Genomic DNA, 72089 nt, shown 5'->3' with positions numbered 1-72089 from the left:
TTATTCCACACTCTTTCCTGTGGCATGGTCCACTTGAGTTTTGGATTTACTTCAATTTTGGGATCAACGCCTGAAATTATCCGGAAAAATGGATGGACGGTGTGGTAAACCACATACATTCACAGTGGTCCCAACTGAGTTTACTCAGTACGATAAAAGCGTTACTCAGTACGCAATCCGATTTCGTATGTAGCTTCTTAAATAAGTTTTACACCAAATATGTAGCTTCTTGAAGAAGCTTTACAGGTCTTTAGCTAGCACCACAACTAACCTATATAGTTGCCTTAGCACGTGTCGTGCGAGACAACACTGATGCTCCTTGATCTTCGAGCTGTGAGAACGGTTCAACGGAGATCAAAGTTACATCTTACATGGCCCCACAGTAATGTATTGATTATATCTACACCGTTCATCTAATTTTAGAGATCATTTTAGAGCATTATGCAAAAAAACAAAAAATCATATCCAAAGATCATCTGGACCACACCATAAATAGCAGTAGAAATAATGATTTTCACCATTAAAAAAATTGTAGAACCTACTATACCGTTTATTTTACATCCAATCTATTTATAAGGTCACAAGTAACTGTATGAATAGGAAAAATAAATTTCAAGAGGAAAAACAAATTTCATATTGATCCAAAACTTCTATGACCCTAAAAAGGGTTTCAATGGTAGACGTTCAATCTCCCACTAGTTTTTGAAGTGTGGTTCAGTTGATGGTTAGATCTGTCTTATTTTTTGTTTCAAGCCTTAAAATGAGCTTGCCAAATGGATGGACGGTTTGGATATAACACTTACCTCGTGATCAGACCCGTTACACCAGCCGACCCGCTTCGTACACCGGCAATTTGCTTCCTTCAACTTGACAACAGCCTGTAAACAGCTGTACGCCCACTATTCTTCAGCCGTGACTCTCTCTCTTTCCCTCTCTCTTTCGTACACACCTATACCTCATTTCTCAGATTTATTTCTCTCCAACAGACATATCCAAAGTGATCGTGTCCTCATGACTTCGTTCATTTCGAGGCCGTGAACAAGTGATCAAAAGCATCTCCAGAGTGATCGGAGCTGTTGGACAGATGACCGCAGTCCATTAATGATGGTCACTCGTAAATATTCCAGCATTTGTGGCATCCATATGGATCGTTGCTGTATTCTGGACTCACCATGGTTGTAGACTACGTATCAAAAGGGTTACAATAATCTTTTATTTGGAGAAATTTTTTGGAGCATTCCCTATCCGCGAGGGTTACCATCGGATCAACGATCGGATCATCTAAGTCCATACAAATGTCGCTGATGGATACATCACAGTACATCTAGCTAGCCTTCTTCTTCAACAGAAATAGAGAGACATATAGAGAGGGAGATAGAAGATATAATAGAGAGATAGAGAGAAATAGAGATATAGAGTTGGGCGGGATTTTTTGGTGCCGAATGAAAAGCCTAGGCGGCGAATGAGCAAAACTTGTAGTTAGAAATATATTTACATCCTAGGTCGGGTCGGGTCGGGTCGGTTCGGACCATTTCGGTTCGAGTTTTCGGATCGGTTCTGTCCGGATACACCTTTGCCCGAACCTGATCCGAAAAATGATCGGACCTGTAAGGACAGACTCGATCAGGCCTGATCTAGGCCGTCGCTTCTGTTCGGAACGGGTCATATCGGGTCGAAACGGGTCAGATTCGCCTGATCAGGTCAGATCTGCCCACCTCTACTTGCAAGCAAATCCACTCGAATCACCGTGAGGGACCAACTCGGCATGGTTGTGCAAAATAAATCTCCACCTAGCTTGTGTAAACGATCTGTTGCACTAAACTAGGGTGCTCACCTAAAAGACATTGAACAATGAAGTCCAAGAGATACCAATTTGTGTTTAAGGTCTTTCAACCTAATGGTAGAGAGCCCCACTTATTTACACCTTTTTGGAATTTCAACCCATGGGTGACGTCTTATCACCCAACTATTTTCACTTGTATTCTCAATACACAACTGCATGGCTTTTACTTAAAATCATATATAAAATTCACATAAATCCTTTCAAAGCATTTCATCAACATCTCGACATTGTTAAGATATCCAATATCTAATAACTGTTCCATGAATCATATATTTTCCCCAATATACAATGTATTTATCAAACTCAGTATAGTTTCCAAAATCATCATCATCATCATCATCATCATCATCATCATCATCACCATATATATATATATATATATTTCAGATGAGAAATTTGAATATCAAATGCAATAATTGTAAGACCCGTATCCTAGCCCGTACTGTTCCGTAGGCTTCCACGGTCATCCCGGTCGAATTCCGGCGACCCTTGATCGGTTATAGGTGTTTGTGCGCGACCCTAAGATGTGTCCTGTATATCTGAGTTGGCTCGACCCGAGACTTGTACCAATGCGACTGCACCGTCGCCACGGTTCCGATGTCGCGTCTTGCACACTAATGTGATACCCTGGCTAGGAGATGTGGACTCGCGTTTAGTTCGAGGAAAACACAGGCGTTGCAATTTTCAAGAGAATCTCTACCCTAAACGTCACATCAATCCATCAATCAAAGTCAAAGTACACAACCTTACCTAGCCATCCCTTTTTTACCAACAAGGCATGACACCCATTCCTTTTTCACCCAAAAGTCAACAAGCGCCATGCTCCCTCATCCCATCACCCCATCCATCACCACTCCTCTCTCTCTCATTTTTTTCACTCCATCTCAAGCAACTCCCATGGGAGTAGACGTCTAAGCTCTCCATGAGAGAGAAGCTAGGTGTGGCCCACCTTCTTACCACCCAATCCCACCCTCAAAAATCAATCTTAACCGTTAAAATGCATTCTTTGGAGTTATAGAACGTGTTGATGGAAGGAGTCTAAGAAGATCAAAGTTGGGTGCTTCTCTCTCTTTCTCTCTCTCTCTCACATTTTTGTGTGATATGCGGCCCACTCGGATGGACCCCACCTTGATGTATGTTTTATCCAACCGTCCAAGTCATGTGAACCCTACCTCATGGTGGTGGAAAACACACATATCAGGTTGATCCAAATGTGTGCCTCTTCTCCTTGCTAACCCGGACCCGTCGAAATCTTGCTTTTTCAAAGTCCAGCTTGAGAATCGTAATTCAGTGAGAAGATAGTGTGCAAGGCGTGGGCCACGTTCATGTGGGACCCACCTTGATTAAAGTGTTCACGCCATCGGTCCAGCGTCCCTGGATGCTGGACATGGCTACACAGGGGAGTGTGAACGGACAGTGGGGTGCACTGACACTAATAGAGAAAAAAAAATAAAATTGTTAGCTTGGTTTAAGCTTTTGGGGTGGGTTGATTATGCAGGCCCCACCTTGATGTATGAATTAAATCCACACCATCCATCCCATTCTCCTACTCATTTTAGGCGTTGAATCGAAACATGAGGCCAATCAGATTATCTGGCGGGCCATAGCATAGAAAATACTAGTTTTTATCGTTAAAATCACTCTGATGTTTTTGTACACCAAAAAAATATCGGATATGGGACTTGTTTAGTCGGTCTTGAGCCATGAGATGCAATAGTTGGGTCAGATTCTTCGGATGTGGGCCCCACCTAGTAAAATCCATAGAAAAATAAAAGAAATAACAAAAAAACTAACACGTGAGGCAGCATCACCTGCTGCTGCAGCTGACCAGAGACGCAGCAACGTCTGCGTGGACGCTGGGTGGGCAGAGACCCACGGCCGTAGCTGTGGGCCCCACCATGATGTTTTTTGAACATCAACACCGCCCATTTGATGGGCCCCCTTTTTTTTTATTGGGACACGCCAAAAATCAGCTGTTCACGGCACTCAGGTGGTCCACACCACTAAACAGCAGAGATTGAACTTCTACCATTGAAACCTTTTCTGGGTACCAGAAGTTTTGGATAAATATGAAATTTGTTTTCCTCTTTATTTAGGTTCGTGTGACCTTATTAACGGATTGGATGGCATATATACAACAGGTGGGCCGTGTACGTGGGACCCACCTGATGAGCGGATTGGATGGCGTGCTTCACACAGCTAAGGCTGCTGTAAAGTTGACGTCAACAATTTCCATGGACCCCCTAAATGTATGGTTTCATCCACGCTAACCATCCATCAGTGGGTTCTACCATGAGATATGTGTTTTATCAGCCGTCCATTTGCCTTAATGATGGGCCAGCTGCAGCCGCAGCAACCTGCTGCACGTGAAAGTCCCCTCCCAGCCGTCCGTCTATCTGGTGTAACCCACCATAGTGTATGTGTTTCATCCGCCATGTTCAACGCCCTACCATGATGGAAGTGTTCCATCCAAACCGTCCATCCATCTAACGAATTCGTGGCCCCACTTTATGTATGTGTAATATCCCAACCATCCATATAGCTGGACGGTAGACTGTTTCAAATAATAATAATAGTAGCAGTAGTAATAATAAAATAATAATAGAATATTTAAAATATAATAAATAGTATAATATAAAATAATATATTTATATTAAGAGAGAGGGAAGTGCCGTGGCCCACCTGTGCAGGATACGGATCCACCGCTGACGCATGTGTTGTATCCACACCGTCCACTTCTGGACGGTGCTGGATGGCCCACATGGGATGTGTGTGTTGTAAATTTGCACCGTCCAACGTTTCTGGACGGTGGGACCTGCTTTGATGGATGTATTCTCCACGCCGTCCATCTGCTTCCCTGTGTGGGGCCCTTTGTTATATGTGTAACGTCCAAACCATCCATCTACCAGCTGGATAGTTGCTGGATTGATGGCAGCAAGTCCTGTGGGCCCCGCTGAGGTATGTGTTATATCTAACCATCCATCCTTTTGACAACTCGCTTTAAGGCTTGAGACAAAAAAAAATGAGGCAGACCTTGGTATCAGGTGGACCACACTGCAGTCCGTGGGGATTAAAAGTCTACCATTGAAACTCCTTTTGAGTTACAGAAGTTTTGAACCAATATGAGATTTGTTTCTCCTTACTGTTCAGGTCATTGTGACCTTATGAACAGTCTGGATGCGAAATAAATTCCATGGTGGGCCCTCTAAATTTTAATAGTGTCAATCATAGTCACCACCGCCATTTGTGGTATGGTCCAGTTGATCCTTTGGATATGATTCATATATATTTTTTTCATATAAGTTCTTTAATGATTTCTAACAATGGATGAATGATTTTGAATCGGCCCATTTGATGTATTTGGGGCCCACTTGATGAGGCCCGATTCGATGAATTTGAGTCGGCCCATTGACTCGGCTCATTTATATCGACCCAATTGACTTGGCCCATTTGTAAGCCCCGTGTCCTAGACCGTACCGTTCCATAGACTTCCGCGGTCTTCCCGGTTGAATTTCGGCAACCTTCGACCCTCAACCGGTATTTGCGCGCGACCCTGATTCACTCACTGTCAACCCGAGTCAACTCGACCTAAGACTTGTACCCCTGCGACCGCGCCGTCGTCGCGGTTCCGACGCAGCATCTCACGCGCCGAGACTATACCCGAGCCAGGAGATGTGGGCCCATGTTTATTTCGAGAGAAACGCCGCGCGTTGTAATCCCAAGAGAATGTCCCATCAATCGCATCAAGTGTCAAGTACTCTATCCCATCATGCCAAGTACAAACACCCATCCCTAAGCAACCTCTAAAGTCAACACACACTCTCTCTCCACCCATCAAGTACACATATCCATCACTCACATCTCTCACCTATCACCTCTCTCTCTCTTCCTCATGTCTCTCTCATTTCTCCCAAGCTCCATGAGAGCCACTCACGTCCAAGCTTTCCTCCATTTTCCACCCACCATGAAGCTTCATACCCCATCATCCAACCTCTAAAATCCAATCTCAACCATTGATTCTTTCTCCTTGGAGCTAGATTGCCCGAGTGCGGAAGAAGGAGTAGTAGTTTTGAAGGTGGGTGCTCTCTCTCTCTCTCTCTCTCTCTTTGTGTGATGTGTGGCCCACTTGGATGGACCCCACTTAGATGTATGCCTTATCCAAACCGTCCAAATCATATGGACCATACCCCTTTTGTGATAGGAAAACACAAATATTAAATTAATTCAAGTCAAGTGGGCTACGTTTACGTGGGACCCACCAGCCGTGGTCCCCACACATGGGACCCATTTGACAAAATGTATCGTCCAGACGCTGGACGTGGCCTGAAGCTTGAACAGGTACTGGATTCTACTCACCGCAACCAAGAGAAAACAATCATTCCTTTAGCCTTTTTGGGTAGGCCACTTATGCAAGCCCCACCTTGGTATATAAGTTTAATCAACGCCGTCCAATCCATTCCCGAATTATTTTAGGCGTTGAGACGAAAAATGAGGCCAATCCGATAATCAAGCGGGCCATACCAGAGGAAACAGCAGTGTTTACCGTTGGAAAGCACCTAGATCTTTTTATTCACCAGAAACAGGCCGCATATTGGACTCTGTTTGACTGTATCGAGCCGGGGAATGCAATGGACGGGGTAGATTTCCTCGATGTGGGCCCCACCTGTGAAAAACAACAGAAATTCAGTTTTTTTTTTTTAAAAATAAAATAGGTGCAACAGCAGCAGCGCTGCTGTCAGAAGAGCTGCGTGCGGGCGGACGGACGGTTGGGTTGGGGCTCACGGCCCCAACTGTGGGCCCCATCTTGATGCGTTTCGACCATCAACACCGTGCATTTGATGGGTCCCATTTTTACATAGAATGCCTCCAAAAATCATCCGTAAACGGAACTCAGGTGGGCCATACCATCTAAAATCATGTGAAGACATGCCTAAAACATATAAAATCTCTTGGTGGGGCCTACTTGAAATTTGGATGCAGCTGAAACTTGGTCTGAACGGTCATCTAGGTGGGACACATATAATGGGTGGGCTGGATTTGTGGACCACATCACGGTGGGCCCTAGATTCGGGTGGCCTCGTCAACATTTTGAATGGCAAATACACAATACCGTGGGCCCTGGTCCACGTGGCTCCCACGTGACCTCATCAACAGGTTGGGTGGAAAATAGACATTACGGTGGGGCCGGCCTATGTGTTCTATCAGCACCGTCCACCTCTGGACAGTGGGACCCACCCCTGTGCATGTGTTTCACTCACACCGTCCCTGTTTGGACGCGATCACACGCTAGCACTCCCTCCCACACACATCGTGTGTGTGTGTGTATATATATATATTATATTTGATATATATTATTATATAATATAATATTTCATATTAAAATAATATATGTGCTATGATGGGCCACTCCCACGTGGGACCTACCTTTAGCGCCTGCAAGAGATGCCTGCACCATCCAAATCCATCTGGACGACGCCATGAAGGACTGATAGATGTACATGGACGGTGGGCCACTGTAGTGTTGGTATTAAATCCACACCGTCGAGTGAGATACCACCAGCCATACATCTGGGACCCACGGCTGATGTGCGTGACTCATCCAAACCGTTCATCTTTTTGGCGAGCTCGTTTTAAAGTATGAGCTAAAGAATGGAGTTGATCTACATTCTAGGGGGGCCACATTCTTAGAATCGGTGTACAGTACAGAAATGTCCACCGTTAGACCTTTCCCATTACCTCATTTATATTGATGGTCATGTACTCTCCATACTGTAGCAACCACAGGAAGAAATGAGGGCTGCCATGGGTTGTTGAGCGTCACCATGATGCATGGCTTTCATCCTTGTTGTTCATATGAGGATCCCGTTTGGGACCACCATGACCTATAGGCTTTCACCAATACCGTCTGTCTATTTCTCAAAATCTGGTGGGCCACAATTTGAGTTCGGCTGCATTAAGGAAATGAGGTAGATCTAAATTTCAATTGGATTCTACCACAGGGGATAGCATTGATGATTGAACGGCCATTGATGGAAAGTCCTCCAAACGCACTGTAATTGTGTTATTTGACCACGTCGTGGTGCCCATTGTAGGCCCTGTCTTGAGGTATAAGTAGTATATACACTTAGTTCGTACGTGGGCCCTACTGAGACGCATGTGCCACACTGGGATTCATGTGCTTGAACCATGTTGCCTGTCCATCTTTAAGTCCCAACGATCTAAAATCTTATAATATTCAAGGGTCCATCGGCCCTGGACACATTCAGACCTGCTGGGCCTTAGGGACATGATACCATCTGAGAGGCTCACCTTTATGTATTCTGTGGCTCATCCGTCGGGCCCACTTTGATATACTTGTGGCCCACCGCGTGGACACCACCATGATGTATTTATTTCATCCACACCATCCAGATTATGCTGGACGGTGCTGGACAATGTTTGGACAGTGTTGTCCAATGTGTGGATTGCACTGACTTACATAGACAATCTTTAAATGGTGTCGTGGCCTCCACCGTGATGTATTTGTTATCCACGCTGTCCATCATATGCAATGCGGCCCGGCTTGATATATGTATTCTATGTTTACATCGTCCATTGTTGAACGGGGCCATGTGGGGCCTACCATTGATGCATGTATTATATCTCCGTTGTCCGCCCCTTGGACGTGTGGCCTACCTTGAGGTACGCGTTGTATCCAAACCATCTAGCTATCTGGGTCACCCAGACCGTCCATATCATGGGGCCTACCTTGATGTGTATGTGGCCCATTCGATGACGCCCGACAAAAATGTAATTAGGGCCCAGGTATGAGGCCCATTGAGATGTATTTGCAGCCCACATGTGAGGCCAATGTGATGTACGTATGGCCCATTGGTGTGGCCCATTAATGCGGCCCGCTCGTTGTATATGAAACCCATTGGTGTGGCCCATTGATGCAGCCCGCTCGTTGTATATGAAACCCATTGGTGTGGCCCATTGATGCAGCCCGCTCGTTGTATATGAAACCCATTGGTGTGGACCATTGATGCGACCCACTTAATGCATATGAGGCCCATTGGTGCAACCCATTGTGATGCGCTTTAGGCATATTGTGATGTATTCGAGGCCCATGATTGAGGCCCAATGCGATGTATGTATGGCCGTTACGTTGTGTATGAGTCCCTTGTATGGGCCACTCCTTGGGAGCAAAGTTGGTTAAATGTCCACATTGATGGCCAATGATGGTTGAAAATCCTCATTGTGACTTCCCTTAGGCCTTTGGTTAGGCTGATTACCGATTAGCGATCGAGGCCAATTATCATGACCGATTGCCGATTCCGATTATCGTAGTCGAGGCCGATTATCGATCGAGGCCGATTATTGATCGAGGCTGATTATCATGGCCAATTGTCGATTTTGATTGTCGTGTCTGATTCCTGATTCCGATTATTGAGGCCGAATATCGAGGCCGATTGTTGAGGCCCAATGTGATGTATATGCGGCCTGTATTTGAGGATCGTTGTGATGTGTGTTCAGGCCGTGTTTAACCTAATATGATGTATATGAGGCCTATGCGATGAGGCCCATTGGGATGCATTTGAGGACCCAACTATGAAGCCCGTTATGATGTATGTTAGGCCCTGTGAGAAAGGCCCATTGTGATGTATTCATGGCCCATGATGCATGGCCCATTCGATGTATTTGAGACCCATATGTAGGGTCCACATGTCATGTATTTGAGGCCCATGAGCAGGGCCCACCTGTTGTGTATATGTGGCCTTAAGTAAGGCCCACTGTGTTGTATATTAGGCCTTTGTGTGAGGCTGTGGGCCCATTATATGTTTGGCTCAATGTGGGCCATTCCTTGGGGGCAATGTTGGTTAAATGTCCACATTATCGAGGTCGATTGTCGATGCCGGTTGTTGATACTGATTTTGAGTATGTGACAGCATAACATCATGATACATGCCCATACGCATCATCTGCATGTTTGTTATGAGATGTGGTGGATCATTGCATATGTCATTGAGCATGTTGTTATGAGACTCCCTGATAGGTGGAGGTTATCTCACATGAGCACGCAGTATGCGCAGGATTGATGCATGACTGGATTGTATGACTCATACATTTTGCATTGTGTATTGTGAATACTGTACGCCCTAGCGACATCAAGGTCGTAGCCTCCACAGGTATTTCGTGGATGGCCAGATGGGACACCGAAAATCTGTTCTACATGGGGTGCTATAGATATCCCTGGGTGAAAGTCCCTAAACCCTCTTGGTTCCAGAGGTTGCTCCAACGTCTAGACCGAGTGGATGCATGAGCGCATGAGGGCCGTATACCGTTAGGCCGCGTCTCCCACTGTGTCGAGGTCTGTTGGAAGGGGGTACGGCCTTACCTGCCCGAGAGGAGGGGGCAATACTAGGCTGAGTCTAACCAGCTCGAGGAATGGGTCCGCTATCGACGAGCCGAGCCCGATATTGGCAGGCGGATAGTGAGGTCTCTTCCACTCACCCTGTTGCGCGCGATGGGGCGGCAATCTGGTTTGGAGTGTAATAGACCCCGGTGATTCCCCAGAGAGTAACCGTACTGATATGTGGACTTATTGAGCAGGAATTGCACATTCATTCATTCATTCCTTCACTATCCACTCAGCTGGTGGTGCGTAACTATTTGTTACATGTACCTTTGCATGACCAAGATTTCGGTTGGGCGCGCGACTAACCTGAGATTAGGAGTTTACCACATTGAGTCTGACTATCCAAATTTAGGTATGGGACTGGTTTGGATAGAAGTCCTTTGTGGTGGACCCCGTAGTCTGCGATACTACGTACTATCATCCCGACTTCACACTCCAGCATGGTCATTACATTCGCACCGCATATTACATTGCATCCGCAGTACTTAGCATTTTAGGTTACTATGTTTCTGCATTTAATGGCCTGGACGGACTTAGCAGGATTTACATCTTGCATTGTACCCTCGGTAGCTGATATTTGACTCTCTTTGACTCCTCATTTATATGACTCATGGGCATACCAGTATAATTTTTCTTACTCTGATATCGTATCTTGTCAGTATTTCTATTTATTCCATTGTCTTATTCATGGCATTGTATTGTATACTTGGCACTTACCTTGTGCACACACTTTCACCACCCTCTAAGCTTTCTATAAGCTTATGCATGATAGATGCATGCAGGTGTTATTAGGTTGCAGCAGCGTTGAGCTTGGAGCGTGCAGTTGTATTCTGGAGCTTTGATTTCGATATATGTATTTTCCCTTTTAGCATTGTATTCAAATGATTATATTAGTGGATATGTGATGATGATGTTGCCTTTGTGAATTGGGTAATCTTGTGGTTATGCTTATTATGAGTTAAATGTAAAAATTAAAAAAAAATCCTCCTTGTAAGATCCCAGGATCGGAATCTGGCGTATGGACGCTAGGAGCCGAGAATGGGGTACTACGGAGGCTGTCGACACCGGATTTGGTGATTGGGATTCCTACGAATCCGATTTCCGGGTTTGGGGCATGACACCATTTGAGTCGGCCCATTGATTCGGCTCATTTGTATCGACCCAATTAACGTGGCCCATTTGAGTTGGCCCATGTGATCGGCCCATGATTTGGCCCCTTTGTACCAGCCCATTTGATTTGGTCCATTTGATTCGACCCATTGATACGACTCGATGTTATGTACATTGGCCCATGGGCGTGGCCCAATGTAATGCATATGTGGCCCATGGCGATGTATGTTAGGCCCTTGTGTGGGGCCATGGGCCCACTAAACGTATGGCTCTATGTGGAACACTTCTTGGGAGCAACGTTGGTTGAATGTCCATGTTGATGGGCAATGATGGTTAAATGTCCACATTGTGACCGTTCCTTAGGCCTTGCTCGGCCGATTATAGTGACCGATTGCCGATTCCGATTGATGTAGCCAATTTGGTGATTCTGATTATCGATCGATTTTGATTGTCGTGTCCAATTGCCGATTAGCGATCGAGCCCGATTATCGTGACCAAATACCGATTATGATTTGTCGTGGCCGATTGCCGATTATCGATCGAGGTCGATTATCGATTCTGATTTGTCGTGGTCGTTTGCCAATTATCGATCGAGGCCGATTACCGATTATGATTTTTCGTGGCTGATTGCCGATTATCGATCGAGGTCGATTATCGATTCTGATTTGTCGTGGTCGTTTGCCGATTATCGATCGAGGTCGATTATCGATTCTAATTTGTCGTGGCTGATTGCTGATTATCGATCAAGGTCGATTACCGATTCTGATTTGTCGTGGCCAATTGCCGATTATTGATCGAGGCTAATTACCGATTATAATTTGTTGTGGCCGATTGTCAATTATCGATCGAGGTCGATTACCGATTCTGATTTGTCATGACTGATTGCCGATTATCGATCGAGGCCGATTACCAATTCTGATTTGTCGTAACCGATTGTCGATTCCGATTGTTGGGGCCAACTGTGATGTATATGCGGCCTGTATTTGAGGCTCGACGTGATGTATATTTAGCCCGTGTCTAAGGCCCAATGTGATGTATATGAGGTCTATGTGATGAGCCCATTGCGATGCATTTGAGGGTCAAGCAATGGAGTCCATTGTGATGTATATGAGGCCCATCGTGATGTGTATTAAGCTCTAGAGTGAGGCTCATAGTGTGAATATTAGGTCCTTATGTGAAGCCATGGGTCCACCATATGTAGGGCTCTATGTGGGCCATTCTTTGGGGGCAATGTTGGTTAAATGTCCACATTGTCGATGCCGATTGTCAAGGTCAGTTATTGATACCGATTATGAGTACATGATAGCATAACATCATGATACATGCCCATACGCATCATCTGCATGTTTGTTATGAGATATGGTTGATCATAGCATATGTCATTGAGCATGTTGTTATGAGACTCCCTCATAGGCGGAGGTTATCTTACATGAGCACACGGTATGCGCAAGATTAATGCATGACTGGATTGTATGACTCATGCATCTTGCATTATGATTACTATACGCTCTAGCGACATCGGGGCCGTAGCCTCCACAGGCATATCGTGGATGGCCAGATGGGATACCGAAAATCTGTTACTAGTATCGGGCTACCATAGATGGCCTTGGGTGAAAATCTCTAAACCCTCTTGGTACCAGAGGACGCTCCAACGTCGAGATCGAGTGGAAACATGAGCGCCAGAGTGCCAAATACCAGGAGGCCGCGTCTTCACTGTTTCGTAGTTGGTTGGGAGGGGGTGTGGCCTTACCTACCCGAGAGCAGGGGGCATTACTAGGCTGAGTTTGACTAGCTCGTGAATGGGTCAGCTATCGACGTACCGAATAGGTATTGATAGACTATTGGCCAGGCGGATAGTGAGGTTTCTTACGCTCACTTGGACTGTGCGGCTGGGAGAGCGGTAGTGCCATTTAGAGTGTACCAAACCTCGGTAATGATCCCAGAGATGAACTGTACTGATACGTGAACTTATTGAGTGGGAGTTGCATACTCATTCATTCATTCATTCACTATCCACTCGGGCTGGTGGTGCGCGACTATTTGTTACGTGTATATTCGCGATGGCCAGGATTTCGGTTGGAGCGCGCGACTAACCTGAGATCAGGAGTTTACCACATTGAGACTGACTATCCAAATTAGGTATGGGACTAGTTTGGATAGAAGTCCCTTATGATGGGCCCCATAGCCTGCGATATTACGTACTATCATCCCGACTTCACACTCTAGCATGGTCACTTCATTCGCACTGCATATTGCATTATATCTGCGGCATATGGCAATTTGGGTTATTGTGTTTCTGCATTTATATGGTCTAGGTACGGCTGACACTATTTGTGTTACTCATCAGGAATATATATTGCATTGCATCCTCTGCATCTGATATTTGGCGCTCTATGACTCCTCATTTGCATAGTTGATTCGTATTGCGTATTCTAATATTGTATGACTTATGGATTTATCAATATTTCCGCTTACTCTGTTATCTTATGATTTGTGATCTTGTCAGTATTTCTGTTTACTCTGATAATTCTTGATCTTGTTAGTATTTCTGCTTACTCTGATAATTCCTGATCTTGTCAGTATTTCTGCTTACTCTGATAATTCATGATCTTGTCAGTATTGTACGATTTATGGATTACCAGTATTTTCGGTATTGTATGACTATGACATTGTATTGAATACTTGGCACTTACCTTGTGCACACACTTACACCACCCTCTAAGCTTTCTATAAGCTTATGCACGATAGATGCGTGCATGTGATGTTAGGTTGCAGCAGTGTTGAGCTTGGAGCGTACAGTGGTCTTCTGGAGCTTTGATTTTAACATATGTATTTCCCTTTCAACATTGTATTTAAATATTTATATGAGTTGGTATGTGATGATGATGTTGCCTTTATGATTTGGATATACTTGTGGTTATGCTTATTATGAGTTAAATGTACAAAAAAAAAATCCTCCTTGTAGGATCCCAGAATCGGAATCTAGCATATGGACGCTAAGAATGGAGAATGGGATACTATGGAGGCTGTCGACACCGGATTCGGCGATCGAGATTCCTGTGAATCCGATTTCCGAGTTTGGGGCGTGACAATAATCTTGAATATTCAAGAATAAGTCATTGTTTTGACAAGAAACGAATGTATTTGATTTGGAAAAATTATCTTATTTAATTAATAACAAAGAGAAAAGAAGAGAACAATCATCCTAATATATTTTATTGATTCTGAATTCATTTACATCCTCTTTTGTCTCTTGATCCAAGATAAAGCATATACAAGAATTAAATAAATTTAAATATCAATTTCAGCAGCATTTCGGATCGCCATGTAATCTTCTGATCGTAAAAGTTGTTACGCAGATATAATATCATCTCGATTGATCTTGTAGACTTGAAGTACTTTACTCATGTGGTAAGTCTTTTATGGTATTCTAAAATGAATATTTCATCATCTGAAATTTACTATTCGCACAATGGACCTGTTGCTTGGATAGTTCATTGATCTTGATTGTTTGTTGCGCGGGCACCCTGTTACCGCCGCGCAACAGGCACATTGGGTACCTGGGTCTTCTAAAATAGCTAAAATTCTCTCTCCTGCTCCTGAAATCTTTGAATGATGCAAATGAAGAGGGTGAAAGGGTATTTATAGGGTCTCACAACACATCTCTGCTGCGCGAGGTGGATGCCATTGTGCGGGGCACAATGGATCACTTTAAGCTCTTGTTGCACGATAGCCATCTGAGGGCACAATGGATCACTTTAAGCTCTTGTTGCGCGATAGCCATCTGAGCACTACGCGTCGCGTAATGACATCTTATCCTATACTCATTACGTATCGCGCAATCAAAAGATATTGATTTTCACCTTATTAATTTTATGCTCCAACAAATGCCCCCTTGATCCTTCATTTTGATCCTTTTTCGAGATAAATGGAGGATCGACTTATACTCTGAAAAAGTCACTCCACACGGCTTTGCGCGCAACAGGCATGTCCATTGTGCTATCGAGACTGCATAATGGACCCAAACTTGGAATACTATATAAGTAGGGTCCGGCTTCTATTCAATCATTCGAAATTCTTGGCACCAACACTTTGCGCCCAATTCACTCTCCATGCAATAGAACCCAACGCAATAGGCTCCTCCGCACAACAACACCCTGCGCGCAACGACCCTGCCTTCTTGCGGAATTTTCTAAGTACCTAGATTCTGTCATATTTTCTCCGATCCTCAATGGCTCGATCTAAAAGACCACGTTCTTCTTCAAGTGAACAAGCTGCTGAATCTTTAAATCATCCGCCTCCTGCAAAAGATAATTCCCAAAAGAAAGCTTGGACAAATGATGAGAGATCTTCTCTATTCAAAGAGCCGAACCTTCCAGCCATCAACTTCTTTGATCAAATCTCACTTCTTGCCAGTTCGATTTGTAATGCAGTATTGATGGGCAAAATCAAGAAACCACCAAGAGAGTGCTACGAGTCTGACTAGGAAACTTGGCTGAAATCTACAGCTAACTTTTGTACTGATAGTTCTCGTCCAGTAGTTGTTGAATCTTCCCCACCTCCATCTTTTTCAAAGAATAAGAAGTAGAAGAGTAAGGCTGAAGTTCTTCAAGAGAAGATAAGAGAACATAGCAAGAAACACTACCAGAATGTTTGGGATAACGTAAAATTTCAGGAGTATGTGATTAAGTTCAAAAATCCTCATAAGGATGAGATTGTTATCATCCCGATGAACCTTCATCACCACCTCTCCATGATTCAAAGTGAACCCTCTGACCATATGATGCAGAACTGGCTGCTTTTTGTTGCGAATTTGGTTATAAAAGAGCCGAAGATTCTAGAAGGCTTCATTATAAAAAGAGGACTTGAGCAGAAAACAGGACAAATATCGTATATGAGGTTCCTCATCCCATGCTACAACCTTCACTCTCTATATCCCACTAATTATTTTGAAATTGTCTAGCAACATTTCCGCGAGTAAGACTTCTTGTGGGGAAGTGATGAATTTAGGATGTGCGGGTTTCTTTCCCATCAGCTGTACTATAGTTCATGGGTAAAAGTGATTCTTCACAAATAAAAGCGCACCCTTACCAAGCTCAATCTTTTTACTGCTATAGAAGCCACTTTGGATTTCTTTCACAAGGATACCATGATATACAAACGATTCCTGAAGTATTGGTCTTCCACAACAAATTCTTTCCATCTGCCAATTGGTGAAGTGAGCATCACCCTCTAGGACCTTCATCGCATGGCATGCCTGCCTGTCATAGGAACCTTCCTCGATGAATTTGTTCCTACAAATGCGGATTTCACTTATTTCGATCATGAAAGAAATCCCTCAATCTTCGTCTCCACTATCAAACTCTTCCGGGAAATGTCCTGATTTCCTGACATCCATAAAGTTTCTTCGTTTCAGTGGCTTGCACACTTTACGAGATACTTGCGTTATATTTTTTTATTCCTCTTTTCTTCTTTTTTACGTATGTATTTATCTTTGCACCTTTATATCTTCTTACATATTCTCTTTTCTTTCAGATTCTCTAGCAGTCATTCTCTAGACTTATAGTCTACTCGCCAGAAGATAAGGGATCCGGCCAATTACAACCCTGAGACTGAACTAGTTGCATTCCTTGCTTACTGGGTCAACTTGGTGGTGCTGCCAAGTTTAAAATGAGCGGATACCATTCGTCCTACTTTGTTTGTTACTGCTGGTGCAATGGCCGAAGGCAAGAGATATTCATTGGCTCCCCCCATTCTCTGCTCTCTTTATAGAGTATTTGGAGATGTCGCTACATACTGCACAAGTCCGACAGTAGGGGCTTCCTCTTCTTACACTCCGTGGCATTACTTCTCAGGCTGGTTAGGCATATATTTTTCATGGACGTATGGCGATCCTGAAAAGGCTTACGTCAACTCGGAACGTCCTCCTTTGTGCCACTATCAGAAACGCAAGATGACGAAGAAAACATATGATTGGATCGACCTATGTGGATTCCTCCTCCCAGATTGAGGAACTACAGACCAAAACAAGGGATCAGTTACTTTATGGAGAGAGATCATGCAGCAAATCCTGGCCAAGTTTGCCAAAAAAATTCTCCAAAGGAACCCATCTGTGAAATAAAGCCGGTTAACACATTGGAAGGATGGATAGCCTTTGGATCTCCTTTAGATCTCATGAAGCGATCAGGCATAGCAAGTTTCTCCCCCTAAAGGCAAGCAAGTGGCTTCCAAAGATAGTTCATCCGATTACTCTACATAAACTGAAACTAGTGAAACATCTTCCACTGAAAGTCTAACTCTCCTTCTCCAGCGGAAGTTACTGACGTAGTTGAGCAAGGTCCTGCAATACTTCCTGTTATTGTAGAGTTATCTGCATCGAGAGAAGCTGAAATCTCCATGCCGGAAGCACAAGTAGTGGCAGAAGCATTATTTTTTCCTCATAGTGTGGAAGTGGATCAAAATACTTCGCATATTTAACCAGCTACTGATATGGTCGCTGATACTCTGGTTCGTATTGAGAGATCTACTGTTATGTGCTCTACTCTATCCAACCAGTTGCTCGGAGTCTTAAATTTCCTTCTAACCTAGTTGATATAGCAACTCTGACAACTTTGGATTCAAGCACTGGAGCCAGAGAGCTTTCTTTCAATATTGCAACTACTGCTACAGATATTCTTGTGTCTTCAGGGATAGAAGCGTCTTCATCACCAACTATTCCCCAACCTGCCCCCAGAGATGGTTTATATCTCTTTCCGCTTTTCATGCCACTCACTTCTTGTTCTCAATATTATTACCTGCTGATATATCATTTTCTTTTCCTCTTTTAGCTGCGATCATTCCTTCTTCAAGCGGGTCAGTAGGCTCTAATTTAGTGGCCACAATATTAGAAAGAATTTCTTTGGACAAAGTATCCTCGATCATGCTTCTACTTTTTAAGAACATTATTTCCGCTACTATAAGCGCCTTCAAAGATCCTGAACAATGTCCCTATCTAGATAGCGCATTAGTTATTCTTGATCACTCGGCGAGGATGGCTCATGTCAACATTCTTCCTCTACATAATTCTTTGTCGCAATTCAATGATTCAGTGAATAGTCTGGAGTCAGCATGAAGCGTAGTTATTACCCCAGGAATTTTCAAACACTTGAGAGAATTGGCATATTTTAAAGCGAAAGTCTCTCGGAGTGCTGCTGTAATATCAGGCTATAACACCGAATACCAATCTCTTCAAGATAGACTAAAACCTTTTGATTAGAATAGGATAATTATCAACAATCAAATTGCCTTCTTGAAGAAAGAAATTGCTCTGCTTGAAGTCTAGGAACAGGAAAAAGAGCTGAATATAAGCAAGAATATAAGCAAGAAATTGCTCTGCTTGAAGTCAACGTTTGCATTTCTAATCTTAAAAAGTCCGGGATGATGAAAGATGAAGAAGTTGTTAGTTCTTTGGAGAAAGAATTCGCTGACGCCCCTGATCAAGCCAAGATTATCCTTGAAGCTGAATTGATGAGTGCCACAACACAAGTTGAATTGAAAGAAGATTTGCAGAGATATGTAGCAGCATTGGGCATGTTAGAAGATCTATGAAGTTTTATCGATATGTAATCGCATATTTCATTGTAAAATTTGACATGCTATGAGTGGACTTTGGTATTTCAATGCATTTTGATATTTCAATGAATTTTGATATTTCGATGAATTTTGATATTTATCATAACATGATGAGCATACTTCATAAATTTTATGAGCATGGGAAATGACTAGATGCATGCTCGTATAATTTTTGCTTTATCGGTACTTATAGTCATACTTTGATAAAGCATTCAATTTCATCATACGATAAGATAACAACATATTTCATTGTTAGTAGTGTTACCTATGTGATATTCATTCCAATGGGCGGAGCTAATTTTCAATTTCAGTTAGCTCTAAGGATGCCACACATAGTTTAAGCTCTTAAATAGTTGGAGCACACAGTTTTTGAGACTCTTTAAGTAGTTGGAGTTGGGGTTCTTACACGAATGGCCTCTGTCACTCTTATGAGTTCACTGAACCACCGTAGCCGGGGAGTTCACAAACCGTGATCCATCAAAGGGGCCCAATGAAGCTACTGGGGCAATGAACTCGGTAGGTTTTGCACATAGGGTTGGCTACAATAAGTCTTTAGAGTTCACAGGGCTTACAAGGCTACCTTAAGGGGTACCAAATCCAAGGTCGTCAATCCATTTTTGAGGCGGTAGCTCGTTTAGAGGACCCATCCCCATGAGTTTCTACTGATATCAAGCCAAGAATCTGAGGGATCTTAAGTATGGTTGGCCAATCCATGGACAAGCCAAAGAGCACAAAATACAGCCCGCTTTTTCTTTGCTTGCAAGGTCTAACCCATTCATGAGAGATCATTTTCTCTTACCATCTCCCATGGTGCAGTCAAAAGCTATACAGAAGATAGTCTACTCAGTTGATCAAACTCCAAAAATTTAAGGTTCAATCTCCATCTTATCATCATACTCAAAGCATTCTTAATTCCACAAATTATCATTTTCCAAACATGTTTTTCACTTGAAAATTTTCACAATTTTTGCTCAAAACTAAGAAAACATTGATTAGTTTACCTAATCCACACTCCCTAACCTAAAACCTACATTGTCTTCAATGTGAAAGATATGAGCATGCAATGCACATGAGACAACGAAAAGAAATGAGAAGTGATTGGAAGATAATACTTAAAGAAGGAGAATTGAAGCTTTTTCAAAGTTCTTAACATGTAAATGGGTTAGCAGGAAGACTAAACAAACTAAAATCAAACTATCTTAATCCTAAATCCTATGAAAGCAATAAACTTAACTACACCTCCATCAGACTAGGAGTTTAATGTACTTAGGATCAATCAGAGGCATGGACATGTCCTCTGAATAAAACTTCTCAACAAATTAATAACTTGAGATGATGTCCATTCACTTTGAAAACATTGCCATTTGTCAGATTCCTTATTTCAACGGCCCCATGAGGATAGACATTAGTAACAGTGAAAGGGCCGGTCCAACGAGATCCAAGTTTTTTTGAAAAAAGATGTAACCGAGAATTGTACAGAAGGATTTTTTGACCGGTTATGAATGATTATCAAAGGATGTTCCTGTCAAGGAATACCTTCATCCTGTCCTTGTAAATTCTCGAGTTCTCATAAGCGTCGTACCAGATTTCCTCAAGTTCATTTAGTTGGAGCTTGCGCAGCGAGCTAGCATTGTCCAAGTTAAAGTTCAGATTTTTGATAGCCCAGTAGGCTCTATGCTCTAGCTTCACAGGTAAGTGGCAGGCTTTCCCATAGAGGAGTCTAAAGAGAGACATTCTAATGGGGGTTTTAAAAGCTGTACGATAAGCCCATAAAGCATCGGTCAAATAGATTGACCAATCCTTATGGTCAGGGTTAACCGTTTTTTGCAGAATTTGTTCAATTTCCCTGTTGGAAATCTTGGCTTGCCCTCATGTCTACAGGTGGTATAGAGTGCTCACTTTATGAGAGATGTCATATTTCTTCATTAAGTTCTCAAATGGTCTATTACAAAAATGTGAACCTCCATCACTAATGATGGCTTGAGGCATTCTAAATCGGAAAATGATATTTTCTTTTAAGAATCGAATGACCGTTTTATGATCATTATTCCGGCATGGGATCGCTTCGACCCACTTAGTGACATAGCACTACCAAAAAAATGATCAAAGGCTACTGACTATTCTAGCTTTTGGCTACGGCTATAAACCATAGCTCATTTGCTACGGCTTAAAACCGTAGCTAAAACTGTCTAAACCGTAGTTAAAAGCTAACTTTGCTAGACGTACATATAACCTTGGATACCTCATAAGGGACTCTACGAGGCCCATTAAAATGTGTGTACTCCATCTAATACGTTTATCCATTTTTTAAGAGTATTTTAGGGCAGGAACCCAAGAAAGGAAGTAGATCGAAAGCTCAAGTGGACCACACGGTAGGAAAGAGTGGAGATTAATCCATTGATCGATGGTGTGGTTCAATTGGACCTTCGATTTGCCTAGATGTTGGGGTCATCCCTTATAAAAAAAATTACAAAATTAATGGATGGAGTGGATATATCGATTACATCAAGAAGGGCCCCACAAAGCCCTTGACAAGGCCGTCCGTCCAAATCCCGTCAAAATTGAACCGTGGAGGGCCCGTTACGGATTGGGTAATGGCTACGGTCATATTAGATTTTAGCTATGGTTAAAAACCGTAGCAGGACCGTAGCAGGCAAAAATGTAAAAAACCGCGCTGCCTTTTTCTTTTCCCCCTCTCACGAAACATCCATTTCCCTCCACTCAACCCTATTCCCTCTCACGTCCGACCCTTTCTCTCTCTCTCAATCTCCCACCCCTCTTCTCTCTCTCAATCTCAATCTCAATCTCACGCTTCCCTTCTCTCTCTCTCTCTCTCTCTCTCTCTCTCTCTCTCTCTTCCTCTCTCTCTCTCTCTCCAACGTCTCTCGATCTCCATTTTCCACTCCGGCCTCTCTTGATCTGACTTCCATTTCCGTTGGTGGTTGAAGACGTTGATCTCTCGGCCGTTGCCGTCCTTCTCGTCGGAACACCCCAGAGTCTGAGAAGGCCCAGAAGAGGAAGTGCGCTGATCCCTCGGCTGTGCCCTCCTCATCATAACACGCCCCTCTCTCTCTAGATCGCCCTCATCTTCCTAATTCTTTCTCTACTCATCATCATTTTCAAAAGTTATGTTCACCAAAATCTCTATTTATATTGTTCATTTCTCATTACTTTGCTTACTAAGCTGACACTATCAATGTGATTCGAAGGCAGATCCTATCCGGAAGCAGCCAAAGGCAAAAGATGATATTAAGCTTCCTGAAAAGTGAGCCTTTCTTCTATCCTAAAACAGATTTTTTTGGGGGTTTCTCCAATTTTAACAACTTCATTGGCTGAGAAGATATATATGATTTGGGTTCTTTGCATGATTTGGGCATCCTTTAATTCAGTGGAAATTGTAGATTTTTTCTTGATTGGATGATTCATACTATTCTTAGAATGGAATCCGTACAGGTATGGTCCATGGTTCGGTTATCCATGCCGTTGATCTAGTTGGTTCCACCATAGATTGTAGATGTCTCAAAAATCTTCGCTAGAGGGAAAGTCTTAACACTTCCCCCATCTATTCATATTGAATGGGAAATGGACATGGGATTGGATGGCCTGGATCTTCCCATTTGGCAGGTCGTTGGGCTCATCTCTCTGTAGCAGTCAGGGCATACTAGATAAATGGTCTGGATCAATGGATTGATTGCATAAATCGTATAAGTGTCATCTCTTGAATTTTTCTTCTTGTTTTGATGGTATGATTTTCATTTGCCCATGTCAGTTAGTTCTCAAGTGATCATGGATATGTTCATTTAGCTAACGTTTTGTACATGATGTTTGAAACACTCTTGATTTGTGCATTGTCTTTAACTTACCTGCCTGATCTTTACTCCTACATTGGCTCTGATTTTGCAGCATTGATTCTGATTGGAAGTTTGTTACTGGATTTTGCATTTTTTCTTGGTATTGTCTATTTTATGGTAAAACAAGAAGCAAAAATATCTTGCTTTACCATACAGATTGTCTGGCACTTCATAGGGTGCTTTGGTATTTCGTGTCATTCTTGCTATGCCTATTCTGTTATTTTGTGATTACAAAAGTGCCATGTAGATAGCTAAAAATCCGAAGTCCAATGAGTGTCCCAAACATAATTGGACAGCCATGGATGATTATAATATTTCACAAATGATACTCTGCTATATGAATGTAGACTCTGCTACATGAAAAGGAAAACACCTCTAGCCATTTGCATTATGAATATATTGCTCAGTGTCTGACATGAAACATACTACTGAAATGCTTGCCAAAATACATGCCTATAAGAGAGTTGACTCATCATACGGAACTACACATTACAATGTAAAAAAAAAAAAAAAAAATCCTAGCCCACTCGACAAAACTGTAACCTTCATGATGAATACGGGATAACATCCTGGTCCCACAAAATGAGGAATACAATTATACAAATGAAACTGAAATAGAAATAGGAATTAGAAATTTCCCAGTGCTCGACATTACTAGGGAAGTCAATTGCACTCAATGGAAATTTTGGTTTACTTTATGGTAATCATCCATTTTTATTTTCTGAAAATTCCTCCAATGGAATGGTTAGGATTGCCAACTCTGTGATTTTTGGCATATGGTTCTTCCAAAGTATAGTGTACATGATTATTGTTTTGAAGCTCGTACACGTTTGCCATATGTACTAAGAGCCGGTCACTGATATATCAAGTGAAAGGAAGTGACAAGAACCATAGTCTATGCAGATCTGTTTTTGTCTCTTATGCATTCATGCAAATTTGATTAATTTACAGTTTATAGCTAATCCAACAGTTCCTTCCATGTTAACTGAAAGGAAGTGACAAACCATTGTCTATGCAAATTTTCTTTTCTTCACTTGTGTATTCGTCTGAATTTGGTTTGACTTCTAAAGTTTATAGCTAATCTGCACCATTGGACGTTGAGTGCTTTATGCTAGTTCCCTATGAGTTATGCTCAATCGTTGTTATTAGGTTTCTTGATTAAAATCAAGGAGTTTTATTTCCCTATCAATCTATAATCTTGGGCCTTGGATTAAATGTTGTGTTTTGTCTTTTGAATTCATTTGATTTGACAGAGTATTTGGAATAGCATCCAGAAGCATCTAACTGGGAGATTGGGATCTCTAGTTTTAGAAAAAATGCCTTGTTTCAAGATTACCATGGACTCAAAACTTTCAGACAAGTTTTTTATAATATGTTCCACACTTTGAATTTATTTCTATAAAAGCACCCATCTCTGATGTCCATTTTTTCTTTTGATGTTCATTCTTTTTAAATAAGCCATAGTTGTTTGTACAATTCAGGAGCTGACTCTCATATGAATAGCTCAGTGCATTCCCAACCAACATCAAGGAGCTCAATGCTCATAAGCAATCCCACGGGGTATGTATTTTCGTGTTGCATCTAGCAATAGCTTAAGAAGCTCTTGCCTTTGGTGTTGGTTGTTGTTGGTGGGATAGCAACCCTTCCAGGGAGATATTCCCAATAATATTCCAAGAAACATTAAAATCTGAAAATCTCCTAAGAAATTTCTGAGAATGAGATTTGTCACTATAGAAATAAGAGGATACTGGTTCCTAGGCCATAGCTATTCAGTCGTACTTGGTTCATAATACCAGATTCTTAGTTGTCCATGCAATGGCTATTATATAATTGGACTGCTTCTATTCGGTTTGGATGAGTACAATATATGAGTGAACCTTCTCATTGTATGTACATTTTATTACCTTTTCCAGTGCTTCAAAGGCATGAGAGTTCAGACTTCTCCTTTACCCTTCGCAGAGTCGCTTCACTTTGTTTGCTCTGATTTTCTGCCTTTTCATAGACCTTTATTCTTTATTGGCCTTTTACTGGACCTATTAATTTCTTCTTCTTCGTGAAGAAATATTTAAGAAATCTCAAAATTCTACAATCCTCATCGATTTTAAGTTGTTTGTCTGTTCCCATGGAATCTCTATTGCAAACCTTATCACATGCTTCTGCATTATCTTTCTTCCCTTCAATTTTCCTACATTTAGTTTGTTTTTCAGGATAACTGTCCTTTGCCGGTGTTATAATGTGAACTGATCAGAGCTCATTATCCTCTGAAAGCCAAATTTCTTTCCTGTTGGTTTCTCATATTTCCATCGAATTCCACCTGTAATATTTTGTTTTTGTCTGTTATTCTATCATATTTCTGTTTAAGTCAACAATGGGCCGGTCATGATTATCTATTTTTATGTCAGTTATCTTCTGCTACACAACTTTTTTTTATTTTTTTTTACGTCAATGTTCCTTGGCTTGATTCCTGCCTGCTCATGTCTCCCATAACGGTTTCTGTTATTTTCTCTTGTCCTTGTCACTACCGCTGCTTGTTCTATGCATATATGGCTAGTTATATACCATAACCTTTCATCAAATTCAAATAATGCTGAAGACCCTAAACGATTGAATGCAGGCAAGAAGCTGGCTGGGAGCATCATCAAGGAAAAACTAGCAGCATGTGTCAACCGAGTGCTAGGTATGTCCCTAAAAGATGTCCTTAGATGCCTTTAAATTACCTTCAGCTTTATATATTCATGGGTCTAAATTACTACAAGAAATGCTAGAATTACCGGCATTTTTTAAAGTCTCAAAATGACCCGTGGTTACAAATTGATTGTAAAAGTCCCTGTATCCCGAGTCAATCCACATCTCTCTCATCTCCTCCCTAAAAAAACCCACCGTCTGAACCTTACTCCCTTAAAAAAAAAAAAACCCAATCTCTCGTCTTCTCCCTAAAATACCCCCATCTCTCCCCTGTCTTCTCCCTAAAATACCCCCATCTCTCCCTCGTCTTCTCCTCAATCGACCGTCCCTCTCTTGCTCTCAATCTCTCTCCCTCTCTCGCCCTCAATTTTCCTCTCTTGCTCTCGATCTCTCTCCCCCTCTCGCTCTTGATCTCTTTCGTTGAAGATGGTCAGTTTTGCATCCACTCCAACGTTGACGCTTATAGAGGCGACTTTGGGGATGATTAGATCTCTAAGTTGAAGGAGGCATTTGGCATGTTTGACAAGAACGAAGCCAGTCAGATCCCTTCGATCTTCACTTTCCCCCCCTTTTCTGCTGGAAATCTGTTGATTTTATGATTTTTTATAGCATTTTCATGGTTGAGGATTTTTTTTCCTTTTTTAATTCGATTTGATGTTGATTTCATCAGATCTGATGGTTTAGTTATGAAATTCTTTGTTCTTATTTATGAAGAAGGCAAGGTAGTAACTCCCAACTATGTTCTTATTTATGAAGACAATGAAGGAGATCGAATGCTTGTCAGCAATGTGCCATGGGAGTATGTCTATTACATTTGATTTTGCATTTTTGTTATGACGCCGTGTGTTTTTCTCTACATCTCGATCATATTTAAAATAAAAATGCAACTCATTCATACATGTGTGACAGTGTGAGTCAGGATGATCATCAAATGACTGAAATTCTAACTCTCCATTCCTGTAGGATGTTTGTCAACATCGTGAAAAGGTTGTATATCATCAGTGGCTCTAGGGCACCACTTCCTGATTTCCCTTTTATTAAAGCTTGCTGCAAGTGAAGTTAAATTAACAAATCTTGAGAAAATTATATTTTAGTTGTCTGTTTGTTTTTAGTTGGAAATCTATGTGTGGACTGATCAGATTTTAAGCTTAAAAAAAGAATATAATCTGCCCATTTTAAAGGTTGGAAAAATCTATTAAGATCCTGCAATGCTTTGGACTGAATATTGATTCTGGATCAAGCTCCTAGATTTAATCTCCATTACTTGTGTATGCATGTAAATGTAAAAGGACACTTCTCCTATTTGTTAATAAAAATTCTGAGCATGTCATAGTGAGACATTTCTATGCATCATAAAAGCTGAAACCTGAATTTGGGGACTGCCAAATGGACTCCATTTTTGCTTGCTTTGTTGTCTCAATAAATCTTTGTGGTGGGCTGAGTTTCATGGGTGCACTCCTGCTGAATTTTGGGGCAACTTGTATGGAATGGCAGTCCTAATAAAAAACATGACTAATCTAGAACACTTGGTGTATATTCCATGTCACTTATTATCCAAAAAAAGTGTTATTTCTGATCCCGTGAAATTCCCGCCTGAATTCATCTTTTGTTGCAAACTTCTTTAGAAAGTAGAAATCAACTATTGTTTCTAGCTTTCGATGCATTGATTATCTTAAAAAATCTGTTCTTTATTATTATTATTATTATTTTTATATGGGATATGATTGTAGGATGTGCATTTCCAATATATTAACTGTAGAAAGTAGATGATTTAAATTTAAAGGTGCCAAACAAAACTTGACATAATGAAATTCTCAAGAATCCAATTACTATAGATGTAGATTCTTCAAATTTCAAGTGTCCAAACCACCTATAAATTCCTTTGAAGACTTTTCTAACCTAACTTCCATCTTTTTCTACCTTTTTTCCACCTTTTTAGGCTTGCTTCTTAAAGGTGCTGCAGAAGAGGAAGAAGAAGAAGAAGAAGAAGAAGCAGAAGCGGGTGGAACCGGTATGGGATTACAGAGACCTTTCCATAGTACACATGACAGGAGTGACATGCCAATTAAGTATTTTCATTTAATTGCCCTTGTTGATGATGAAACAGGATTAAAAATATATAAATTGGATGGTCCTGGCCATCTGGTTGGCAGATTCCAAACTAACAGTCCCCCCCCCACCAAAAAAAAAAAAAAAATGGTCAATGGCCCACATTTGGTTAGAGGAGGAGAATAAATTTAGGCTATGATTACCTAACAAAATAAAAAATTAGAGTGAACATGATTTAAGATGGGTCCTACTGGATGGACGGTCTCAATTGACACATGACCATAACCCATATATGTACAGTAAAGGGATGGCACTACCATGTTCCAGTTCTAATGGCTCTACCTCATCAACTTTCTTGTTTTGTTACCATTTCCTTTTGTAGTGGTATACTCACAAGGACCTCCCTTGTTACAGATGATCAATCCATCTGATTCTTCTAAGCATACATGATTTAGAAAAGTATAGCAATGGCTCACATGCTCTACTTGTCGGCGGTTTCTTCTAGTTAATCACTATCTTTGGAGTGTTCAAATTTGAGAAACGATCTATTTAGCTAAGTGTATAGAACATTTGGCATCCAAAGTCCCCCTATCTAGCTAATTAGTATTTGCTTCACTTTTGAGTTTCATCCAACTATTTTCTTTGTGAAGGACCATCAAAATGGGAGATTACTGTGGCATGCCTGTAAGTGTTTTAAAATTTCATTTGCTTGTTGACTATATCCTTTCCGATTGCATTAGGCACATCAGATTGTTTTTTCATTGGCATTTGGTCCATGCAGGAGTCCTTTGACTCATCAAAGCCAGTCACATCTACAGATGTGCAACAGATTTTTGAAAACCTTGCCAAGAAGCGCCAATGGACAGAGTAAGTATTTCCAGGATCTTTTCTTATGAGTCCTGTAAATACCTTAAATGTATTTGTTGTTACTGTTTCTTAGATCATATGGGGCTTGAAGACAATTAGAATATATGTGTAACAGTAGACTTAAGCCTAACTAGGATTTGACTTAGTAGATTCACTATTTTGAGTTATGTTATTTCATCTAATGATGTTACTATGCAAAATCTATAAAACGTGCGTGCCTTTTTATAGGCTTGACATAGTCCAATGTTTTGATAGGCTTGACAGTTGACAGCAAGCCAAACCAAACCTACCTTTTTTTTTTTTCAAAGTCTAATCTATACTTCAATCAAAATCTACAAAAGATGTGAATAGATAAAGGTGACCAACATTTCAGCAATAAAATTCCTGTTTTTTTTTTTTTTTTCAAAACAGCAGCATGATTTTTTATTTTTTATTTTTGCGAGGAAAACAGGCTCATTAGTTTATAGTAGAAAAATCGGGGTCACAAAAATGCTTGATGACTGGTTTGGAATCTATCTATAAGAAGTAAGATTTATGCTTGGAAACCAATGTATTAAAATTGAGGCTAAAGCCTTTAGCCATGGGGGTTTCAACCTCGGGTTGGACAACTGAGGCAAAACCGAGGCTAAAGGCTTTAACCTCAGTTTATAACCTTTTTAGCCACATTTTTGAACTAAGGCTAAAGCCCCCTTTTCTTGTAGTGTTAGTGCAACGTCCAAGTGCAATGTCCAAGCCATTCATCAGGTGGTTTTGACCATGTCATGAAAGTAAATCTAGTCCATTCAGCAGGTGGGATATAATCTTAGAAGCAGTTGGATGGGTAAAGACACTTCAACCGAGTTTTTTCAGCCATATATTTGTTTCATAAACTGTGGCCCACCTGATGAGTGGACCAACCTGATTCTTGGGGAATAACATCTAGGTAGAGGCTCCACTCTAATGAATAAATTGGATCTCATAGAAAATTTGCCACGCTGGCAGATGTCTGGCATGTACATGAGTTGCCTTGTACATGCCTGTGCTGACCAAAACCTATAGTACCGAAAGGCAAGAAAGAAAAAAGATAAGGATCTTTAGCTTGCTCATGTGGCCAAATTTGGACATTCTACTACTCATGTGGCCAAATCATGTGAATTTTAAAGTATTTAGAGCACGATTTTACACCATTCCCTATGTTGCAGCCCATGTAAATCTTAGGAGCAGATCCATCACTAAATCCCATCTACATCATCCCAAGTCCAACCACATATCATAATCCAACTTGGTAGTAGACCTTCCGCTTATTCATATAGATCAGCTAAGATTAGGATGAAGAATCTGATTCATATAGATCTCCCTTTGAATCATCATTTACCACGAAAATTCTAGTTGAGTGCAGAAAACATAGCTAGCTATTCAAATAAATGTGTCTCTTGATTTTCACTTAAACTGCAAATCATTTTTTTCAAGTGCCTGGGATCATGATCACCTATCAATGCAATATAAGCATATATGTGTATGCATGCAGATGTGCAGGGACTAAACAACAAAATAAGTTAGATCGAGATTTAGGCAAAAAAAATAAAATAAAAAATACAAACACATATGAATTTGCATTTGGCCCCTTTTTTTTTTTTTTTTTTCCTTTTATACTAAACCTCCTAATAGAGTAGTAAACCACACTGTGTGACTGTGTGATTCTAATCCTTATGAATATTATTTGGTAGTGATAGTTGCCAACTTCTGTTAGGCGTTTCTAACTTTTCCCATTTCCACTTGTTATGAAGGACACTGATTATGTGGAGGAACTAAAGGAGGCTTTCAAGGTCTTTGACAAGGATCAAAATGGTTACATTTCTACTATAGAGGTAAGTTGTTTTCTTCCTCCTATGTAATATGACTAGATGTTAATGTGTAGTAGTTATGTTTATCAGACAACTATCTAATGAATGGGATGCTACCAGAATTGAGGCCTTGCATTGGATTACGACACTTTTGGCAAGACATCAGGCTAAGGCAATCATTGATGATTTCTTGTTCATTTTTGACATCAGTTCATGCATATGTACTTACTGTACATTGATCACTCGTATAGGTTTCCTGAAGTAATATCAAATGCTGTGTTCACTGCCTCTGTTGTTGTGAGTAAATATCATTTACTGGATTTTAAATATTTTAAAACATAATAATGTTTTTATGGTTTTTCTTTTTCTTTTTATTTTTCTGCTGGTGACAATTGTAAAAATTTTGGTGACCAAGGAAAATATTGCTGCTGATGGCTTGCTATAAGAGGCATGTGCATGTTAGCTTTCCTTTTCAGGTGGCTTTCTTTTCCGAGGTGGAGTGTGTTTGTTTTATTTTTTGAGGTGATGAATTTCTTTTTCACTTATAGGAAACTGTTGCATCTCATTTGGATAACATTGATTAGAGAAGAATGGTAGCAGATTTTTGAAGTGTGTGGAATAGTTGTTGGGGTATGAAGGGTTTAGTTGAATAGTTGTTGTTGTATAGAACAGTTGGTGAAGGGTTTTGCAGATTTTCAGAGAGAGATTTGAATTCAGCTTTGTTCTTTTGCTCTTTTTTCTTGAATTTGAGGTTGGGAGTTTGGAATTTCAGGTCCTCGGGGAGAGCAATGGATTTCGATGTGATCTTTAGTCTTTCTTCATGAACTGGAAGTGAGTATTTGGAATTATAGTTTTCTTTCTTCCAACAGAGATTTGAATTTTAGATGTGTTGCTCTTTCCATGTGAATTTGAAAATGGGTGTTTAGGATTACGTGCTTTTATGGAAACAGAGTTCAGTTTCAATATGTTCTTTTACTCTTTTTGCACGAAAACAAAGATGGAAGCTTGGAATTACAGGTTCTTCTAGAGGGGGATTTAAATTTCGATCTCTTCTTTTGCTCTTTCTTCACGAATTTGGACATAGGTGTCTGGAATTACATGTTTTTGTGGAGAGTGATTTGAGTTGCCATGCATTCTTTCACTCTCTTCCCATGTATTTTAAAATGGGTGTTTGGAATTACAGGATTTTATGAGCAGTCAATGCAAGTATGCAGCAGAGAAGAAGATACTGCTGCAGAAAAGGCAGAAAGCAATGTGGAAATAGAAGGCCGAAAGCCAAAGGAGAATCCATCTCGGTTTCATCGAAGATGATGAGGCAAATTCTGAATATAGTTTGGTATAAGCTTGTCAAGAACTCGAATTCATATGCAAGCTTGTTGGGTTTGAGCTGGGCTCTTGTATCTTGCAGCTGATTTTCACAGGTCTTGAATTTCAAATTTCTTTCAATCTCTATCTCTTGAATCTGATTTTCTTCTAACATCTTTCTTACTGTAGATGGGGTGTTAAGAAGCCTCAAATCATGGAAAATTCTGTCACGATCTTGTCGAATGCAGGTCTTGGGATGGCCATGTTCAGTCTCGGTAAGATCATTGATACGCTCATCATGATTCTTAGTCCTTGTTTTTCAAGTGTTTTGAATTGACTTGAACTAACTGCCTTTGAATTTTTCAAATTTTCAGGACTGTTCATGGCCTTGTAGCCAAGAATCATAGCCTGTGGGACTAAACTCGCTGCATATGGATTGGTTGCGAGGTTCCTCACTGGCCCAACTGTCATGGCGATCGCATCTGTTGGGGTTGGCCTCAGAGGCACAATCCTCAGAGTGTTCATTGTTCAAGTGGGTTCATTGCATTTTCAGCTCAATCTTTAAAACACACAAACACATTTTCAGCCTCTTACGTATAATGTCATAACATGCAATTTCTTCCATTTTGTATGATGAAATTGATTTTCAGCCATGTGCAGTAAGCTTTCGGATCAAAGCGAAGCTAAGAATAGGGTGTTAGTTGATGGCAAATTGATAACCAATAGAGGCACATCCATGGAGTTTTCACTTGGGATTGTTGAGAAGCTATTTGGCTGCGAGAAGGCATTGGATCTTGCTGTTAATGAGTACTTTAAATAGACATAACTATTATGTTGACATTGTACTTTTGTGAATGGTAAATGATTGTATATGATTGAATGAATGAATGATTGAGTTTGATTGAAGAATGAATGATTTAGCCATGAAGTATTTATCTATATTAGCTTATATGAGTTATTAGGGTGTACTGCCATTATTATTTAAATTTTTTTATTTACAAATAGGCATTAGCTACAGCTATTAACCGTAGCCATTTATCTGAAAACCGTAACTCTTGCTAATTTCAGCCTATTGTTACGGTTCTTATTCTACTTTTAGCTACAGATATAATCTGTAGCTGCATATAATCTAGAGCTACAGAAAATATTGCTACGAATTTAATTCGTACCTATTGCTTCAATTACTACGGCTATTAACCATAGCTCTTTATATGAAAACTGTAGTTGTTGCTGATTTTAGCCTATTGCTACGGTTCTCACTCTACTTTTAGCTACAGATATAATTCGTAGCTGTAAATACCTTAGCGCTACGGAAGCTACGGCTACTGATTTAATCCGTACCCATTGTTTATAGCATTTAGACCTATGGCTATGGCACTAATGGCTACAGTCGTGCTACGGACTTTAACCGTAGCCATAGGCCTTTAGCTACGGTTTTTATCCATAGCCTTTGCTAGATTTTTCTGGTAGTGTAGTCTATTACTAACAAAATATAAATATTCCCAAAGGATTAGGGAAATGGTCCCATGAAATTGATGCCTCAACAATCAAATGCTTCAATGATAAGAATGGGGTTTAGAGGCATCATATTTCGACAGGGCAACCCTCCTAATTTCTGACAATGCTCACAAGCTTTGCAAAACTCATAAATATCTCTGAACATTGTGGGCCAGTAAAAGCCGTACTGCAGAATTTTCGTCGTGATCTTTTTAGCAGAAAAGTGACCACCACAAGCTCGAGAATGACAAAAGGAGATGATACTCTGATGTTCATTATCTGGCAAACATCCCCTAAGAATTTGGTCTGGGTAATATTTAAACAAATAAGGATCATCCCAGAAAAACTTGCGTACCTCGGTGAAGAATTTTTTCTTATCTTGCGTAGTCCAATATGTTGGGAGAGTTTAAATAATTGTTTATTGAGGAACATATCATTTATCAGTGTCGGCTCAAGGGAATTAGGGAGTTCAAGTTGAGAAAGATGGTTGACCACTATGTTTTCTAATCATTTTTTGTCTCATATTTCAATATCAAATTCTTGGAGTAAGAGGATCCATCTTATCAGGCGGGGCTTGGCATCCGTCTTAGAAAGAAGATACTTTAACGTCGCATGGTCTGTGTAAATGATGATCTTAGATCTAATCAGGTAGACCTAAATTTGTCAAAAATGAACACTATGGGTAAAAGTTTTTTCTCCGTAGTAGAGTAGTTCACTTGGGTAAAATTTAGAGTTCTACTTGCATAGTGAATAATGTAGGGTTTCTTTTCTTTTCTCTGACCTAACACTGCCCCAATAGCATAGTCAGATGCATCGTACATAATCTTAAAAGGAATACTCTAATCGGGTGTCTACACGATAGGTGCAGTAGTTAACATGCCCTTGAGCTTAGTGAAAGCTTCTTAGCATTGTTTAGTCCACTCATATGGTACATCCTTTTGAAGTAGATTGCATAAAGGACGAGAGAGATGACTAAAGTCCTTTATGAATCGTCTACAGAATCTGGCGTGTCCTATGAAGGATTGCATGTCACGTATGCTCTTGGGTGGAGGTAGGTTAGAGATAAGATCAATTTTTTCCTTGTTTACCTCAATTCCCTTAGAAGAAATTATGTGTCCAAGCATAATTCCCTTGGGAACCATAAAATGACATTTCTCCCAATTTAAAACCAAATTCTTTTCCTCACATTGCTTCACCACACATGTAAGATTTTCCAAACACTCACTGAAGGATGGACCAAAGACAGAGAAGCTGTTCATGAAGACCTCTAAATATTACCCCACCATGTCAGAAAAAATACTCAACATGCATCCCTGAAAGGTTATGAGGGCATTACATAGTCCAAATGGCATCCTTTGGTAAGCAAAGGTGCTAAAGGGAAATGTGAATGTTATATTCTCTTGATCTTCAAGGGCTATCTCTATCTGATTGTAGCCTGAATATCCGTAAAGGAAGCAATAGTAAGAGTGACCGGCTAGCCTTTCTAAATTTTGATTAATGAAGGGTAAAGAAAAGTGGTCCTTCCTTGTGTCGGTATTAAACTTCTTGTAGTTAATGCACATTCTTCAACCGTTAGTAACTCTAGTTGGAACAAGTTCATTGTTGGCATTAACTACGATGGTGATTCCGGACTTCTTAGGAACTACCTGAGTTGGACTCACCCATTGACTGTCGGATATAGGGTGTATGATACTTACATCCAACAACTTAATTACATCAACCTTAATCACTTCTTTCATATTTGGATTGAGTCGACATTGTGGTTGTCGGGAGTTTTTCACATTATCCCCAAGATGGATGCAATGAGTACAAATCAAAGGGTCAATTCCCTTGAGGTCCGCAATCAACCATCTAAGAGCTCTTTTATGCTCAATGAGAGTGGAAATGAGCACACTCACTTTTTCTTTTTCAAGGTGGGAAGAGATCACCATTGGGTGTAAGACCCGTATCCTAGACCGTACTATTCTATAGACTTCTGCAGTCCTCTCGGTTGAATTCCAGTGACCCACGATCTGTTATCGATGTTTGCGCATGATCCTAAGTCGTGTCCCGTATATCGGAGTTAGCTCGACTCGAAACTTGTACCGTAGCGACCACGTCGTCACTACGGCTCCGATGCCGCGTCTCACGCACTGAGGCGATACCCAGGCCAGGAGATGTGGGCCCGCGTTCAGTTCGAGGAAAATGTCACAAATTTGCAAACCCAAGAGAACATCACATCAATCCCATCAATCCCATTAATCAAGTACACATCATGTCAAGTACAAACAATCCCCCAAGTCAACTCTCTCTCTCTCTTACACACCCTTACATGTCAAGTACACATCACTCACTCCCCATCACTCCATCACTCACTCACCCATCCCTCTCTCTCATTACAACCCTCTCTCTCTTCTCTACCCATTCTCCATTTTCAAGCAACCGTCCATGGCCCTCCATGAGAGAAGCTAGGCCCACTCCCTACCACCCAATCCCACCGTCCATGATCCATCTCAACCGTTGAAATTCATTCATTGGAGCTTTAGCATGCATTGGTGAAAGAAGGAAGAGGAGATCTAACGGTGGGTGATTTTGTTTGGTATTGATGATTTGAGGGCCCACCTATGGTGGGACCCATCTTGATGTATGATTGGTATCAAAGAGGGGCCCATAGTGGCGGGATCCCTTGGTTACTCCGATTTCTCTCTTTCTCTCTCTCTATCTCTCTCTTTCTTTCCTTTTTTTTTGGAGATGATGTGGCCCACCTGATCAATAAACCCATGCTATCCAGCCGTCCATCTGACGTGCTGGGTAAGGCCGACCTTGATGTATGGGTTTTATCAACACCGTCCATCTAACGGTGGACCCATCCATGTGGGTCGCACCTTGATGTTTATATGTTATCCACCCTGTCCATGCATGGGATGTGGGGCCCACTTTGATGATGTGTTGAGAGCAGCACGTGGGACCACCGTGATGTATCTGTTGATCTTAGCCGTCCATCATTTGGACGGTGGGCCAGCAATAACCAGTTGCTGTAGGACGCTAGCAAGTTCTATGGGTCGATCATGAGGTATGTGTTGTATCTAAACTGTACACCAGTGTGGACGTAGTAAGATCTATGGGTCCCTTACCTCCAAGCCGTCCATCTGTTGGGCTGCTAGGCAGCAGCCTAGCAGCATTTTATCTGCTGTGAAGATGTCAGCAGTGCTGTAGGGTCACACCGTGATGTATTTTTTTCATATCCTCTCCGTCCATCTACCCATATCAGTGAGATCCATCAGATGTTTGATACACACCGTCCATTGTGTGGACCATCATGAGGTATGTGTGATATCAACACCGTCCATCCACCGTCCAATGGACTGGATGGTAGGACCTACTTAATGTATGTATTCTATGCGCTGTCCATCCATTTCAGTGGACGCGTGGGACCCACCCTCATATGCCACATGTGTGGGGTGGGACCCACCTTGATGTAAGTGTTTTATATCCACTGTTCGTAATTGGACGGTGGTAGTTGGAGCCTACCCATGATGTATGTATGTCTCCATGCCGTCCATCCAGGCCTGGCCCTGGATGTGGCAGATTCAAATCTCTGGTAGGCCACAACGTGGACCCACTGTAATTTATGTGATTTATCTACACCTTACACGGTGCTGTGAGGCCCTGTATTGATGTATGTGTTTTGATCCACACCGTCCAATGTTTGGACGGTGCTGGATAGGTTGGATGGTGCTGTGGACACTAGCCATGACGTATGTTTTGATCCACACCGTCCAGAATGTCTGGACGGTGCTGGACCACCTTTGGACGGTGCTGTGGACCCCACACTCAATGTATGTATTGTATATCTACACCGTTCAGTGGTCTGGACGGTGGCGACCACCTTGATGTATTTATTGTATCCATATCGTCCATCCCTGGACACGGTCGTGGACCCCACCTTTGATGTATGTGTTTCATATGTCCATCCATCTGATGGTGAACACCACCTTGATGTATGAGTCTTATCTTGCACCGTCCAGCAACTGCTTGTTGGACGGTGGGACCCTCTGCAGATGTATTTATTATCCTCGCTGTCCATCTGTTTGACAGTTGTGGGCCCACCCCACACGTACTGCACGTGTGAGGGGTGGGGTCCACCTTGCTTATATACATGTTACGTCCAGGAAGTCCAGCGTGGTTCACCTTGATTTATCTATTTATTTCATTCACACCGTCCAGATTGTGCTGGACGGTGCTAGACAATGTTTGGACAGTGCTGATTTACATGGATAATGCTGGGATGGTGATTTACTTAGGAAATGTTGGGATGGTGCTGATTTACTTAGGAAATGTTTGGATGGTGCTGATTTACTTAAGCAATGTTTGGACAATGCTGATCATCATTAGTGGGCCAGGTGCCCCATGGAATGATAGTGTACAGTGGTACACATGTTACACCTACAATTATTGAAATGATTTTTGATGTGGTCCAAGCCCATTTGAGGCCCATTAGTGCGGCCCATCCATGAGGCCCATCATGATGTATTTTTAGCCCATGTGCGGTGTCATGCCCCAAACCCGAAAATCGGGCTCACAAGAACCCGATCGCCGAATCCAGTGCCGACAGCCTCCGTAGTACCCATTCTCGGCTCCCAGCGCATATACGCTAGTTTTCGATCCTGGGATCCTACAAGGAGGATTTTTCGGTGTACATTTATCTCGTAATAAGCATGACCACAAGTATACCCAAATCATAAAGGCAACATCATCATCACATATCCACTAATATAAATAGTTGAATACAGTGCTGAAAGGAAAATACATATGTTAAAAATCAAAGCTCCACAAGTCCGTTGCACACTCCAAGCTCAATGCTGCTGCAACCTAACGCCACCTGCACGCATCTATCGTGCATAAGCTTATAGAAAGCTTAGTGGGTGGTGAAAGTATGTGCACAAGGTAAGTGTCAAGTAAGCAATATTAAAGTAATCAGAGTAAGCGAAAATACTGACAGGCACATAAATCATATAATATCAGAATAATGCGAAAACATACTGATAGACCCATAAATACCATCAACATTATTCAGGATATGCGATGCAAAAATATAATAACCAATATCATATACTGAGGAAGCAATGTGGATCAGTTATGCAATGCGAGACAGTAAGCCAAATATTATGTGTTGAGGATGCAATGCAATATGTGATGTGAATGAAATGACCAAGCTGGAGTGTGAAGTCAGGATGATAGTACGTAGTATCGCAAGCTACGGGGTCCATCACAACGAACTTCTATCCAAACCAGTCTCATACCTAAATTTGGATAGTCAGACTCAATGTGATAAACTCCTGATCTCAGGTTAGTCGCGCGCCCAACCGAAATCCTGGCCATGCGAAGGTACACAATAATTAGTTGCGTACCACTAGCCCGAGTGGATAGTGAATGAAATGAATGCATGAGTATGCAACTCCTACTCAATAAGTCCACATATCAATACGGTTCCTCTCTGGAAAATCACCGGGGTGTATTACACTCCAAACCAGGTTGTCGCCCCATCGCGCTCAACAAGGTGAGTGGAAGAGACCTCACTATCTGCCTACCAATATTGGGCCCGGCTCATCAATAGCGGACACATTCCTCGAGCTAGTCAGACTCAGCCTAGCATTGCCCCCTCCTCTAGAGCCGGTTAGGCCGTACCCCCTTCCAACCGACCACGACATAGTGTGAGACGCGGCCTAACGGTATATGGCCCTCATGCCCTCATGCATCCACTCGGTCTAGACGTTGGAGCAACATCTGGAACGAAAAGGGTTTAGAGACTTTCACCCAGGGATATCTATAGCACCCCATGTAGAATAGATTTCCGGTGTCCCATCTGACCATCCACGAAAATACCTGTGGAGGCTACGACCCTGATGTCGTTAGGGCGTACAGTAATCACAACACACAATATAAGATGCATGAGTCATGCAATCCAGTCATGCATCAATCCTGCGCATACCATGTACTCATGTGAGACAATCTCCACCTATCAGGAAGTCTCATAACAACATGCCCAATGTCATATGCAATGGTCAACCATATCTCATAACAAACATGCAGATGATGTGTATGGGCATGTATTGTAATGCTATGCTGTCACGCACTCATAATCGGTATCAATAACTGGCACCGATAATCAGCATCGACAATCGGCCTCAACAATGTGGACATTTAACCAATATTACCCCCAAGGTGTGGCCCACATAGAGCCTAACATATAGTGGACTCATGGCCTCACAAAGGGCTTGATATACAACACCATAGGCCTCACTCAAGAGCTTAATACACATCACAATGGGCCTTTCACATGGGCCTAACATACATCACAATGGGCTCCATCGCCTGGCCCTCAAATGCATCACAATGGGCCTCATCACATAGGCCTCGACAATCGGCCTCAGCAATCAAAATCAGCCTCGACAAACGAAATCGGCCTCAACAATTGGAATCAGCACTCGTAATCGGCATCTACACTCGGTCTCGACAATCGAAATCGGCGTATACAATCGGCCTCGACAAATCAGAATCGGACTCGATACTTAGCCTCGACAAATCGGAATCGGCCTCGATCATCGGAATCGATCGATAATCGAAATTGACAAATTGGTCACGTTAATCGAAATCGACAATCGGTCATGACAATCGGAATTAATTGATAATCAGAATCGGCAAGTCGGTCACGACAATTGGTCACGACAATCGGAATCTATCAATAATCAGAATTGGCAAGTCGGTCACGACAATCGAATTGGCAATCGGTCACGACAATCAGAATCAATCGATAATCAGAATCGGCAAATCGGTCACATCAATCGAATCGGCAATCGGTCGCGACAATCGGAATTAATCGATAATCAGAATCGGTAAATCGGTCACGTCAATCGGAATCGGCAATCAGTCATGACAATCAGAATCGATCGATAATTAGAATCAGCAAATCGGTCATGTCAATCGAAATCAGTAATCAGTCACGACAATCAGAATCAATCGATAATCAGAATCAGTAAATCGGTCACGTCGATCAGAATCCGCAATCAGTCATGACAATCAGAATCGATCGATAATCGGAATAGGTAAATCGATCACGTTAATCGAATCGGCAATCGGTCATGACAATCAGAATCAATCGATAATCAGAATCGGCAATCGGTCATGACAATTGGAATCAATCGATAATCAGAATTGGCAATCGGTCATGACAATAAGAATCAGTAAGAATGAGCTTAATAAGGCCTAAGGGAAGGTCATAATGAGGACATCTAACCATCATGGCCCATCAATGTGGACATCTAACCAACATTGCTCCGAAGGAGTGGCCCACATGAGGGATTCGTACGCAACGTAACGGCCACACATACATCACATCGGGCCACGCCCATATGCCTCAAATACATCACAATGGGCCACAACCCATGGGTCTTGAATACACAATAAGTGGGCCCTACACATGGGTCTCGCATACATCAAATGGGCAACGCGTCATGAGCCTAATACACGTCACAATGGGTCGCACGATAAGGGCCTAATACACCTCATAATGGGCCTCGTGGACATCAAGTCGGGCCTCATCATATGGGCCTCATATACACCAAGTGGGCCGCATCAATGGGCGGCACTAATGGGCCTCATACAAATCAAGTGGGCTGCATCAATGAGCCTACTACACAACACAATGGGCCTTATACTTGAGCCATAAATACACAACAGGTGGGCCCTACATATGGGCCTAATATACATAATAGGTGAGCCCTACACTCGGGCTTTAAGTACATAACAGGTGGGCCCTGTACATGGGCCAAAATACATCATGATGGGCCGCACCAATGGGCCTTAAGTGGGCTTGGACCACATCAAAATCATTTCAACAGTTGTAGGTGTAACATGTGTACCATGTACACAATTATTCCATGGGACACATGGCCCACTAATGATGATTAGCACTGTCCAAGCACTGCCTAAGTAAATCCGCACCATCCAAACATTGGACAGCACGTCTAAACATTGGACAATACGTCCAAACATTATCCAGCATTTTCCAGCATAATCAAGACGGTGTGGATGAAATAATACATCACGGTGGTGTCCACGTGGTGGCCCACCAGAGATTTGATCCTGCCTCAGTTAGGCTCAAGCCTTAAAACGAGCTTGCCAATGGATGGACGGTTTGGACATCACGTGCATGCTATGTTAGGGACCCACCGTTCAAACAAATGGACGGATAGGATGTAAGGTGGGTCCCACGTTACTGGGCAACGTTAATGCAGCAGTTATATAGCTGCTGTACACATACATTATACCACACGTATATTATACCACTGATATGTATATATATTATATACATAATATAATATTATATCATATTATAATATTATAATATAATATAAGATTATAATATATATACATAACATATATATAAAATATTATTATTTATATAAGCAGGTGTGAAGTACTGCAGTGGACCCAGCCTCCCACCGTCCAGAGGTTGGACGGTGAGGATGTAACACAGTCATGGTGGGGCCACACGTGTGGCCCACCATAACGTTTATTCTCCATCCAATTTGTTAATAAGGTCACAAAGACTAGAAGAAAGGGGGAAAAACAAATTTCATAATGATCCAATACTTCCGAGACAACCCAAAAAAAGATTTCAATGGTATTCATCCAATCCCACTGTTTCTTATGACGTGGGCCACCCGAGCTCCACATATCGCTGATTTTTGGTGGGGGGCCACTGCCCTAAGGGGCCTACCCGATGCACGGTGTGGATGTTTTACCACATCATGGTGGGGTGTATGGAAGGGACCCACGCTCCTGGCCCTCTAGATGCCGCAACAGCGCAGGACGCTGCTGTGCACGTTGCAGCAGCAGTGCCTGCTGCTTCGTTATTTTTGTTTTTTGAAAAAAACTGTATTCTCATAGTTTTTCTTAGGTAGGGCCCACATCCAAAAAATCCAACCGATCTATTGGACTCCATACCTTGAGACCGTCCAAAAGAGCCCAATATCCAATATGTTTTGGTGTACCGAAATATCAGGGTGAGTTTTAACGGTGAAAACCACCATTTGCTACGCTATGGCCCGCTAGAACCTTGGATTGGCTCCATTTTTTGGCTCAATGATTAAAATGAGGTAGGAAAGGGGATGGATGGCTTGGATTAAAAATATATATCAAGGTGGAGCCTGCATGAGTAGCTCACCTAAAACCCCCCTTTTTTATGGACGTTAGTACACCCACTGTCAACTCACACTCCACGGAGTTGTAACATCCAGCGTCCCTGGACACTGGACGGTTGCATAAAACATATATTTAAGGTGGGCCCCACCTATGGACATGTTGTCCAGATGGGCCACCCAAATGGTTGGATGGTGTGGATAATACATACATCAGAGTAAGATCCATCCGAGTGGGCCACACAGCCACCTATCACAAGAAAAAAAAAATGAAAAGAGAGGGAGAGAGGGAGAGAAAGAAAGAGATCGAGTGATGGAGGGACCCCGACACTATGGGCCCTCCCTTCCATGATTTACAACATACATCGAGTGGGTCCCATCCCATATGGGCCCACCGATCAAAATCAACGGTGGAGATCCTTTCTCCACCGAAATGGAAGGTCTAGATGACCCATTTTTCAAACTTAGAAAGTAAACATCATGATGGGGTCCATGGAGAATGGCCCCATCATGGAATGACCATGATAATCAAGGTGGGCCATCGGCCACATCTTAGGGTCCAAAGTGAGATCCGTACCATCGATCGGTAGGCCTCACTTGGCCCATCATAAAAATATAAAAAAACTAGCCTATAGAAGCACCCACCTATGATTTCTTCTTCCTTCTTCCGCCAATGCATGATACGGCTCCATAGGAACAATTTCAATGGTTGAGATGAAACTTGGATGGTAGAGACGAGAGGTAAGAAGGTGGGCCACACCAGCTCTCCTCTCCCATGGAAATTTTTTTGGACGTTGGGTTGCTTGGAGTTTTTTGAAAAAATGGAGAAAATGAGAGAGATAAGAGAGATGAGAGAGGGATTGTGAGTGATGGGTGATGGGTGAGTGATGTGTACTTGACATGTAAGGGATGGATAACTTTGATTTTGGGGTTGCTTAGGGATAGGGTGTGAAGTGATGTGTACTTGACCCTTGATTGATTATTGATGTGACATTGTGTAGAGATTCTCTTGGAATTGCAAATGCACGGCGTTTTCCTCGAATTGAACGTAGGCCCACATCTCCAGGCTTGGGTATCAGGTCGGTGCACTAGTCGCGACATGGAATTGCAGCGACGACGCGATCACAATGGTACACGTCTCAAATTAAGCCGACTCAGATTTATAGGATACGACTTAGGGTTGTGCGCAAACATCAATCATAGGTCGCAGGTTGCCGAAATTCGTCAGGAAGGATCGTGGGAGTTGACAGAACAGTACGGACTAGGATATAAGTCTTACATGCGGTGCCCACCTGTTTGTATTTTTGACCCATGTGATGGGGCCCACCTATTTTGTATATGAAGCCCACATGATGAGGCCCAACTTGATGTACATGAGGCCCATAGTGATGTGTATTAGGCCCGTGTGAGTGGCCTACAGTGATGTGTATTAGGCCCATGTGCCCACTTGATGTATATGAGGCCCATTGGTGCAGTCCATTGATGCGGCCCACTTGATGTATTTGAGGCTCATGGGTTATGGCACATCATGATGTACTGAGGCCCATGGGTCGTGGCCCATGGGGATGTATTTTAGGCCCATATGTTGTGGCCCATTGTGATGCATTTTTGGCCCATTTGGTAAGGCCTAATGAGATATATGTTCGGCCCATATAGCGTGGCCATTGTGATGTGTATGTAGCCCTTGTATGAGGCCCATTGTGATGTATATTAGGCCATTGTGTGAGGCCATGGGCCCACTATACGTTTGGCTCTACGTGGGCCACTCGTTGGTACCGATTATGAGTATGTGACAGCATAGCATCATGATACATGCCCATATGCATCATCTGCATGTTTGTTATGAGATGTAGTTGACCATTGTATATGTCATTGGGTAGGTTGTTATGAGACTCCCTGATAGGCGGAGGTTATCTCACATGAGTGCATAGTATGCGTCAGATTGATGCATGACTGGATTGTATGACTCATGTATCTTACATTATGTGTTGTGATTACTGCACGCCCTAGTGACATCAGGGCCGTAGCCTCCACAGTCATGTCGTGGATGACCAGATGGGACACCGAAAATCTGTTACTAGCATCGAGCCGCCATAGATGACCCTGGGTGAAAATCCCTAAACCCTCTTGGTACCAAAGGATGCTCCAATATCGAGACTGAGTGGATATATATGAGTGCATGAGGGTCGTATACCAGTAGGCCGCGTCTCCCACTGTGTCGTGGTCAGTTGGAAGGGGGTGTGGCCTTACCCACTTAAGGGAGTAGGCATGACTAGGCTGAGTTTGACCATCTTAAGGAATGGGTCCGCTATCGACGAGCTGGGCCCGATATTGGCAGGTAGATAGTGAGGTCTCTTCTACTTACCCAGTTGTGCGCTTGATGGGGGTGGCAGCTGGCGTAGAGTGTACTAGACCCTGGTGATGATCTCAGAGATGTATAGTACTGATATGTGGACTTATTGAGTAGGAGTTGCATACTTATTCATTCATTCATTCACTATCCACTCGGGCTAGTGGTGCACAATTAATTATTGTGTACCTTCGTAATGGCAAGGATTTTGTTTGGGGCGCACGACTAACCTGAGATCAGGAGTCTACTACATTGAGTTTGGCTATCCAAATTTAGGTATGAGATTGGTTTGGATAAAAGTCCCTTGTGATGGACCCCATAGCCTGTGATACTACATACTATCATCTCGACTTCACTCCAGCTTGGTCATTTCATTCGCACCGCATATTACATTGCATACTTAACATTTTGGGTTGCCATGTTTCTGTATTGATGTGGCCGTTAACATTAATGCCCGCATCGCATAGCCTTGGTACGGCTAATGACACTCATGATCTTACCAAAATATTTTCGCTTACTCTGATGTCGTATGATTCATGATCTTGCCAGTATTTTCACTTACTCTGATATTTATATGCTTGGCACATGCATCGCACATACTTTCACCACCCTCTAAGCTTTCTATAAGTTTATGCACGATAGATGTCTGCAGGTAGCGTTAGGTCACAGCAGTGTTGAGCTTGGAGCCTGTAGCTGTCTTCTGGAGCTTTGATTTCGATATATGTATTTCCCTTTCAGCACTGTATTCAACTGTTTATATTAGTGGATATGTGATGATGATGTTGCCTTTATGATTTGGGTAAACTTGTGGTTATGCTTCTTATGAGACAAATGTACGTTGGAAAATCCTCCTTGTAGGATCTCAAGATCAAAATCTGGCGTCTGGACGTTGGAAACCGAGAATGGGGTACTACGGAGGCTGATGGCAACAGATTCGGTGATCGGGAATTTTGTTGGCCCAGTTTTTGAGTTTGGGGCATGACATCGGGTATGTCTCATCTTGACCTAAATAAACATAGTTAAGATCGGCGAACAAAGGTTTTAAATCAAGCTTTGGTGCTTTGAGGTTAGACGTTAGAGGCACTACATCGGTTTGGGGAAATTTTTCGAATTGTGGCCTCCACCGGTTAACTTTTAAGTACCGACGTAGCATCAAGCAAGACACCCATCTCCCTAATCATATCATCATCTAAATCAGGGGAGTGGGCTAAGTACGTCTCTAGAGTGTCAGAGTATAGAGTCAGGAGTGCTCTATCTTCCATGAAAGAATCGATCATGTTAATGTCGTAGGTATCGTCATCATCCTCTAGTTGTTTGTTCATGTTAAAAAAGATGTTGAGCTCCAATGTCATATTTCTGAATGATTAATTCATAATTTCATTCCTACAATTAATAATAACATTTGATGTAACAAGGAATGGGTGACCAAGAATGAGGGGAATTTGAGTGCTCACATCTATGATGGCTTGAGTATTGAAAAGGCCGAGCTATTAAGTCCTAGAGAGAGAGGGGGGGGGGGGGGGGGGGGGCTATGCCAAATTAAAAATTAACAGTGAAATTTAAACAAATATAAATACTAATAGCAATAAACAATCTCACAATGCTGAAAATAAATACAACCTCAAATGTACAAGTATTGAGAGATTGATACAGATGTTGTTCTAAGGACAACCTTACACCAAAAACCAAAGGTTTATGGTAGGACAACTTGATTCCTAGAAAGGTCTGTGTATCAAAAACTCAAACTGATATAGAGGAATAAAGAAATAAATAGCAAGAAAAGAAATTTAAGCTATTACAACATTCCCAGATGACTTACATAAAAGAAATTACAACATTCTCCACAAAAGCAAAAAGGGAAATTATAAACATCCACAAAAAGAAATAAACAATCAATCCACGAGACCAGAAATTATAGTGGTTCGCTTGTGTGTATACCAACTATTTAGAAAAACAACCACACAACTACTCCACTCCTAATATCCTCACACAGTAGATATTAACGTTCACTATAAAAATATGTTTTTCAATGTTCACCTAAAACCCTCACAATTGTGTCTTTCAAGTGGGCTTACACAATTCAAAAACCCCATACTCTGAGTTTTCTGGATTACCTCAGACAAACCAAAACAGAGAGATTTTTCTGGCACAATCTCAATGAAACCAAAAGATAGAAATTTACAATAATGTAAAATACCTGGATATTCTCCTTTAGATGCAGCCCAGAAGAGCCAAATCGGAGTAGAAGTTCAATGTAAAATACCTGGTCGTAGGCTCTGCTCGACTGGTCGAGTGGCCTCCACGACTGGTTGAGTCCGGTTCACAACTAGTCGTGTGGAACCTTTTTTAATTGCTGGAATTTGACTCGAGGCTGCAGGACAGGTCGAGCACTGCTCACATGACCGGTCGAGTAGTCTCTAGGACTGGTCGAGGATTTAACAAAAATTTTCAAAAATCAGTAACAACCTTAAGACTAGTCGAGAAATTCTTACACTGGTCGAGCCAGTGCTAGGACTAGTCGAACAAAGTCCAAGACTAGTCGAGAAACAGTCAATCCACTTATAAAGTGACTCAATTTAAATTATGTATACAAAATGACCTACCCTATGGTCAATCTAGGGTCATTCATACCTTATACATAATGTATGAACATTGAAACTTCTTTTCCTTCGGTTGATAGATGTTCTTTGAAGTTCATGACGCTTGAGATCTTGTTATTCGTAGATCTTGTTATTCGTAGAAGTTTGAACTCGAGACTTCTGAAGTTTGAATTTGTGACATATTGAAGCATGAGCTTGAGGTTCAAAGTATAGAAACTTTTTCTTAACTTGTACGAAGCCTTGAAAAACTTGAACTTTTGAAGCTCGAAAGCTTGAATTCACACTTGATGTTGTACTTAAATATGAACAAGAAATCTTGCATATGAAGATCTTGAATTAAAGACCATTGTACTTGCACTATCTTGAATATATTGATGCGCTACACAAGATAGATTCCAAGATGTTTTTGCACTACAAAATTTGACAATCATAGGAGCTAGAAACCATAACACTTACAATCTCCCCCTTTGTCAAATTTGTGACAAAACACACTTCATAATAACATAAGCATTATACACACAAAGAATCATGCACCGGTTAAAGCAGTCAACCTGGTTAAAGAATCATGCACCAGTTATAAACAGGTCAAAACAAAGCATTAATTAATTCGTATCAATGCCTCCAACAATACTCCCCCTTACTTACTCCTCCCCCTTACACAAAGACGGTTACATGTCCACAATCCACATGCCATCACCATATATCAAGCATGACAAAATTCTCCCCCTTTTTGTCACAATATGACAAAGGAAGAAACTAATACATGAAACTAGACATAGATAAGGAAGAATAAGAAGAGAAATAAGAAATAATGGATCAAGATAGTCAAGATATTAAATTCATAAGCAAGTAATGTTCAAGCATAAGCAACCAACATTAAAAGAGTTCAACCAAATTCAATCCCATAAACCGAAAGAAAGCGAAGTATCATAAAAGTTATTACAAGCCATATGAGAATACACTAATCAGATCCCGAAGAAGGAGCATGTTTGGTTAGATCAAGTTTATAAAGTCCCTTGTTCAGGCGCCTAAGATATTTGCGCATATATTTGAACTACAAATCATGGGACACATTCATATTCTCTACCTTCTCCTCAAGTGAGCGCAACCGCGCATCAAAGTCAGACGGCTGATAGTCAGGATCATCTGTTGAGTCAGACTCGATCTCATCAAAAATATCATCCATGTTTATGTCGTCTGGAGGTAAATCACCTTCTTCTTCATTCACTGCAGCAGCTCCTCCAACACCCACATTGACTTGGCCTGCGACCAACCTCAGATTCATTTTGTTTATATTGGAGTTGTTGAAGATTATATGTTGAATGGGAGCCTCTGCAATAGGCATAGCCACTAATAAATGGGTGGCTACCACAGTCATCAGATAAGCGAAAGGGATATCACTGTGTCCAGGATAGAGATGGAATTGAATGATGCAGTGACAGATTAAAGGAAGAAGACATACATTGGTTCTAGAAACAATGGCATGAAGAATCCGAACCATGAACGTAGTGAGTTCAGTTTTGTTACCAAAATGGGGATAAACATTAGAAATAAATATCCTGTGAAGGACTCTGTATCTGGGTAACAAATACTTGGAAGCAAGCACATTTTCATTAGTACTCCATTGCGCATCTATATTGCACAATTCTCTAATAAGCATACATTTTTTTGATTCAGATGGTTTAGCAACTAAAGTGCTAATGAGAATACCTTCGTCTTTGACAGGTATGTCCATTAGACCAGAGATCAAATGTCGGTCTATTTCAATTGTACCTTCTCTAGTAGTAATAATAAATGTTAGATTTTTAGTTGAAAAATCAGAAATACATGCATACATAGTTTGCGCAATGGACCGGTTTGCCGGCCCACCCCAATGTAGGATATTATCCCATCGTACAGATTGGAGAAGAGGAAGGATTTCAAACGGAGCAAGATATTCAAATGGAGCAAGATGTTCAACATGAACAAGTCGTTCAACTATTACATTGCGCAATCTTATATCCCGCACATAGGAGGGATCATCTTCGGGTAACCGAAGGTGGCGCACTGTGATAGGTGTCGATCTAGAAGAAGGACCACGAGAACTTTTCCTTTTACCTTTACCATCCATTTGCAACTAGGAAATCAAGGAACCAAGTGGTTGCAAAAGATGTAGAATGGGCTTTTTCAAGATCAGATTTTGGAAAAGAAAACTCCAAAAACCTCAATGAAACAAGAAATAAATCACACCAAAGATGGAAAAGGAGTGATATGAACTTGAATCTACAAGGAAAATGAAAATAAAGCACTAACCTTAAAAAACTAAGAGATGGATTTGACCGGTCGACCTAGGACCCGTTGGAGAAGAAGTACAAAATGAAGAATAAGGGATTTTCCCCCCAAATAAAGGTCAAACCCACGATCCACGATTGGTCGAGTACATGCTCGGCCGGTCGTGCCACGACTGGTCGAGTATGTACTTGATTGGTCGTGCACAGCTAAAAATGAGCAATTTTCAAGAAATTTAAAATTTTAAACATATATACTAAATATATATACATTATTATACAGAAATGCATGAATAATCAATTCAAATTACACATACCAAGATCAAATTTGAATTTAGAAAACCAGCTTTTATCAAGAGGTTTTATGAATATGTCTGCAAGTTGAGTCTCGGTTGGTATGTATTCCAAAGAAATTGTCTTTTCTTCCACTAATTCACGAATATAGTGATATCTAATGTCAATGTGCTTGGTTCGTGAACGCTGGATTGGATTTTTAGATATATTAATCACACTGGAATTATCACAATATAAAACCATAGAATCTTGTGCAATTCCGTAATCGCTTAACATTCTTTTCATTCATACAAGCTAAGTACATGCATTACCTGTTACAATGTATTCAGCCTCAGCAGTTAAAAGCAATACGGAACTTTGTTTCTTAATTTGCCAAGAAACTAAACAGTTCCCAACATAGAAACAACCACCACTGGTTGATTTCCTATTATCAATGTTACCAGCTCAATCAGCATTAGTATAACCAGCTAATTGAACACTCGTATCATGTGGATACCAAAGACCCAGATTTGCAGAGCTTGCGACATGTCGCATAATCTGCTTAACAGCAGTTAAATGTGACTCTTTATGGTCAGATTGATATCTAGTGCAAATTCTTACGTTAAAAGCAATATCAGGTCTACTTGCAGTTAAATAAAGCAAGCTTCCAATCATACTTCGATATAGTTTAGGATCCACACTCTTACCTGTAGAGTCCTTTGAGAGTTTCAAAGTAGTACTCATAGGAGTATCAAAATTTTTTCCATTTTCAAATCCGAACTTTTTAACTAAGTTCAGAGCATATTTGGCTTGAGAAATAAAGAAACCATCAGGTTGCTGTTTAACTTGCAACCCTAGGAAATAATTCAATTCCCCAACCATGCTCATTTCGAACTTAGATTTCATAAGATCTGCAAACTCAATAGTTATGTTAGCACAGGTAGATTCGTAAATTATATCATCACCATAAATTTGTACTATTAAAATGTGATCATTATGTTTCTTAACAAATAAAGTCTTATCAACACTTCCCATTAGAAAATTATGACTTAGCAAAAACTTAGTCAACTTTTCATATCATGCCCTGGGAGCTTATTTCAAATCGTAGAGAGCATTTTTTAGGCGATAGACATGATCAACATTCTTAGGGTCTTCAAAACCCGTTAGTTGTTCAACATACACTTCTTCATGCAAATCGCCATTTAAAAAAGCACTCTTTACATCCATTTGGTATATTTTGAACTTTCTAAAGAATGCAATGGATATAAATAGTCTGATTGATTCAAGACGAGCTACTGGGGTAAAGGGCTCATCATAATCGATGCCTTCAATTTGAGTGTACCTTACCAAGTTCATCAGTCTTATCTTTGAAAATCCATTTAGTTCCGATAATGTGTTTATTTCTAGGTCTTGGAACTAAGTACCAAACATCATTTCTAACAAATTGATTAAGCTCTTCTTGCATCGCAACTATCTAGTTTTCTTCAGTAAGAGCTTTTACGTTAGCCGGTCTATCTTAGATGTAAAACACATGTAATTACACATATCTTTTAGTTGTCTATGAGTGCGCACACCAGTGAGAGGGTTTTCAAGATTTTGATTAGTTGGATGATCTTTAACAGTCCTCAGTTCAGAGTTATTTTGACTTGATGAAGTATCTAGTTTATCAATTAGAAGTACATCATTTTCTAAACTTGAAACAGGTGTATTCAAGTGATCGTCAATAACCACATTAATAAACTCTTGAATAACAACGGTCCTCTTATTAAGAACCCTATACGCTCGACTATTCACAGCATATCCTAAAAATATTCCTTCATCACTTTTGGTGTCAAACTTACTCAGATTTTCTCGGTCACGTAAAATGTAGCACTTGCTGCCAAAAACTCGAAAGTATTTGACAGTAGGCTTCTTATAAAACCACATTTCATAAGCCATTTTACAATTTAATTTTCTAGTATAAACATGCTTAATTATATAAGACTCAGTATTTATGGCTTCGGCCTAAAGATTTTTAGGGAGCTTCATACTGTTTAACATTACATTTGCCATTTCTTGAAGCACTCTTTTTTTTTTCTTTCTACTATACCATTTTTTTGAGGTGTTTTGGGCGCAAAGAATTCATGTGATATTCCCTAATCACTGTAAAACTTCTCAAAACCACTATTTTGAAATTCTGATCCATGATCGCTACGGATCTTACAGACTTGAGACTGTATTTCAGTTTGGATACATCTAAGTACCCTTTTTACTTCATTGAGAGTTTCTGATTTGTCTCTTAAGAAGACTACCCAAGTATATCTTGTAAAGTCATCAACAATTACCAGTATGTACTTTTTGCCACCTCGACTCTCCATTCTAGTAGGTCCAATAAGATCCATATGGAGGAGTTCGAGCGGTTTAGATATGCCATTGGAGTCCACCTTTTTGTAAGTACTCCTTTTGCCAATCTGGCGTTCGCCACATATTTGATCTATTTTCTGTATTTTGGGTAAGCCTCTTACTAACAGTCTTTTGCTCAATCTATACAAGTTGCGGTAGTGTACATGTCCAAGGTGTTTATGCCATAACTCGGTCTCATCGGTATGGACCATGTAACATGATAGATTAGATGAGCTAGAATCACTTACTATGTAGCAGTTTTCAGAAGTTTTGCGACTAGTTAATATTACAGAACCATTTTTATTTAAAATTTCACACCCTAGGTTGGTAAATTTTACGCTATGATTCTTATCATATATTTGATAAATAATAAGTTGTGTTTAAGCCTTCTACATATAAAACATTCTCAAATATAGGGAGGTTAAAAAGTTGGACCGTACCTTGGCCAACAATCCTGTAGTTGCTACCATCACCGAATGTGACTGAACCATCAGTCATATCTTTAAGATTAGTGAACAGACCTTTATCACCCGTCATGTGTCTGGAGCAACCACTATCTAAGTACCATTTTGAATGGCTTGAGGCTTTGAAAGCGGTGTGGGCAACCAAGCAAGTAATCTCAGGAACCCATTTCATTACAGTCTTGGGTTTAAGAGTATAGTTGGTCTTCTTTTTTTGTAGTTGTTATAAGACCAACACACTAAGTTAGATTTTAACAGCTCCTTAAGTAAATCAACAATTTTCTTAGCTAAAGGATTACGATTCTGATTTTTATAGTTGATATGGTTAATTTTAAGTTTTAAGGATTGAAAAGTTTAGCATTTTTAGAATAATTTTAATTTAGGCTTTTCCCTTTTAAGTTTGAAGACTCTCCTTTCACAAACTTAGGAGGAGTAATTTTATGTTTGGGAGGAAAACTTTAGTCGTTGCCCAATCCAGATCGGTCACCACATTTTATAGATCCGGATAATAATTTTTCTAACTTAGGATCACCTTGGGCATACTTCCATTTGTCCTTTAAACTCAAAAGTGAAGAGACTTCAAGTCTTAGCTTTTCGTTTTCAGATTTTAAGTTTTCAACTTGGGAGTTTTTGAAATCTACGTCACACTTAGTTTTTTTCAAAACAATCTAAAATGTGAGACTTCTCTAAAATAAGAGAATCAAAATTTTCTTTAAGTTTCGAAAACTTTTCTTTGTAAAGTTTTAGTTTTACGGCAATTTTACAACTCTCCATGTAAAGGGCATTATAAGAATCTTGAAGATCTTCTTCATTTTCATGATCACTATTCAGATTTTCTTCACTAGTTGAATCATCATGATCTGAAAAAGTGAACTTAGCTAGAGTCATAAGGGCTTTGACTTCATTACCCGACTCGGTTTCAGAATCTTCTAATTCAGAAGAGGCTTCAGAGCCAGAAGATTCATCCCAAGTAGCCAACATACCTTTCTTTTTAGGTTTGTCCTTTTTACGACACTTGTTCGTTAAATGCCCATATTCATAGCAGTTGTAACATTGACTGTTTTTTAAAGATTTTCAAGTTTTAGATTTAGATATTTTCTTTTCATTAAGTTTTTAAAAATCAACCCTATTTTTACTTTTGAAAATCTTATAAAACTTTTTAGCTAAAAGGGCCATATCATCTTCAAAATTTTCTAAATCAGAATTACTATTTTCTTAAAAAATACATTTAGAAGATTTAAGGGAGATAGATTTACCTTTAGGAGCTTTAAAAGTTAACTCATAGGTTTATAAAGAACCGACTAATTCTTCTACCCTCAAATTATCCGTATCATGAAATTCCTGGATCGCGGTCACCTTTGAATTGAATCGTTTAGGGAGTGAGCGTAATATCTTTGCACAGACTTTACTTTCTGGGATTTTATCACCGAGACCCCACATAGAGTTCACAATGTCATTTAATCTTATATAGAAGTCCATGAAGGTTTCACTTTCTTTCATACGTATTTCCTCAAATTTGGTTGTGAGGATTTGGACTTTAGATTTCTTGATGATTGTTGTTCCCTCATGTGTCATTTCTAAAATATCCCAGTCTTGCTTTGCAGTATCACAAGATATAATTCTTTTGAATTCATCCAGTGATAGTGAGCAACTTATGACATTTAAAGCCTTTGCATTGGCACTACTCTCATTTTTCTGAAGAGTGGTCCAAGAAAAATAAGGTGTGACATTCATAGATTTGGATCCATCGATACCAATTACTTCAGTGGTAGGAGGGGTCCATTCAGTCACTGTGGCTTGTCACATGCTCTCATCCATGGATTTTAAGAAAATCCTCATGCTAGCTTTTCAATAGGCATAATTGGAGCCATCAAATGGTGGAGGCTTAGTGACTGAAAAGCTATCAAAATTTGACATCTCAAATATCTCAGATCGATTAGCTTAGGAAATAAATCCAAAAGTAATATCAATTAAAACGAGCTATTAGGCTTTGATACCACTTGAAAAGACCGAGCTATTGAGTGCTAGAGGGGGGGGGGGGGGTGAATAGGACTATGTTAAATTAAAAATTAACAGTGAAATTTAAACAAATATAAATACTGATAGCAATAAACAATCTCACAATGCTGAAAATAAATACAACCTCAAATGTACAAGTATTGAGAGATTGATACAGATGTTGTTCTAAGGACAACCTTACACCAAAAACCAAAGGTTTATGGTAGGACAACTTGATTCCTAGAAAGGTCTGTGCATCAAAAACTCAAACTGATACAGAGGAATAAAGAAATAAATAGTAAGAAAAGAAATCTAAGTTATTACAACATTCCCACACTTGCATAAAAGAAATTACAACATTCTCCACAAATATAAAAAGGAAAATTACAAACATCTAAAAAAAGAAATAAACAATTAATCCACAAGACCAGAAATTGTAGTAGTTCGCTTGTGTGTACACCAACTGTTTAGAAAAACAGCCACACAACTACTCCACTCCTAATATCCTCACACAGTGGGTATTAGCTTTCACTATGAAAATAGGTTTTTCAAGGTTCACCTAAAACCCTCACAATTGTGTCTTTCAAGTGGGCTTACACAATTAAAAAACCCCACACTCTAAGTTTTCTGGATTACCTTAGACAAACCAAAACAGAGAGATTTTTCTGGCACAATCTTAATGAAACTAAAAGATAGAAATTTACAATAAAGTAAAATACCTGGATATTCTCCTTTAAATGTAGCCTGGAAGAACCAAATCGGAGTAGAAGTTCAACGTAGAAGTTTAATGTCCACACTCACTTATGAAATAGTTCTAAAGTCTAGATAGATTTTAGATTTAAAGCACCTTGGGCTAGTTTGATTTGATTTTGATTCCAAGAAATGGGAATACTTCAATCCCTCTTTCAAATATGATTGGAATGCAGAATACAAAATCAAACACAAAGAAAGCTAATTAAAGAGAATATAAATTGAGCACTAGATAGCTTAAGAATATCCTAACTTATCTCTCAGTGTGACGTATTGATTTAGCTTGAATTAAATGTGAAACTCTGAAATTCGTGCTCCATTTATAGTTGCAGAAATTGCACTCTCGACTGGTCCTGAGGTCACCACGACTTATCGTAGGACCAATAGATTTTTGAAATTTTGACCGTGATAAGATAAAGTCGTTTCATGACTGGTCGTAGGCTCTGCTCGACCGGTTAAGTGGCCTCCACGACTGGTCGTGTGGAACCATTTTTAGTTGCTAGACTTTGAGTCGAGGCTGCAGGACAGGTCGAGCACTGTTCACACGACCGGTCGAGCAGTCTCTAGGACTGGTCGAGGATTTAACAAAAATTCTCAAAAATCGGTAACAACCTTAGGACTGGTTGAGAAATTCTTGGACTGGTCGAGCCAGTGCTAGGACTAGTCGAACAAAGTCCAAGACTAGTCGAGAAACAGTCAATGCACTTATAAAGTGAATCAATTTAAATTATGTATACAAAATGACCTACCCTATGGTCAATTTAGGGTCATTCATACCTTATACATAATGTATGAACATTGAAACTTCTTTTCCTTTGGTTGATAGATGTTCTTTGAAGTTCACGACACTTGAGATCTTGTTATTTGTAGAAGCTTGAACTCGAGACTTCTGAAGTTTGAATTTGTGACATATTGAAGCTTGGGCTTGAGGATCAAAGTATAGAAACTTTTTCTTAACTTGTACGAAGCCTTGAAAAACTTTAACTTTTGAAACTTGAAAGCTTGAACTCACACTTGATGTTGTACTTGAATATGAACAAGAAATCTTGCATTTGAAGATCTTGAATTAAAGACCATTGTACTTGTACTGTCTTGAATATATTGATGTGTTACACAAGACAGATTCCAAGATGTTTTGGCGCTATAAAATTTGACAATCATAGGAGCTAGAAACCATAACACTTACAAGTATCCAAGACAATAAAATCTACTAGATAGTAGAATTTATCAATTTAGACCAAGACATCATCAATCATCCCTATCGGTACACGAACTGAGCGATCGGCAAGTTCTAATGTGGTCCGAGTGGGTTTTAATTCACCTAGACCCAATTATTCGTAAATCGAGTAAGGGATCAGATTTACGCTCGCCCCCAAGTCAAGAAGTGCTTGCTCAATCTAGTGGTTCCCAATTACACAAGTAATGGTTGGGCTACCCAGATCTTTGTATTTTTGTCGCACATCTTACTTGATGATGACACTCACTTTTTCTGTCAAAAAGATTTTTTTTATATGTTTTTCCGTCTTTTGGTCGTACATAAATCTTTCAGAAATTTGGCATATGAAGGGATTTGTTTAACGACATCTAGTAGATGGATGTTGACCTTCACTTGCTTAAGCACCTCTAGAATATCCTGAGAGTTAGAATGAGGTTTTGGTGTAATCAACCGTCGAGGGAATGACAAAATCGGCTTACTTTAAGGTTCCAGTTCTAACCCATGTGGAGCTTTGCTAGGTCTATCATTCTCATATATTTCTGGGTCCTTAGGCTTTTCAGCCCTCACCGAAATAGATTTGTCAATTGTCTTCCCACTCTTAAGAGTAGTGATAGACTTAGCCTGCTTCATCTGTTTTGAAGAGCTTGGGTCACTGATTTCATATTTCTGTTTTGGGTTGGGTAGAGGTTGAGCCGGAAGGATCCGTTTCTCCTCAATCGAATTTTTTATTTCAAGCCCTTGTATGGCCTTTGTAAGATCTTGAAAGGCTTACAGCATACCCTGATTAAAAAGCTGTTGGTTTTGTATATGTTTTAAGACTGGATCCTCTTGAGGTTTCCTTTGATTCAGAAATTGGTTAAGGATCCCTTGAGGAGTAGCCATTTGTCTATTCCTCCAACTGAAGTTTGGATGGTTCGTCCAGCTTGACTTATATGTATTTGAGGTGGGTCCATTGAAAGGTTTTTAATAGTTTTTACGGCATTTGATTGCTCATTTAATATCTCTTGAAAAATAAGAATTGTTGGGTAATTCTCAGTTGTATGTATGTTATAAGTACAAATATCACAAACAACTTCCGCAGTCTTTTCAGATTCTACCTTCTTAAGTTCCATGGCCTCGACTTTTCTTGTGAGTTTGGCCACTCTTGTATTTATATCATCTTCCTCTTTTAGAACATAAACTCCTACCCTTTCCTTTAATTGAGTAGGCTTAGAAGTGGTAATTCTTGAAGAGGTATCCCATGATTGCACATTTTCAGCAAGTTTATCAAAATAATCTCACGCATCATCAGCTTCCTTATTCATGAATTCCCCATTACACATTATCTCCACAAATTGGCACATGGGTGAGGTCAATCACTTATAGAAAAAGCTTGTTATACGCCATGTTTCGTAACCATGTTGTGTACATGAATTTATGAGATCTTTAAATCGCTCTCAACATTAGAAGAAGGTCTCATCATCTTTTTACGCAAAATTCATGATTTCTTTATTTAAGGTATTTTTTAAAAGGAATTCCCTTGTCATCTTAGCCCACGTACCAATGGACCTTGGTCTAAAGGAATGTAACCATGACTTATCATTTTCTTTCAAAGAGAAAGGAAACAATTTCAGTCGATGTCCTCAGACACGTTTGGGAAGTGTAATGTAGATATTATCTCATTGAACTCTTTCATGCGTAAGTATGGACTTTCATATTCTAGTCCATGAAACTTAAAGAGGAGTTGAATTTGTAAGTGCTATGGTTTCCTGCTCCTTCAGTTGTTAAATTTTGTGGTGCCAAAAACATAATCTGTGTCTTATGTAGCATGTTGATTTATATGTTCAAGACACTGCATCACAATGCTTCAAGTTAGGAATAGTGATCTACTTCAAGAAATGCAAGGTCATGTACTTTGTCCACTCCTGTAAGCTTCAATGTTCAGAGTCTTCTAAGAGCTACATCAAAAGGCAAGTTCTTGTTCAAGACTTAAGTACAACTCAATATAAAGTACAAGATGAAGTATAATTCAAGCTTTAAAAGATCTCAAGTTCAAGCTACATCTTGTAGAGATCTCAAAGTTTCATAATCTTCAAAGGTCAACCATCATCTGAAAAAATGAAGACTCAATGTCCATACTTCACATTTAAGGTATGAATGACCTTGGATTGACCTTAGGGTAGGTCATTTTGTATACATAATTCAAATTGAATCATTTTATAAGTGTTTGGTCTATTCTAAGACTAGTCCTGGACCTTGTTCAACTAGTCCTAGAGCTGCCTCGACCAGTCCAAGAAATTTTAAGACTAGTTTTAAGTTTGTTGCAAAATTTTAAAATTTTTTGGTTGAGCTACGACCAGTCTTGGACTCTGTTCGACCGGTCGTGTGAACAGTGCACGACGCGTCCTACGACCAGTCCAAGATCTACAACTCAAACTACAGCGAACAAACCTGGTGCCTCATGACCAGTCGTAGGATGGTCACGATTAGCCGTGGAGGTGTCACGATCAGTCGTGAATAGACTACGACCAGTCGTAGAACGATTTTATCCGATCATGCTTAAAATTTCAAAATGCAGTTCGTCCTACGACCAGTCGTAGTGTCCACAGGACCAGTCATAGATGCGATTTCTGTAACTATAAATAGAACACGAATTTCATAATTTGATAATTCAATTCAAGAAAAATCAAGGCATCACTCTGAGAGATAAGTTTGTGTTCTTCTTTAAACTACATTGTGCATATTTAAAATTCTCTTTTGTTAGCTTTTCTTATTTGATTTTTTTTTCTACATTCCAATCTAATTTGAAAGAGGAATTGGGATATTCCACTTTTTAGAAACAAAATCAAATAGAGCTAGCCCAACTTGAGTTAATTTAAAATCAATTAGAACTTAGAACCATTTCAAAGTGAGTATTGGACAATTGAACTTCTATATTCGAACTTCTACTCTTTTTGGTTCTTCCGGGCTGCTACAAAAGAAGAAATCCAGGTATTTTACATTATTGTAAATTTCCTTCTTTTGGTTTTATTTGAGATTAAGCCAAAAAAATCTCAATTTGTTGGTTATCTGAGGAGAGCCAGAAAACTCAGAAGTGGGGTTTTTGGATTGTGTAAGCCCATTTGAAAGACACAATTGTGAAGGTTTTGGGTGAACCTGAGAAAAACCTATTTTTAATAGTGAACGCTAATATCCCCTGTGTGAGGATATTAGGAGTGGTGTAGTAAGCTGTGTGGCTATTGTTTAACAGTTGGTGAACACACAGGCGAACCACTATAATTCTTTGTGTCTTGTGATTTGAATGTTTGTGTAATTTCTATATCTTTTATCATTCAAGTTTGTGGGATGTATGCGTGGATGTGAATGTTGTAATATTTATATTTCAAGCATTGTGGGGAATGTTGGAATAGTTTAGAATTTATTTCTTGTTATTTTCTTTATTTCCTTTCATTTTGAGTTTTTGATATTCAAATTGTTCTAGTAAGGTTGTCCTACCATAAACCTTTAGTTTTTATGGTGCAAGGTTGTCCTTAGAACAACATTGGTATCAACCTCTCTGTTCTAGTATTTGGAGGTTGCTTTATATGTTCATACAGTGATTGGTTTATAGTGCTATCTTTACTTTATTCATTTAAATTTCACTGTTAAACTTTTAATTTGGCATAGTCCTATTCACCCATTCAAGTTTGTGGGATGTATGCGTGGATGTGAATGTTGTAATATTTACATTTCAAGCATTGTGGGGAATGTTGGAATAGTTTAGAATTTATTTCTTGTTATTTTCTTTATTTCCTTTCAGTTTGAGTTTTTGATATTCAAATTGTTCTAGTAAGGTTGTCCTACCATAAACCTTTAGTTTTTATGGTGCAAGGTTGTCCTTAGAACAACATTGGTATCAACCTCTCTGTTCTAGTATTTGGAGGTTGCTTTATATGTTCATACAGTGATTGGTTTATAGTGCTATCTTTACTTTATTCATTTAAATTTTGCTGTTAAACTTTTAATTTGGCATAGTCCTATTCACCCATTCAAGTTTGTGGGATGTATGCGTGGATGTGAATGTTGTAATATTTACATTTCAAGCATTGTGGGGAATGTTGGAATAGTTTAGAATTTATTTCTTGTTATTTTCTTTATTTCCTTTCAGTTTGAGTTTTTGATATTCAAATTGTTCTAGTAAGGTTGTCCTACCATAAACCTTTAGTTTTTATGGTGCAAGGTTGTCCTTAGAACAACATTGGTATCAACCTCTCTGTTCTAGTATTTGGAGGTTGCTTTATATGTTCATACAGTGATTGGTTTATAGTGCTATCTTTACTTTATTCATTTAAATTTCGCTGTTAAACTTTTAATTTGGCATAGTCCTATTCACCCCCCCCCCCTCTAGGACATATAACTAGGCCTTTGCAAGTGGTATCAAAGCCTAATAGCTCATTTTAATTATTATATTTTTAGATTTATTGCCTGAGCTAATCGATCTAAGCTATTTATAAGATGTCAAATTTTGATAGCCTTTTAGTTACTAGGCCTCCCCTATTCGATGGCTCCAATTATGCCTATTGGAAAGCTAGGATGAGAATTTTCCTTAAATCCATGGATGAGAGCATGTGGCAAGCCACAGTGACTGAATGGACCCCTCCTACCATTGAAGTAACTGGTATCGATGGATCCAAATCTATGAAAATCTCACCTTATTTTTCTTGGACCACACTTCAGAAAAGTGAGAGTAGTGCCAATGCAAAAGCACTAAATGCCATCACTTGTGCACTATCACCGGATGAATTCAAAAGAATTATATCCTGTGATACTGTAAAGCAATCTTGAAACATTTTAGAGATGACACACGAGGGAACATCAATTGTCAAGAAATCTAAAGTCCAACTCCTCACAACCAAATTTGAGGAAATACATATGGAGGAAAATGAAATGTTCATTGACTTTTATACAAGATTAAATAACATTGTGAACTCTATGTGGGGTCTTGGCGATAAAATCCTAGAAAGTAAAGTGTGTGCAAAGATACTACGCTCACTACCTGAACGGTTCAACTCAAAGGTGACTGCGATCCAGGACCTTCGTGATATGGACAATATAAGGGTTGAAGAATTAGTTGGTTCTTTACAAAACTATGAGTTAAATTTTAAAGCTCCTAAAGGTAAATCTATTGCCCTTAACTCTTCTAAATGTATTTCTCAAGAAAATTCTAATTTTGAAAATTCTGAAGATGATATGGCTCTTTTAGCGAATAAGTTTTACAAGATTTTCAAAAGTAAAAAGAGGGTTGACTTTCAAAAATCAAATGATAAGAAAAGATCTAAATTTAAATCTAAAACTTAGAAATCTTTAAAAGATAGTCAATGTTACAACTGGCAAGAATATGAGCATTTAGCAAACAAGTGTCCTAAAAAGGATAAACCTAAAAAGGACAAACCTAAAAAGAAAGGAATGTTGGCTACTTGGGATGAATCTTTTGGCACTGAAGTTTCTTTTGAATTAGAAGATTCTGAAACCGAGTCGGGCAATAAAGTTAAAGCTGTTATGACTCTAGCCAAGTTCACTTTTTCAGATCACGATGATTCTACTAGTGAAGAAAATCTGAATAGTGATCATGAAAATGAAGATCTTCAAGATGCTTATAATGTCTTATACAAGGAAAGTTGTAAAATTGTTGTCAAACCTAAACTTCAAAAAGAAAAATTTTCAAAACTTAAAGAAAATTTTGATTCACTTATTTTAGAAAAATCTCACATTACAGATTATTTTGAAAAATCAAAATGCGATTTTGATTTCAAAACTTCCCTGATTGAAAATCTAAAATCTAAAAATGAAAAACTTAAACTTGAAGTCTCTTCTCTTTTGAGTTTAAAGGATACATGGAGGTATGCCCAAAGTGATCCAAAGTTATAAAAACTTTTATCTGGATCAAGAAAATGTGGCGACCGATCTGGTTTGGGCTACGATAAAAATGTTCCTCCTAAGCAAAAGAATACACCTCCTAAGTTTGTGAAAGGAGAGTCTTCAAACTCAAAAGAAAATAGCCCAAATCAAAAGTTTTCTAAAAATACTAAAACTTTTCAATCTTTCAAACCTAAAAGTAATCATATCAACTATAAAAATCAGAATCAAAACCCTTTGGATGAAAAAATAGTTAATTTACTTAAGGAACTCTTAAAATCTAACTCATTGGGTCATTCTTATAACAACTACAAACATAAGAAGACCAACTATATTTCTAAACCTAAAACAGTTATGAAATAGGTTCCTAAGGTTACTTGCTTGGTTGCCCTCATGGCTTTCAAAGCTTCAAACCATTCAAATTGGTACCTAGACAGTGGATGCTCAAGGCATATGACTAGTGATAAAGGTCTATTCACCGATCTTAAAGACATGACTGATGGTTCAGTCACATTTGGTGATGGTAGCAACTGCAGGATTATTGGCCAAGGTACGGTTCAACTCTCTAACCTCCCTTTATTTGAGAATGTTTTATACGTTGAAGGGTTAAAACACAATCTGTTAAGTATATCTTAAATATGCGATAAAAATCATAGTGTTAAATTTTCTAACCTAGGGTGTGAAATTTTAAATAAAAATGGTTCTGTAATATTAACTGGTCGTAGAACTTCTGAAAATTGCTACATCGTAAGTGATTCTAGCTCATCTATTCAATCGTGTTACATGGTCCATACCGATGAGACTGAATTATGGCATAAACGCCTTAGACATGTACACTACCGCAATCTATATAGATTGAGCAAAAGAGAACTAATAAGAGGTCTACCTAAACTACAAAAAGTAGATAATATGTGGCGAATGCCAGATTGGCAAGCAAACTAGGAGCACTCACAAAAAGGTGAACTCCAATGTCACATCAAAACCACTCGAGCTTCTCCATATGGATCTTATAGGACCAACCAAGACGGAGAGTCGAGGTGATAAAAAATATATACTAGTAATCGTGGATGATTTTACCAGATTCACTTGGGTAGCCTTCTTAAGGGATAAATCAGAAACCCTTGATGAAGTAAAAATGATTCTCAAACGGATCCAAACTGAAAAAGGTTCTCAAGTTAGTAAAATCCGTAGTGATCATGGATCAGAATTCGAAAATAGTCGTTTTGAGAAATTCTGTTGTGATCAGGGAATATCGCATGAATTCTCTGCACCTAAAACACCATAACAAAATGAAATTGTTGAAAGAAAAAATAGAGTGCTTCAAGAAATGGCTAATGTAATGTTAAATAGTATGAAGCTCCCTAAAAATCTTTGGGCTGAAGCTGTAAATACTACATGCTATATAATCAACCGGGTTTATACGAGAAAATCAAACTGTAAGACAGCTTATGAAATATGGTTCGATAAGAAGCCTACTGTCAAATACTTTCGAGTTTTTGGCAGCAAGTGCTATATTTTACGTGACCGTGAAAATCTGGATAAGTTTGATACTAAAAGTGATGAAGGGATCTTTTTAGGGTATTCTTTAAACAGTCGTGCATATCGAGTACTGAATAAGAGGATCGGTGTGATCCAAGAGTCCATTAATGTGGTCATCAATGATCACTTGAATACACCTACCTCAAGTTCAGATAATGATGAAGTTCTTTTAGTTGACAAACCAGATACTTCATCAAGTCAAAATAACACTGAACTAAGGACTGTCAAAGATCATCTAACCACTTAAATTCTTGGAAACCCTCTCACTGGTGTACGCACTCGTAGACAACTAGAAGACATGTAATTACGTGTACTTTACATCCCAAATAGAACCAGCTAACGTAAAAGAAGCTCTTACTACCGAAAACTGGATAGTAGCAATGCAAGAAGAGCTTAACCAATTTATGAGAAACGATGTTTGGTATCTTGTTCCTATACCTAAAGATAAACACATTATAGGAACTAAGTGGATTTTTAAAAATAAGTCTAATAAAGTTGGTAATATAATTCGAAACAAGGCTAGACTGGTTGTACAAGGTTACACTCAAATTGAAGGCATCGACTATGATGAAACCTTTGCCCTAGTAGCTCGTCTTAAATCAATCAGACTATTCATATCCATTGCTTGCTTAGAAAATTTAAAATTTATCAAATGGATGTAAAGAGTGCCTTCTTAAATGGCGATCTACATGAAGAAGTTTATGTTGAACAACGAACGGGTTTTGAAGACCCTAAGAATGCTGATCATGTCTATCGCCTAAAAAAGGCTCTCTACGGTTTGAAACAAGCTCCCAGGGCATGGTATGAAAAATTGACTAAGTTTTTACTGAGTCATAATTTTCAAATGGGTAGTGTTGATAAGACTCTTTTTGTTAAAAAACATAACGATGATATCTTAATGGTTCAGATCTATGTTGATGATAGTATTTATGGATCTACCTGTACTAACTTGACTGTTGAGTTTGCAGCTTTAATGAAATCTAAGTTTGAAATGAGCATGGTTGGGGAATTAAATTATTTCATAGGGTTGCAAGTAAAACAACAACCTGATGATATTTTCATTTCTCAGAACAAATATAATTTGAACTTGATTAAAAAGTTCGGATTTGAGAATGGTAAGAATTTTGATACTTCTATGAGTACAACATTAAGACTCTCAAAAGATTCTATAGGTAAAAATGTGGATCTTAAATTATATCGTAGTATGATTGGTAGTTTACTTTATTTAACTGCAAGTAGACCTGATATTGCTTTTAGTGTTGGTATTTGCGCTAGATATCAATCTGACCCTAAAGAGTCATATCTAACTGCTGTTAAGCAGATTATTCTATATCTCACAAGTACTGTTAATTTGGGTCTCTGTTATCCATATGATACTAGTGTTCAGTTGGCTGGGTATACTGATGCTGATTGGGCTGGTAACATCGATGATAGGAAATCAACCAGTGGTGGTTGTTTCTACATTGGAAATTATTTAGTTTCTTGGTTTAGCAAGAAGCAAAGTTCTGTTTTGCTCTCAACTGCTGAGGCTGAATACATCACAACTGGAAATGCATGTACTCAGCTTGTTTTGATAAATAGAATATTAAGCGATTATGGAATTGCACAGGAGTCAATGGTTTTATATTGTGATAATTTTAGTGCAATAAATATTTCTAAAAATCCAATTCAGCATTCACGTACCAAGCACATTGACGTTAGGTATCATTACATTTGTGATTTAGTGGAAGAAAAAAATAATATCTTTGGAAGATATCCCCACCGAGACTCAACTTGCCAACATTTTTACTAAGCCTCTCGACAAAAGTAGGTTTAATAAATTAAATTTTAATCTTGGTATGTGCAATCTAAATTGAATATTCATGCATGCTTGTATAATAATGTATATATATTTGATAATTTATTGGTTTAAATTTTAAATTTTTATGAAATTTGCATATTTTAGTCGGTACACGACCAGTCGTGGCACGATTGGTCAAGGACGACCCACGACCAGTCGTGTAACGCACTGGACCTTTTAAAATTTGAGAAAAAACTCATCTTCCTCATTTCCTATTTCCTCTCCAACGAGCCGACGCCCGACCGATCATATCCACCTTCCTAGATCTTCAAGGTTAGTGTGTTATTTACATTTTTCTTGTAAATTCTAGTTAATATTTCTTCATTTTCACTCTTGGAGTAATTTATTTTATGATCCATTGCAATTTTGGGGTTTTCTTTTAAAAAATCTATTCTAGCCAAACCCCACTCTACATCCTTTGTAATCTCTTAATTCTTTGTACTCTTACTTGCAAATAGATGTTAGAGGTAAAAAGAAAACTTTCCATGGTCTATCATCTTCTAGATCAACTCTTATCTCTCGGCACCATCTTCGGTCACCCGAAGATGATCCTTCATATGTACGGGATTTGCGAATGCGCATTGTCATTGTTGAATGACCGTTGATCTTGACCACATTGCTCCTTTTGGTATCCTTCCTCTTCTCCAAGCTGTAGGATGGGCTAACATCTTACATTGGGATGGGCCTGCATACCAATCTATTGCTCAGGCTATGTTTGCATGCATTTTTTATTTTTCGTCTGAGAATTTAATGTTTAAAATTGAAGGTAGAGAAGGTTCATTTGATGTTGACCACTATCTGATTTTGGGCCTTATGGACATACCTGTCAATGACGAGGGTATTCCTATTCATACTCTATTTGAGAAACCCCCAGAATCAGAAAAACGCATGCTCACTAGAGCATTATGCAATATGGATGTGCAATAGACTCATAAGGGGAATGCGCTCCCCTCAAAGTACTTGTTACCCAGATACAGGGTTCTACACAGAATCTTTATTTCAAATCTATATCCACGTTCTGGTAATAAAATAGAACTGACTTCCTTTATGGTTCGGGTTTTGCATTCTGTCATCATTGGTGTAAATGTCTGTCTACCTTCTTTAATATGTCATTCCATCATTCAGTTTCGTCTCCATCCAGGTCATAGTGATATTCCATTTGCCTATCTTATGACTATTTTAGCTACTCACATGCTAGTTGCCATGCCTGTTGGAGAGGCTCCAATCCATCATCTTATTTTCAACAACTCTTATATAAACAAGATGAAATTGGAATTGGCTCCTGGCCAAGTGGATGTTGGTGGTGGTGGAGCTGAAGTAGGGAATGCAGATGAGGCTGGTGATCTTCCTCCTGATGATATTAATATGGATGACATCTTTAATGAAATTGAATCAGACTTTGCAAATGATCCTGACTATGAGCCATCTGATTTTGATGCTCGTCTTCATGCACTTGAGGAGAAGGTAGAGAACATGAATGTTGCCCATGATTTACAATTTAAATATATGTGCAAGTATCTTAGGCTCTTAAACAAGGGCCTTCATCAACTTGATCCTACCATACCTGCTCCTTCTTTAGGATCTGATTAAGTGTTTTATCCTTTGGTCTGTATTAACTCTAATACTATTTTGCTTTTGTTGGTGTGTGAACTTTTATTTTACTTCAGTTTGTGAAACTGACTTTTGTTTATGTTGAGTAATGAGATGTGAACTTTGAATATGATTATATTTTTCTCATATCTTGCCTAGTTATTTCCTTTATTACTCTCTTGTCAATCCTTCTTTTCCATTTCTTATTTGCTTCCTTTGTCATATTGTGACAAAAAGGGGGAGAAGATTTCAAGTAGTTTAGATTGATTGGAATGGATATGGATTGTGGGGTAGTGGCATTAATTAATTTTTATGGATATATATGTGTGCTACTCAGGGGGAGTAAATAAGTAAGGATTTTGACTTGTTTTGCCTAGTTCATAATGATGTGTGCTAGTTGATAATAACTGGTGCATGATTCTTTAACCAAGCTATAACTGGTTCTCTTATATAACAGTGCATGATTCTTTATTGAGCATGTTGTGCTTCTCTTATTTTTTTTGGAGTGTGTTTTGTCACAAATTTGACAAAGGGGGAGATTGTAAGTGCTATGGTTTCCTACTCCTTTAGTTGTCAAATTTTGTGGTGCCAAAAACACAATCCGTGTCTTGTGTAGCATGTTGATTTATATGTTCAAGACACTGCATCACAATGCTTCAAGTTAGGAATGGTGATCTACTTCAAGAAATGCAAGGTCATGTACTTTGTCCACTCCTGTAAGCTTCAAAGTTCAGAGTCTTCCAAGAGCTACATCAAAAGGCAAGTTCTTGTTCAAGATTCAAGTACAACTCAATATAAAGTATAAGATGAAGTATAATTCAAGCTTTAGAAGATCTCAAGTTCAACCTACATCTTGTAGAGATCTTAAAGTTTCATAATCTTGAAAGGTCAACCATCATCTGAAGAAATGAAGACTCAATGTCCATACTTCACATTTAAGGTATGAATGACCTTAGATTAACCTTAGGGTAGGTCATTTTGTATACATAATTCAAATTGAATCATTTTATAAGTATTTGGTCTGTTCTAAGACTAGTCCTGGACCTTATTCGACTAGTCCTAGAGCTGCCTCGACCAGTTTAAGAAATTCCAAGACCAGTCCTAAGTTTGTTGTAAAATTTTAAAATTTTTTGGTTGAGCTATGACCAGTCCTGGACTCTGTTCGACTAGTCGTGTGAACAGTGCACGACGCGTCCTACAACCAGTCCAGGATCTATGACTCAAACTACAATGAATAAACCTGGTGCCTTACGACCAGTCGTAGGATGGTCATGACTAGTCGTGGAGGTGTCACAACCGGTCGTGAACAGACTACGACCAGTCGTGGAACGGTTTTTTCCGATCGCATTCAAAATTTCAAAATGCAGTTCGTCCTACGACCAGTCGTAGTGTCCACAGGACCAGTCGTAGATGCGATATCTGCAACTTTAAATAGAACACGAACTTCATAGTTTGATAATTCAATTCAAGAAAAATCAAGGCATCACTTTGAGAGATAAGTTTGTGTTCTTCTTTAAGCTACATTGTGCATATTTAAAATTCTCTTTTGTTAGCTTTTCTTATTTGATTTTGTTTTTGCATTCCAATCTAATTTGAAAGAGGAATTGGGATATTCCACTTCTTGGAATCAAAATCAAATAGAGCTAGCCCAACTTGATTTAATTTAAAATCAATTAGAACTTATAACCATTTCAAAGTGAGTATTGGACAATTGAACTTCTATATTCGAACTTCTACTCCTATTGGTTCTTCCGGGCTGCTACATAAGGAGAAATCTAGGTATTTTACATTATTGTAAATTTTCTTCTTTTAGTTTTATTTGAGATTAAGCCAAAAAAATCTCAATTTGTTGGTTATCTGAGGAGAGCCAGAAAACTCAGAAGTGGGGTTTTTGGATTGTGTAAGCCCATTTGAAAGACATAATTGTGAAGGTTTTGGGTGAACCTGAGAAAAACCTATTTTTGATAGTGAACGCTAATATCCCCTATGTGAGGATTTTAGGAGTGGAGTAACAAGCTATGTGGCTATTGTTTAACAGTTGGTGAACACACAGGCGAACCACTATAATTCTTTGTGTCTCGTGATTTGAATGTTTGTGTAATTTCTATATCTTTTATCATTCAAGTTTGTGGGATATATGTGTGGATGTGAATGTTGTAATATTTACATTTCAAGCATTGTGGGGAATGTTGTAATAGTTTAGAATTTATTTCTTGCTATTTCCTTTATTTCCTTTCAGTTTGAGTTTTTGATATTCAAATTGTTCTAGTAAGGTTGTCCTGCCATAAACCCTTGGTTTTTATGGTGCAAGGTTGTCCTTAGAACAACATTGGTATCAACCTCCCTATTCTAGTATTTGAAGGTTGTTTTACATTTTCATACAGTGATTGGTTTATAGTGCTATCTTTACTTTATTCATTTAAATTCCACTGTTAAAGTTTTAATTTGGGATAGTCCTATTCAACCCCCCCCCCCTCTAGGACATATAGCTAGACCTTTTCAGAATTACCCCTGGTTTAATATCCACAGTTCCTGCATTCAATGGAAATATCATGCAGGAAGGTGTACTCTCCCCCGTCGGTTATAAATAATCTTATAGAGTATGAGGCGGGAGTGCATTATGCACCTCATTTTCATCTTGAACTTCCTCAACTAGTGGTTGATGTTGATTTGCAGCCATCACTTCAATTAATTGAGAGGATCTCAAGTGGTGTGTAATCCTGTGATGGATAGGCAACCCTTTGACTAATCCTCTTCACTCAAAAGACGGAGGGTGTTGTCACGAACCCACTTGGGCATGAAATACTCTCAGCCCTCAAGTAACTAAATAATTAATCCTAAAAAAAACTAGAAAAACTAAAACAGATAAGAGATCTAAAAAAAAAAAAGATAAGAGAGAGGGTTGAAACAAAATTACCGAATAAGAGTTCCTATGCTAGGATCCTACAAATTAGAAAACAATGTTAGTTTCTAAAAATAATTTCAAAAAATATCCTAACCTAAAAGCATAGCAGAAAAATAAATCCTAATCTTAACCTAATTTTAAAACCAATTAATTCTAGAAAAATGTAGCCGTAGTCCCCGGCAACGGCGCCAAAAACTTATTCACAACTCCAAGTGTAGGGTCGTGATGTAGTAATAACTTGGTAAGATCGAGGTCGAATCCACGGGGACTAAACTTGTACGTATTCTGAAAATAACTAGAACTAGAACTAGAACTAGAAAAAGACCTAAATTAAAATCTGAATAATTGAGAGTAATGGTAAATAATGTTGATTAAAACTTATGAATTTAAAGGTGGGAACTAGGGTGCCAAGGATCCACTTGTAGCTATTAAGATGCTACCTTACTTGATTCAAGGAACACAATTGGAATTGGAGTCATATCCTATCCAATTGGAAGATAATAAAATTTAAATCAAATCTTAACTTTCATTGACCTAATTCTCAATTGAGGAGAATCATGATGATTGGAAGGGATTCCATCACCCTACCATGCCCAAGAGACGATGGTGAATAACATGATTTACCAATCCCACAATCTCAAAATAGGAAAAGAAGATATCTAAAGATATCACAACATATTTTGTAATATGAGTCACAATAAATCATAGAAAACTGAAAATATTTCTTTAATATCAAACTAGAAATCAATGAAGTTCAATAAGAATAAGAATTAAAGCAAAATAAATATCCAAACACGCAACAAGCTTCACCTCTTAGCCCTAACTAAGAGGTTTAGCCAACCATAGACATGATTGAAACCTAATCTCATAAACAAAGCATGAAAAATAAACTAAGGAAGAAGAAAAACTCTTTAGCGGTTGCTCCACCTTTATGCTATTCTCCTTGAGACCTTTCCAAACCCTAGAAGATTCTTTGGAGCATCCTAGGGAGTCCTATTTATAGTTGTGGAACTCCATCTTTCGCTCCAAGTTAGAAAAATCTAGAAACCGCTTCAAATTTACGCACTTTGCGCAGTTTTTCAAAATATACTTGGAGTTTAAACCACCTTAAATTTACGCACTCTACGCAGTTTCCCAAAATAGATTCGAAGTTTCATAATATATTTTTTCAAGACAAATTCAGGAATATGTTTGTTTTCAGGATAATTTCAGGATTCTTTTTCTTCACTTCAAATCTTTGATTCTCTTCATTCTTCACTTGATTTTCTTGGATCTTTGGCATGTGAATTCTTCATTAGTGATTTTCAAATCTCTAAATCTTCATTTAATAATCTTTTGAGCATAAATCTTTCTTTTGACATCAATTTCACCTTAAGCTCTCGAAATCACCTCACACATGAAAATATGCATAATTAAATCGATTAACCATTATTACATTTATAAAATTAAGGTATAAATAGGAAGAAATATGCAATATTTCACACTCAATAGTCTTATGCATGGTTGACCATATAGGCGCACTCCGCCACCCATATGGGTCTAAGCCTGTGATTACCTTCACGGACTTTTTAGGGCCACTGGTTTTTCACTACTACCCGTATACTATTTGATGAATCGCCGATATAATAGGTCTTATGTGTGGTTGGCTTACGTGTTGTTGGCCGTATAGGCACACTTTGCTGCCGTATATGATAAATCGTTATTGTTGATAATATAGGGCTTACGCATGGTTGGCTGGCTGGCCGTATAAGCGTGCTCCACTACCGTGGATGATAAATTGCCATTGCTGATGATATTTTTTATAGTATTTTTTGTTGAACTAA

General features: G+C 39.5%; 3 long non-coding RNA genes and 1 other non-coding gene across 5 annotated transcripts; 3 read left to right on the top strand and 1 right to left on the bottom strand.

Annotated features, from left to right (window-relative positions):
• The first annotated feature begins 24049 nt into the window (after positions 1-24049).
• LOC131256251 (uncharacterized) lies at positions 24050-26889 on the top strand. Of its 2 annotated transcripts, XR_009176703.1 has the most exons (4): positions 24050-24173; positions 24278-24373; positions 25428-25490; positions 26213-26889. It is a non-coding gene; the product is annotated as an uncharacterized LOC131256251 (long non-coding RNA). The 2 variants fall into 2 exon arrangements; XR_009176704.1 differs by lacking the exon at positions 24050-24173 and having other exon boundaries at positions 24181-24373.
• Positions 26890-29143: 2254 nt separating this feature from the next.
• LOC131255006 (uncharacterized) lies at positions 29144-32361 on the top strand. The gene is made up of 6 exons (XR_009175985.1): positions 29144-30261; positions 30358-30534; positions 30653-30713; positions 30824-31068; positions 31421-31817; positions 31917-32361. It is a non-coding gene; the product is annotated as an uncharacterized LOC131255006 (long non-coding RNA).
• On the bottom strand, positions 31089-31827 carry LOC131255007 (uncharacterized). Its single transcript, XR_009175986.1, has 2 exons — positions 31716-31827; positions 31089-31629 (listed from the first exon to the last, which is right to left on the bottom strand). It is a non-coding gene; the product is annotated as an uncharacterized LOC131255007 (long non-coding RNA).
• Positions 32362-57910: 25549 nt separating the features above from the next.
• On the top strand, positions 57911-58018 carry LOC131257169 (small nucleolar RNA R71). Its single transcript, XR_009177184.1, has one exon. It is a non-coding gene; the product is annotated as a small nucleolar RNA R71 (small nucleolar RNA).
• Positions 58019-72089: the final 14071 nt, after the last annotated feature.

This window comes from Magnolia sinica, chromosome 9, assembly GCF_029962835.1.
Source record: "Magnolia sinica isolate HGM2019 chromosome 9, MsV1, whole genome shotgun sequence".
Classification (NCBI taxonomy): Eukaryota; Viridiplantae; Streptophyta; class Magnoliopsida; order Magnoliales; family Magnoliaceae; genus Magnolia; species Magnolia sinica.
Note: the sequence above shows the minus strand (reverse complement) of the source record. Positions and strands in the feature narration are given on the sequence as shown.